This window comes from Phyllostomus hastatus, unplaced genomic scaffold (assembly GCF_019186645.2).
Source record: "Phyllostomus hastatus isolate PE091 unplaced genomic scaffold, TTU_PhHast_1.1 phas_scaffold_60, whole genome shotgun sequence".
NCBI lineage: Eukaryota > Metazoa > Chordata > Mammalia > Chiroptera > Phyllostomidae > Phyllostomus > Phyllostomus hastatus.
The window spans coordinates 290,673-362,761 of NW_025334038.1; the positions used below are offsets into that span (position 1 = coordinate 290,673).

The following is a 72,089-nucleotide window of genomic DNA, read 5'->3' on the forward strand; positions in this document are numbered from 1 at the left end:
ACCTAATCCAAACTTGTACATACACTGTGTTCATAAATATTTGTGGATTTGATTTGTGCTTTGTAATGCCATCAAGAGCATCAAGGAAGAAATGGTGTATTTGGAAATCTGAATCACAGTTGCTCCACTTCATAGCTATGAACTCTGGGCAAGTTTACAGCCTAAGCCTATTCCCCAGGTCTCAAATGGGGGAAAATAAGTAGTAACTACCTTAGGGAGATGCCATGAGGATGAAATGAGCAGGTCTGGATAAAATGTTTAGCCCAGTGCTTGAAACATGAAGACCTCACTGAATGTTGGCTTAAAACATACATACACAACCCCTACCACAAGTGTTAAAACACCAGAGAAATATTTTACAAACAAGAAACTACCTTCAGCAGAGAAGGCAACTACAGATTGATCCTTCTTCCTGTCATCCACCAGGCATTGCACCTGTGTCAACTGAAATTAAAATCTTTTTAAAATTATAAAACTTTTTTTAAAGAGTGGCCCCGGAACTTTTCTCCCTCCCAACCCATTTAAGGTTATTTATCACCAGAAATACTACTAATCATTTAACAAAAGAAACTAAACACCACCCACAACTTCAACATACAGTATCTGCCTCTCCTACATTCTCTCCAAGGTGAGAACTCACTTCCTAGGCTCCTTGGTGTTTAGCAGGGCCATGTGTCCAGTTCTAATCAACAAGGAGAGGAAGTAACATACCACTTTCAAACCACAGCAGTTGTGCAAGACCCTCCACAGTTCTTTCCCTCTCCCAAAGCAACTGTTAACAGTCCAGTCAGCGGCTGTTCTGTGAGCTAGATGAGAACATGAAGCAGATCCCCCAGCAACCTGCAATGGACAGGAAGTGTGAGAAATAGTGTGTTCTATGTCTATGAGTTTTGGGGGTTGTTTCCACAGCATAATCTAGACTTACCTGACATCACAAGGCTCTCAGGCTGTGAACTATCCTAAATCTCTCACCACCCACAAAAAACCTAAAGACTTTATTCTCTGGCTTCTGTGACAAGCCACACTTGCCCTGTGTTCTGGCAACCTAATCATATCTGCATTTCTTCATGGACTCTACTTCCTCTAACTCACTAAATCCTACTGTTAACCAGGGTTTTGTCCTCTGCTCATTGCTGTTTTTATTATACATGTTCTACAGGGAGGCCTTATCCACTCTCTTGGTTTATCTACCATATGCGCTAAACCCATCCAAAGCTATCTCCAGGATAGCTGAGTTTCCCTCACACCCAATGACCTGCTGGACCTAGCCAATCCTTAAGCATCATAAATCCAAAAGCAAATGCATCATCTGCCAACCCTCCTTCAGATATGCATTTCCTCCTACAACCCCTACCTCAAATAACAGTACCTAAATCCAGTCACCCAGATCAGAAGAAACCGGACAGTTACACTAGACTCCTCCCTCTCAACCCACCCTCATTCAACCAACCAGTCCAATCAACATCACCTCCCTTAAATGTTGGTTAGTTTGAGGGGAAGGGGGATTGTTTATTTTTGTTTATGCTTATTATAGTGAATACTAAAGAAAGTTATTTCAGGTTCTGAATACATCTTATTTTGGTGTCAGCAATGACAGTGATGCTCTTCCAGAGGAGGCAAATAGTTAACTCCAGACCAAGAAAACAAGAGCTAGGATCTGAGTGCACAATCATGAAATTATGCCAGTAACAACCTGCATCTTCAAATCATCTCTTTAGCTACTCATTTAAGGATACGTCTCAGAACACTGGCAAAGAAGTTTTCATTCTTTATTAAAGTCTCTTAAGTACTACCCATATTACTGTTCGAGTTCAAGAAAGGGAAAATCTTATGATGTTTTAAGTTCTTTTCTTCTTCTTCTAAGTCTATGAAGAAAGTATCCACTAATTCACCTCTATTTTCTCTAACCTGCTTGATTTTCTAAAACTGAATAAAGCAATTCTGGTACAGTAAAACCAGAGCCAATGCTTCTCAACAACTTCAGTTAAAATACTTATAATTTCACAATCAAGGTAGATCACACAAATGGTACCTGCACACTATGGAACAGTAATGTGCCTGCTGTCCTTTTAATTATTTTCACTAATACATAGCAGTTTGTGCTTATCATCCCTGGTCTTTATGCCTCAAACATTCAGAATTTATTCCCAACTATAATTGAAAACTTTGGTTTTAACTTTAGAAAAGAATTTATTCTCCATATAGACGAGTTCTCACAGCAGCACACTAAATTATGAAAGACCACCCCCCACAAAAAAGTTTTTATTGCTTTACAATAAGCCAGCAATGAACATAGATGAATAATTATAAACATGACTTCTAAATTCTCAAAGGGAGTTACAGGACCAGAATGTGCTCCTACACTTAAAATGCTTTTGTTGAAACTAAAACCCACAGCTTCTGCTGAGAACTTTAATATTCTCAAGCAGAATCAATTTACGTAAGAAGCAAATAAACCTATTATCAAATTTACTGCCTATGTGTGATCACGTAATCGAAAATCTATTATATTCAATCCAGACAGTGCTATTATTGCACAATGCAGATGACCATCGTAAGTGCTTCATAGATCCTAACACCTTGTCTCTCTACAAACTCTTCTGCAGAAAGAGCTGTCAGGAAGTTTCCCAAAAGCCAACAATGTAGAGCAATATATGCCTCATTTCTACTTCTTTCTTCATGATGGAAAATTTGGTCAGTACTTAATTCAACCTGATAAAAAGCTTTGATTTCCATGCCAAATATCCCACTATATAAACAGGAAGCTCAAACTGGAATCAGGTATGAAAAGGTAATACACCTAAATCTTCAGATTATTCTGGAAATACTACCACCTTCCTTTCAGTGAGCTCCAAAAAACCGTGAATTGTCACCATTTTAATAACTTCAATCCAACAGTAAAAATGACACGGCAAATATTCTTAGCACTACCTAAAAATGGGGAGGGAAAGGAATGTGCCAACAAGATTTACGTGACTTGCCCAAAACTATAAATCTAAACCTGACTGTTGGAGAGTCTTTACCTAAAACTGCTTACTCTAAAAAACAGTACCAATCAACTGTTTTAAATTGTTATTTTTTTTAATCCAAGGTTTTTCTCTTTCTCCTGGACAAAGCACGGCATTTTTCGATTAGAACACACCAATCAGGCAAATTAACCTGACTGGGTGGCTTTATACTCACACACCAAACAGTCTAGCTGGCTGCCAGGGAAAAGGTTTCAAATCTTAGAAATTTATCACATGAAGTGCTAAAGATGTGTGTGAAAATGATTTTTAAATGTTTGCAAGAGCAAAATGTTAAGGCAACATCAGGAAACCAAGGTGTTTAAAACATTAAGCCCTACCCATCTTCCCTCCCAGTAAATAGAGCCAAGTGGTATGATGTTACTCAATCCTTTAGTATAAAAACTTCCCAATATCTTGAACTTGACTTTGCAGTTTAATTCTATATTTTGATGGCAGTAAAAGAGAGCTATAACTCCCTTGCAAAAAAATTCAACATCTGATTTATTCACCAGGCTTAAAATACAGGAAGAAAATACGTAATGAGTTTCCTTTGCTTAACAACCATCCTTTTTAATTATCTGTTTTCATACTATATCCAGGCTCTCCCTGTGCATGGATGGCTAATTTGGGTATAGAAAATATCAAGGACCACTTCTGAAGACTCACAAGAAAATAAACTTCTCAACTGGTATCAGGGTAAACAAGAAAGAAACTTTACCAAGAGACTGAGATTTGCACTTTTTGACAGAACTGAACTGGAGAGCAAATTCACTGAAACAACAAAAAAATACCTGTCCTTGTACAGGTTATTCTTTTACCCCCAAAGAAATGTCTCAATTATGATACACACCATACAGCTGGACAAGAAAACGAAGCGTGGTGCTTAGCAACAGGGCATGGTAACTACGGTGAGCAGTGCTGTGCTCACCCTCACTGGCAACCACTGAGATCAGCAGGGTCAGGCATGGGTAGAGTCTCCTATTTCTCTACACAAGCTGCTGCTGTCTCCTTATTGAAGCCCCGTATGGAGAGATCATAGACCACCTCCTCTACTTTCTTCACATCGTACTTCAAGCCATCATAGCGCTTCCTCAGGGAGTCGTTTTTCAGGTTGAGAAGGCGGAAACCAGAATCCAGCTCATTGATGAAAGTGGAGATGTGAAGGGGCCGGGAGTAGTCTCCAGCAGTCACACTGTTGACAGACAGCCTTGACTATATAAGGAAAGAGAAACTGGGATGCATTACAACATGGCTCCTTCTTAACATGTCCTCCAAATCACAATTACAAGACCCTCGGGCAACAAAACTTTTCCATTCTGTCTTCGATAATTACATTTTTGACAAATGCTTAATATTACTAACTTAATAACTTAAGAAACCATTCCCTTTTTGTTGGGAGTTTTTATGGTCTACAATTTTTCTTAATTATTATTAGTAAACCCATAGTAAATACCCTATAACAGCTCATGTTTTCATCTTAAGAATTATTTCTATAACATAATTTCTCAGGAAAGAGATTAAGGGATAAAAGCAAGAATAACTCATAAAGTTATGCAGGTAAGTTGTTCTTGAAAACAATTATATGACTTAACAATTACCAGGAACATGTTTTGACACTATTTTGAAACAAAGTGGCATTATCACCTTTTACAATTCACACATTAGTAAATATGCACAACTACCTCATCCTTGGAATTGGCATTTCTCTGATGACCAGCAAAACATAACACATACAGTGCACAGTCAGTGACAATCTGGTGACCAACAGAAGGTTTCTAAATAAATAGATACCCTGAATTTTTGTACCCACTTTAAAAAACGCCAGTGAAGTGGGAAGATCAAAAAAGCAAATGGCTCCAGGACCAGACAGCTTCACTAGTTAAATCTATCAACATTCAAAGAAAATTTAAGACCTAACTGGTGTGGCTCAGTTGGTTGGGCATTGTCCCACAGAGAAAAAGGTTGCCAGTTCGATTCCTGGTCAGGACACATGGCTGGGTTGCAGGTCCAGTCCCAGGTCAGGGCATGTACAAGAGGCAACCAATTGATGTTTCTCTTCCTCCCTTTCCCTCTCTCTAAAAATAAGTAAATAAAATCTATAAAAATAAAAAGAAAGAAAATATAATACCTACCCATCTCCAACTTTTCAAAAAAATTGAAGAGGGAGGAATGAATGCTTTCTAACTCACTTTACATGGCCAACATTATTCTGAAACCAAAACCAGGCAGGGACAACAACAACAAAAGGTTACAGGTCACTATCTCTGATAAACATATATGCAAAGGTCTTCAACAAAATACTAGCAAATCAAATACAACAATACTTTAAAAGGATCACACACCACAATCGAATGGAATTTACTGCAGAGACACAAGGATCGTTCAACATTGCAAATCAATGTGGCACATATTAACAAAACAAAGGCTAAAAATCATATGAACATCTAAATAGATGCAGAAAAAGCATTTGACAAGATACAACATCCATTTATGAGTAAAATAAAAGTCTCAATAAAATCAGTATAGAAGTACCTGAACAGCCATATATGACAGCCATATATGACAAACCCACAGCTAGCTAACTTCATACCCAACAGTGAAAAACTAAAAGCTTTTCCTCTAAGATAAGGAATAAAACAAAAATGCCAACTCCTACCGCTTTTATTCAACATAGTATTAGAAGTCCTAGCCAGAGAAATTAGGCAAGAAAAAGAAATAAAAGGAATCCAAATTGGAACCAAAGAAGTAAAACTGTCACTATTTTTTTTTTCATGTCATTTTGCAGATGACATGATTTTATATATACAAACCCTAAAGACTTCACCAGGAAGAACTATCAGAAATAATAAACAAAAACAGTAAAATTGCAAGATAATCAATATACAGAAATCTGTTGCATTTCTCTATATTAACAATGAACTATTAAAACAAGAAATTTTTTTAAAAAATCCCACCTACTATTACAACAGAAATAAATAAGAGCCCAGAAATAAACCCATACATGTATGAACAACTAGTTTACAACAAAGGAGCCAAGAATATACAATACAGAAAGTCTCTTCAATAAATGGTGTTGGGAAAACTGGACAGTCTTATGCAAAAGAAAGAAACTAGACCACTATTGTATTCCATACATAAAAATTAACTCAAAAGTGGTTAAAGAGTTAAATGTAAGACTTTATACAATAAAATACACAGACAGTCTTAGTGGTGTTTTTGTGAATATCTCTGAAGACAAGAGAAACAAAAAACAAAAACAAATGTGACTACATCAAACTTAAAAGCTTTTTCACAGTATCCATCCACGAAACCATCCACAAAACAAAAAAAGACAACCCACCAAATGGGAGAAGATATTTGCAAATGGGATTAATATCCAAAATATACAAAGAACTCATACAACTCAACAAAAGAAAGCTAATTAAACTTGGGCAGAGGGGGCGTAGGTGGACACGTTGTGCCTCCTAGAACAACCAAAACTAAGGACAAAAAAATTTAGAAACAAAAAAATAACCAGAACAGACAGAGAAATGAACTGTACCGAAATTTGACAACCATTCATCCAAACCAGTAAGAGGGGCGGAGTCAGAGGCCGACAGAAAGGGGTCGAGAGGTCCAGGGGTCCCAGTAGGAAAAAGCGGTGGCTGGCAGATGGGGGCGTGCAGGGCGGAGGCGGCAGTTGGCAGACCCCAGGCACGCAGAGGTGGCTGACGGACCGGTGGCAGGCCCCAGGCGCAGGAGGCAACGAGTAGACCCAGTGAGGTGCACAAGGCAGTTGGCTGTCTGTAGTCACACATTCACCCGCAGATAAAACAGGCAGTGACACAGATCGTACAACCCAGGGACCCAGTGTCGGGAAATAAAGCCTAAAAGCATCGCTTGAAAACACCTGTGGGAGTTAAGGTGCCAGGAAAATCTCCCAACCTCACAAGAGAGTCTTGGGGAGATCCCCACGGTCCTAGAACATACACAAGCTCATCCGCCCAGGAGCCAGCACCAGAAGGGCCCAATTTGCTTGTGGAAAGCAGCAGAGGGGACTGAAGTCCGAGGGAGAGCAGAGAGAGAGTGGAGCAAGTGCCGCTGTTCCCTCTCTGACCTCGCCCCCACGTACAGCGTCACAACCCAGCAACTGGGTTGCCCAACCCTGGTGAACACCTAAGGCTCTACCCCTCAATATGTAACAGGTGCAACAAGACCCCCCCCCCCACAAAAAGGCTCAAATAGAACAAACCAAAGCCCCACAGCCAATACTTTTAAGTGACCAAGATATAGCCACCTATCAGATGCACAATTCAAAGCACTGGCCATCAGGATGCTCACAGAATTGATTGATTTTGGTCGCAAACTAGATGAAAAAATGAAGGCCACACTAACTGAAATGAAGAAAAATGCAAAGGGAACCAATAGTGATGGAAAGAAAGCTGGGTCTCACATCAACAGAGTGGACCAGAAGGCAGAAAAAAACATACAATCAGAAAAGAATGAAGAAACAAGAATTCAAAAACATGAGGAGAGGCTTAGGAACCTCCAGGACATCTTTAAACATTCCAACATCCAAATTATGAGGGTACCAGAAGGAGAAGAGGGAGAGCAACAAGTGGAAACGTTATTTGAACAAATAATAAAGGAGAACTTGCCCAATCTGGCAAAGGAAAGAGACTTCCAGGAAGCTCAGAGAATCCCAAAGAAGTTGGACCCAAGGAGGAACACACCAAGGCACATCATAACTACATTACCCAAGATTAAAATGAAAGAGAGAATTCTAGAAGCAGCAACAGATAAGGAAACAGTCGCCTACAAAGGAGTTCCCATCAGGCTGTCAGCTGATTTCTCAAAAGAGACCTTGCAGGCAAGATTAGGGGCTCTAAAGAAGTATTCCAAGTCAGGAAAGGCAAGGACCTACATCCCAGATTGTTCTATCCAGCAAAGCTTTCATTTAAAATGGAAGGGCAGATAAAGCACTTCTCAGATAAGGCCAAGTTAAAGGAGTTCATCATCACCAAGCCCTTATTATATGAAATGTTAAAGGGACTTATCTAAGAAAAAGAAGATAAAAATATGAACAGTAAAAAGACATCAAACTCACAATTACTGACAGCCACACCTAAAACAAAAACAAACTAAGCAATCAACTAGAAGAGGAACAGAACCACAGAAATGGAGATCACATGGAGGGTTAGCAACAGGGGAGTGGGACGAGGAGAGAGGGGGAAAAGGTATGGAGAATAAGTAGCATAGACAGTAAGTAGAAAATAGACAGGGGGAGAGCAAGAATAGTATGGGAAATGTAGAAGCTAAAGAACTTATGACACATGGAACATGAAATAAAGGAGGGGAATGTGGGTGGGAGGGGGTGGGCAGGGTAGAGGGGAGTGAAGGGGGAAAATGGGACAACTATAATAGCATAATCAATTTTTAAAAATTTTTAAAAAGAAAAAGCAAAAAGGAAAAAAAATGGGCAGAGGATATGAAAAGTCATTTTTCTAAGAAAGACATACAGATAGCCAAACAGGTACATGAAGAGATGCTCAAATCACTAATCAGCAGAGAAATGCAAATTAAAACCACAGTGAGATTATCACCTCACACCTGTTAGGATGGCTACTATCAAAAAGATAATGTTTTGCTTTATGTAATGGCTTACTATACAAAGTTTTATAGGCATTTTGGGGACTTCAAAAAACAGAAGAGGGCTCACTGGGTTTAAGAGGTTGTGAATAAAAGAAACAATTTCAAAACCAAAATGGAAACAAACAAACTACATGGCAAGATGCACTGAGAAAAATAAGCTATGATAAAACCTTATTAAATAAAATTAATTAGGAACAAGTTTAGATGACAATGTAAATAAATTTAAATGAACATTTAAATTCTCCATTAAATACAAATGTGTTTATTTCAAGGATAAAGACTAAATTGAATACATCTAAAAGAGCAGGATGGCCTCATAAAAATCCTTTGAAAGGTATTGTAATGTAATTGAAAAGAGTGATTCATAATTGCCATATGAACTAGTAAAAGGGTACCTTTTAAAGAGAGTTTTAAAATTATTTAAGCTGTTCAGATAATAAATACTGGTGAGGATGCAGAGGAAAGGGAACCCTCACACACTGCTGACGGGAATGTAAACTGGTGCAGTCACTATGAAAAACAGTATGGAGAGCCCTCAAAAAACTAAGAATAGAACTACCATATGGTCTACCTATTCTACTTCTGGGTATTTATCCAAAAAATATAAAAACATCTATTTGAAAAGACATACACACCCTATCCTCACTGAAACATTATTTATAAGAGACAAAACATGAAAAAAACTTAAATGTCCATCAATGGATGAATGAACAAGGAAGTGGTACATTTACAATGGAAAACTACTCAGCCCTAAGAATGAAATCTTGTCATTTGTGACAACATGGATGTACCTTGAGGGTATTATGGCAAGTGAAATAAGATGGAAAACATAAATGCCATATGTTTGCACTTATATGTGGTATTTTAAAAAGCAAGTAAGTGTAAGTAAAACAAAACAAAAACAAATTCATAGATACAGACTGGTGGCGTTTACTTGAGATGTGGTCGGGGTGGTGGAAGCGAGCATGCAGTAGAGTATATAGATACCAAGGTATAACACTGTACACCTGAAATTTCTATGTTATTAACCAATGTTACTTCAATAAAAAAAATACAAAAAAAAATCAAATGGAAAATTACTAAGCATATTACCAGTTCACTAGCAAGAATTAAAATTCCTGAGAGATAATCTTCTACATCCAGATGAAATCCTTTCTCCCGATCTGGCTCAACTAAAAAAATATCAAAGTAAAGATAAGGTCATGATATGAACACAAATTAAGCCTTAGCATTTTTTTAAATGTGTGCGCGTGCACATACACACAATTTCCTCCAAGTAAATGGAAAAGGAATGCATCACAAACCCTTTTTTCTAATAATTTTTATTTTTAATTACAGTTGACATAAAATATTAACCCTGCCAACTAGACCTCACTGAGAATTTTTCTAGCTCTTAAGCAAAATTCAATTTTCCTTCCCATTATTCTCTCAAAAAGTAATACCACAAAGAATGGTATCTATTTATGTCAGAGAACAGCTATTTTCAGAAGATGAAGGGAAAAGCCTGCAACTGACTTCATATGGTTGTCAGGAGCACATACATGCACACATATAGGTATAGAGACACACAAGTGAGGAGACTAAACAGACAAAATGTTAACAAATAGTGAGTCTAAAGGGGTATAAACAGGTCTTCACTGTACTATTCTTCTAACTTTTCTATAGCCTTGAAATTTTTAAAAACTAAAATTTACAAACAAAATACTCAGGTACAAAGAACAAGCCACTACACATTTTTAGTTTTTGTTTCCAAGTAACTGGTTTTCCATATAGTTCACATTTGTTATAATACAAAGTATAAGCCAACAGCCCCTCCCACCAAAAATTAGCCTACTGTGCCCAAATCTGCAGATCAACACTAATGAAAACACTTACTGCCAAGAATTTCTGTAACTGCTTCTCGAGTCACTAGTGTTTCCGATTCCAAGTATACAACAAATGCTGCCAGGAAGACCAAGCGCTGCAACACAAACCTCCAGTGTTCATGGAATCTACATGAATACAAGCACATTTAGGTTGATGGAATAGAGACCTTTAAAAAAGATACCTTTAGTACAGTCCAATTCAAACATTTTAGAATTGGAATCCCTTTTCAAACAAAATTTTACATGAAACTGCAATATATAAAATATGTAAAAGCAACATGACATTTAAATGTATTGGATGGATTCAGTATAAATACTCCAAGTTCAAATTCATGACAATTACTTATTAAAAGTTTAATATATAAGCACGATCCAATTCATGAATACAAAAATTTACAACTGAAGACTATGGATTACAAGTTTAATGAATAAGAACAATGATACTACTCTGAGAAAAATAAATATTGGCAACTGAAGACTGATGAAAACAACTGTACATCAGCTTCAACACCTAACTCATTCCTACATTTTGTGTGTAGGATATCAAGGTAATCCTGATTCATACATACAAGAAATAACTATCATTGCAATCACTAAATAGACTTAAAACCTCAGGATACTACAATTAAACTAAGCTAGAAGCCTGAAAAAGAAATAGGAAATTACAACCCCTGGATATTTTGATATGCTTCCTGATTTTCAAATGTAGCAACAAATTCAGAAAAAGATTTCAACGCAATGAGTGCCAAACAAAATCTTCCAAGGACAAGATCAGCCGTAGGGCAGCCTGTATGTGATCTCTAAAGACCCTGACAATTCTGCTGTCCTGCTTTTTTTCTATGCTTCAGTTACTAGCTTAGCAGGGGTTGACAAACTTTCTCCTTGAAGGCCAAGATAGTAGCTATTTAAGCTTTGCAGGTCACTTTCAGTCTGTGTTACATATTCTTATTTGGCTATTTTTCTTTTTTAACAACATTGAAAATATAAAAGCAATTCTCAGCTTCCAGAGGCAGCAGGTCACAAGTAGTCTGCCTATCCCCGCTTTAAACACTGCTATGCAAAATTGTGCTATTCATTCTATATATGGCCCATATATGTGTCTTACAGGAATCTTTTTTCAGTAAGAAAACAAACATAAGTAGAAACTTTAGGTTCTTATATTTACCATATTTCATCAATATTCAGATGCAGTTTTTCTGTTTAGCATCTGTAAAATCAGGATTCATTTTACAATGTACATGTTTCACAAGTGTGACTGGCAATATTTCTTCCATGGAGGTACATAAAATAATGAACACTTTAAAATAAATGGTGGTGTAAATTCAACAATATATGGCATACAATATTAGATAAATATGTTACTTGGCAGTGAAATTCAAGCTTTGAGGTTAAACTCAAATCTATGTACATTCTGTCACCTAATTCCATAACCTTAATAGCATAGATAATGGGTCATCCAATTTCACAGGTAACTTAAATATATACTAAAAAGATATTCTCTGCTTTGACGTCATACAATAAACATTTTCAACTGCTTTTTCACTGCAAAAATTGTATTTTTAAGAAAATTTTGAAAATAAAAAAATCACTAATTTTGTCTCCCTTAAAATACCACCATTAACAGTTTGATTCTTTTTGTTGTTCTTCTACGTAGAGAGATTTTTACCTAGTTCTAGGCAATTGTTCAGTACATATTATTTTTCTGCCTTTCTTTTTTACTTAATGTTATAAAGTAGCGCTCCTATTTTTTACAAACCTGTAATACTGTTCAGCAGGGAACTTGGTCTTCAAAGACATTAGATGTGTTTTTACAGTACCAAAATATTCTCGAGCTTTCAAACACCTCTTTGGAACTGATCAAAAAAAGATAAAACATAAAAACTCAAGACTTAGAAAATTTCAAACACAGTTCTTCCTTAATAATCAAAGCAGTCTACCTGGAAATAAATCAACTTTTTTTTACAAAAGCTCATGACTAAATATGGGGTATGCATCACTTCTTTTTAACCTGGCTTTCAAAATTTCACCTCTAGTTTCTCTACTGAGTAACCAATACTGAAAAATAAATAAAAAGCTTCCTGAAAGGGAATGTTAGGAAACACACTGGTAAGCTATCATAAATAATCTCATCCTTACAGGGATGTGTACCAGATACTTTCCTAGATAGTCTTCAAAGAAGGCTTAAAGTTGAACTGCTTCTAGCTCTCATTATTTGGTCAAAAAGAAGTTTTATCAATTATTCTCAAGTAGGCTGACCAACAAATCATTAAGAAAAATGACTTACCTCCAACACCTGTAAATTACATTATTACATAATTCTCTATCTGAAAGTGTATTTCAACTCTTTCAATTGTGCTGGCCACATCTTACAATGGAGATTCCATGTCCTAATTTAGTATAATTGATCTCCATTCAACGGGCTAACTGTAAACACATTCAAAACACTTTACACTGGTCATTTCATATCTACAAATGCATATTAAACCACATCCAACCCTGGCTTGTGTCTCTCAGTGAACTGAGTGCACCTACAAACTGCAGGGTCACTGGTTTGATTCCCAGTCAGAGCACATGCTTGGGTTGCAGAGGTCCCCAGCTGGGACCGTGCGAGAGGCAGCCGAACCATGTTTCTCTCCCTTTTTCTCCCCCCATTCCCCTCTCTCTAAAAAATAAGCAAAATCTTTAAGCCATATGCAATGACTGAAAGGTTGGGGCTTTTTTTAAGTGCCAAATAAAAATTGCTAGATACACAAGTGAGCTATGATACTACCACCATTATCATCAGTCAATCTATCACAATAAAAATATTCCATATCAACACAAGTGGAAAATCAGCCAAAACACAGCATTCTGTAAACCTGTGAAAACGATCAACTCACCTACTTCCCCAAATTTATTCAACATCAAGCATGAGGGACATTTTTCATAATAAAATGATACAAAGTGGAAATGCCTTTTGAATGGAAAGTAACTCTTTAAATGAGATTAATCAATCAGATTAAAACCTTCAAATTAAAAAAAAAAAAGCACTTACTGTCTTGAAACCCAGCACCCTGATGGACCCCTTGCAATAGAGTTAAAATCTCCCGAGCTGTTTGTTCTAAACTCTGTACTACTTTTCGGATTTCCTAGAAAAAAATAAAAATCAAAGTATCAGATAAATTAAACACAATTATTATCATAGCCTCAAACCAATTCAAAACACTACAATCTTTACAAATCCTGAACTGGTACAGAAAACACCCAAGTCTGACTCCTGACTTTCCTACGTACTTCGTCTATGAGACCTTCAAGGAGTCATTCAAAAGCCTTAGGTTTCTCATGCAACCTTCAGAGGATAAGAAATACCCACCCACCCTAACTATGCCACGGGAACACTAAAAAAAATTGAAGGAGATAAGGTATCTAAACATAATTTGTAAAGAAAAGAATGAAATGCAAGACAAGGGAAGGGTATTTTTTCATTCATTCATTTTATAAATATTCACTGAGTACATTTATGTGCTACGCATTGTGTAAATACTGTAGAACCATGTGTAGTCCCCCTTCTTTCTGGCAGTTTGGAGGATGTTGAGGGAGACGGACACTTAAAAAAAATAAGAATCACACAAATTTCTTAAAATGTTAATGAGTTACTAGAAAGCATGACAAGCAAAAAAGGTCATTTGAACTGTGAAATCAAGAGAGGAATATAAGATAACCAGGAAGAGTGGACCGAAGCAAATTTCGGGAACAGCAGAGTACACGCAGAAACTGTGAGGCAGGCAACTATTTGGGGAACTGGAGAAATGAAAGGGAGGCAAAGTGAACATAATATACAACAGAAGACAACATAAAATAAGATTGGAGACAGAAAACACACGCCCACATGCCTGTGGGTCACACAGTTTTGGACTTTTTTATCCTACGTAGAATGAGAAGTCATAGTTTTAAAAGAATCCAGACGGTGCTTTGAAAACACCACCACATAAAACACACGTTATCTGAGGCGTTAACCAAGCCATTGACGTAAACAAGTGCTAAAAGGGAGGAAAACTGACACTGAAATGAGGGAACTGTCGCCGAGACAAGATCGAAATCAGAAACGTGAAAAGGAACGCGCTCTAGGCTGACACAAGAGCGGCATCCCCACAGCTCGAGACTGAGCGACAGAGAAGGGCCCAGCGCTATGTCCCATCTAAGCAAGGAAAGGGAAAGGGGATGGGAAGAGAAGAGGCTCACCTCCCGGATATCCTGCTCGGCAGCCAAAAAACCCTGTAGTTCCACGAAGATCTCGCTAACAGACATGGCGCCGGCTGTACAACTACCAGTGAGCGTGGCCAGAGGAGCCGGCTAAGTGCGTTCACCAGGCAATCAGTTTACAGTGGGTGTAAACGAAGCGACCACAACTACCACTTCCTCCGCTGGGGCCTGAGCTACTGCCGTCGCTGGGGTCCTCCGAGGCCCTCCGCGCGCAGGAAACCGGGCAGTCCGCCGCGAAGCCTGGGGTGCCGCCCACGGCCTCCAAAGCTGAGAGCGCTCGAAGGGCTGGTAACAGCATGGGTGAGTGGGCGGGGCTTCCCGAAGGCGGGGGAGGGGGAGACTTTCCACCAGGCACCACCGGAAACAGCCCGGAAAGAGGGCCCTCAGGGAAGGTGGGACTGAAGGAGGTGGGGGTGTGGCTTGGAGGTGGTGCGAGTCCTTCAATTAATTTGGAAAATGTGGAGATTACAGCCCAAGAATGAGAAAGAAGCAATGCGTTATATTTGCAGAAATACAGGGGAAAATAAGAGTATGTGGGATGGGATGGGAGCAAAAATTTTATCCTTGCGCTTTTAATGCCTTCTCTGTATGTATTGATATTATCTGTTTTTAAATTATATAACTTCACACATCTTGTTAACCAATGGTCGCTGGTGCCAATTCAACGCCAACAGGACTCCACAATTTGGGATGTGGTGAGAAAGGAAGCTTTATTCAGTAGAAAGTAGCAATTATGATGCAGCACAACTGTGAGGAGGCCCTGGGTCGATGTTTCTCTCTGCTAGATAGTTTCTACAGTTTCACGCTGGTCTGCTCTGAGCTGGTTAGTTCCCAGCAAAAGGAAACACAGGCTGGAGAAAATGCCCTTCCAGAGACAGGGGCGGGGCGCGGAATCTGCTTATACAGACAGAAGGCTCTAAAGCACCTGGTTCCTTAATGGGTTGTCCTCATGCAAATGAGGACTCCAAATCTTCACAGTCTCATAAATTCACAAGACCCTGTCCTGATTGGTCCAAATGAGCCACTCCGGGCAGTGATGAAGCGAATATAGTTGCACAGCTCCAATTGAACAGGGAAAGACTCAGTCCTATGAATTGAAATAGGATTCCAGGATTCCTCCGAAGTGTTGGCTCAGATGGCAGAAATAGTGCAGGCAAGCACTTCCGCGCACCTTTCTCCATGAAGTGCAGTTTGCATGAGAAGTTCCTGTGTAAACGTGGCTGCTAGGCTTGGGTTTGTTTGTTTTCTAATTTGAGACGAGTTGGCCACCCGTAGCCCTTTTTAGTAGATATTTTCTTTCTTAGGGTCCGTAGTGTACAGTAGGAAATTTCTCTTATACTCAACTAACATCTTCCCCCAATTCCACTTCCTTGACAAAAGCACTGTAAAGATTTCATTTGTCCTTGCATATCAACTGAATGATAATTTATTGTTTGCTTTGTGCCAGACGTTATTCTAAAACTTTTCATGAGGGTCATATGTTATCTCCTAAAACTTCTGTGAAGTTGATACTGTTGTTGAAGTGAAATGATCATGGTAACAGATTAATTGACTTTCCAAAGGTCATAGGCAGCTAGTAAATATTAAAACATAAAACCTAATGGTTTTCTACATCTGGCCAAGATGGAGGTGTAGGTAGACCCACTGTGCCTCCTCCCACAACCAAAAGAAGGATGACAACAATTAAAAAAAAAAAAAAAAACAACCAGATCAGACAGAAAATCGAACTCTGTGGAAGTCAGACAACCAAAGAGTTAAAGAAGACATATTCATCCAGACCAGTCAGTAGGAGGGGCGGAGACAGGCAGCCCAGCAGAGTGGACTCCTAGCAAGGCAGCCCGTGGCGGACAAAGCCAGGCACCAGATTGTGGAACGGGTGCAGCGCACTAGGCAGCTGGTGGACCAGGTGGCCCAACATTCCTGCCCAGCTAAACCAGAAGAAACTGCGGAGCGAGGAAGACCACACAACCCACAGTCCCAGTACAGGGAAATAAAGCCTAAAACCACTGATTGAAAACACTGGTGAGGTGAGGGTTGAGGCGGCAGCGGGAGAAACTCACAGCCTCACAGGAGAGTTCATTGGAGAGACCCACAGGTCCTAGAATGTACACAAACCCACCCACATGGGAATCAGCACCAGAAGGGTCCAATTTGCTTGTGGGAAGCAGGGGAAGTGACTGAAATCTGGCAGAGAGTATAGCAAGTGCAATTGCTCTCAGACGCCCTCCCCACATGCAGCGTCACTACGCAAGACATGAGTTACCCCACCCTGGTGAATACGTAAGGCTCCGCCCCTTACTACAAAACTGGTGAGTCAAGACAACAACAACAAAAAATATGGCCCAAATGAAAGAACAGATCAAAGCTCCAGAAAAATACAACTAAGTGATGAGGAGATGGCCAACCTATCAGATGCACAGTTCAAAACACTAGTAATCAGGATATTCACAGGATTGGTTGAATTTGGTAGCAAATTAGATGAAAAAATGAAGGCTACCCTAAGTGAAATAAAGGAAAATGTACAGGGAACCAATAGTGATGGGAAGGAAACTGGGACTCAGATCAATGGAGTGGACCAGAAGGAAGGAAGAAGTATACAATCAGAAAAGAATGAAGAAACAAGAATTCAAAAAAATGAGGAGAGGCTTAGGAACCTCCAGGACATCTTTAAATGTTCCAACATCCGAATTATAGGGGTACCAGAAGGAGAAGAGAAAGAGCAACAAGTGGAAAAGTTATTTGAATAATAAAGGAGTACTTGCCCAATCTGGCAAAGAAAATAGACTTCCAGGAAGTCCAGGAAGCTCAGAGAGTCCCAAAGAAGTTGGACCCAAGGAGGAACACACCAAGGCACATCACAATTACATTACCCAAGGTAAAAATGATGGAGAGAATCCTAAAAGCAGCAAGACAAAAGGAGAGAGTTACCTACAAAGGAGTTCCCATCAGGCTGTCAGCTGATTTCTCCAAAGAGACCTTGCAGGCAAGAAGGGGCTGTAAAGAAGTATTCCAAGTCAGGAAAGGCAAGGACCTACATCCAAGATTGCTCTATCCAGCAAAGCTTTCATTTAGAATGGCAGGGCAGATAAAGTGCTTCTCAGATAAGGTCAAGTTAAAGGAGTTCATCATCACCAAGCCCTTATTTTATGAAATGTTAAAGGGACTTATCTAAGAAAAGAAGATAAAGAAAAAAACATGTATAGTAAAATGACAGCAAACTCACAATCATTAACAATCACACCTAAAACAAAAACAAAAGTAAACTAAGCAAACAACTAGAACAGGAACAGACCCACAGAAATGGAGATCACATGGAGGGTTAGCAACAGAGGAGTGGGAGGAGGAGAGAGGAGGAAAAGGCACAGAGAATAAGTAGCATACAGAATAGGTACAAAATAGAAAGGGGGAGGGTAAGAATAATATAGAAAATGTAGAAGCCAAAGAACTTATATGTATGACCCATGGATATGAACTAAAGTGGGGGAATGTGGGTGGGAGGGGGTGTACAGAGTGGAGGGGAGTGAAGGGGTAAATGGGATAACTGTAATAGCACAATCAATAAAATATATATTTAGAAAACCTAATAGTTTACCTTAATAACTACACTATCATCATCTACCTACCATTTTACAATATTTATAAAAGGCTTTAAATACCTTATCTAACTTGACTTCTACAACCCTATGAGGTAACAGATTAGAAAAGTTCAGTTTTATCAACTTGCTCAAACACAAGATAGATAGATAGATATAAATATATATATATCTTTATATAAATATGTACATACATGCATATATGGGTATATATATTTTATGTATAAAATATACATATATACATATATATGCCTATGGGCTTCTGACATCATGTGACCTTTTGTAGTCCAAAAATTTAGGTAGAATTTCAAAACATACACAAAAAGGATGAAAATGGCAATAAGAGCTAATTTTTATTGATTTAATACCTGCCAAACTGTTCTTGGCACTACTTTTTGTGTACTACCTAACTTTATTTAGGTAGTACAAATCAAATTAATTTTTCAAATCCTGCAATGTATTTCTCCATGCCAACTTAAAGACTGTGACTTTTAAATTCTAGCAGAAACAGAAGTCTACCAAATTACTTTATTTCTGAAAAATCTAAAGTGATTTTTAAGCATCCCTTGAGAGAGTCTTCTTCTCATTTGTCCCATTAGAATTAGTAATACCTATCTCTAAAAGTTATGAGGATTTGCAATAATGTGTGTAAGAGACTATTTTCTATCTCTGTATTTTACTATTCATGTGCCTCAAAGAAGTGAAATTCATAATGTATTTGACTTTTTGTGACTGGCTTACTTCACTTACATAGCAAAATGACCTCAAGGTTCATCTATCTTATCCTTTGTATCAGAATTTCATTCCATTTTAAGGCCGAATATCCCATTTTATGTATATACTACATTTTGTTTATCTGTTCACCTGTTGATGGACATTTGGGTTGTTTCCACCTTTTAGCCATTGTGACTAATGCTGCTATGAACATGGATGTACAAATATCTGCTTGAGCCCCCAATTTTAATTTTTGAGATATATAAACTGAAGTGGAATTGTTGAATCCTATGCTGATACTCTATTTAATTTTTTTGAGGAACCTTCATAGTGTTCCTCATAAGTCCTTAGTATAAGCCCTTTTCACAGCTTTTTAAAAATCCTCACACAAGGACATGTTTCCATTGATTTCAGAGGAATGAAAGACAGACATCAATGTGAGAAAGAAACATCAATTGGTTGCCTCCCATACACGCCCCTATCAGAGATTGAACCTGCAACCTAGGCATGTGCCCTGACTGGAATTCAAACCGGGCAAACTTTTGGTGCATGGAACAATGCTCCAACCAACTGAGCTGCATAGCCAGGGCTTTAACAACTTTTTAATAACTATTTTTATTCAATTTCTCCCACAAGAATTTTAACCCAAAATAAAAATATTTATTATTTAAAATATTTTGATTATCTACCGTAATCCCCTAAAATAATATAAATTAAAATGCAAACTTTCTAGTATCCTAAAGAACTAGATGTTAAAATTCCTTCTAGATTATCATTCAACAGTAGTACATGGTTGATCAAAACAACATAAATGTATTATGCATTTTATAAATAGTAAACAAGAAAAGTAAACTTTCAATGGAATTGATCTTTAAATGAAATAAATAGGGCTATGTGTTTTTCTCCAATTCATGTAGTTGTGAATGAATAGTCTATAAATAGGTAGGTAGGTAGATAGATAGAATTGCTAAGAAACTAAATTCACAATAATTATCCCCTGGAGACTTCCCCCATAATTCTTTACAAGAAGTAATGTGGAAGCCTAGCAAACTCTCAGTGTAGAGTTCCACCTGACATCCTCACTGCCTTCATTAATCCCACTGGTCCCTTGACCTGCCCTAAGGCATGGGTTAGGCTTCAGCACTGCCTTCAGTTATGGGGTTTTTTTTAAGAGTATATTTATTTATTTTTAGAGAGAGGAAGGGAGGGAGAAAGAGAGGGAGAGAAACATCAATGTGTGGTTGCCTCTTGTGCACCCTCTATTGGGGACCTGGCTGACAACCCAGGCATGTGCCCTGACTGGGAATCAAACCAGCGACCCTTTGGTTTGCAGGCCGGCACTCAATCCACTGAGCCAAACTAGTTGGGGCCAGTTATCCTTCTTATAGCAGCTGCAGCCCAGTCCCAAACCCCCTATCCGGCTCATAGAGGCTCTGAATTCACCAACAGCTTTTCAGCGTGGTGTGTACATAACCTGAAAGTGTGTAAGGTTAACACTCCAGGGACAAACTTTGAACAGTGAAAGACAGGATATGGTTACAAACCCACAGATAAATTCCTTGCCCTTTCTCTCCCTGACTATTCCAAGAAAAATAGTTCTATGCAATCTTTCCAGAAATGCAGAAATGTCCCACATAACTGAGCAACCAACAGGTTTCTTGTAAGACTGTAACCAGTGTAATAGTGCACAATGTTGTATTTGCTTTCTGTCCCTTGCTGCCTGGCTTCCATTTGTCCCTTACTCTCTCTCAATGACCACAGATTCACCCACCTGCCCAAATAAAATGTTAGCACCTAATCTTTGTTTTAGACTTTGGCTTCTTGAGAATTCAGTCTAAGACATTCATGAAGGTAAATGGAAGGAATGGAAGGAGTTCTCTTAAAGGAATTTCACTCAATATCTTAAATTCCTTGCTAGATATTGTCCAAACTTACAGTGATTTCTCATCCAAATTTGTTTTTAATAATTATTAGTGGGCATTTAACATAGGTTTTCCACCAATGCTTTTGCTTCTGCGAGCAAAGAATTAGATACCAACATACAAAAACCAACTTACAAAATGTTGTTTTATCAGCCATTAGATTATCCACTTTCCCAACACTTACACCAATATTTCAAATTATTTCTTTGTCTAGCAGCCTAAAATTTTAAGCACTCAATGACAATGCACCAAGCAATGCATCATAGTAAAATTTGAAAGGATTAGAGATTTTACTTTCTTTTGTAAATTAAAAGAAAGTCCATAGCTCAGGCAACCTTATTTGGTGAAAAATGGGATTTGTGTCATATCCACCAAGGTCATCAGTTAAGCATCTGTTCTTTCCTATCCCCATCAGTTCCCCCTTGGTCATTGGCTAATTTCATGTTGGCCATATGTTGAATCCACAAACTAATCATATCTGTGTTATTGCTGGTCTCACTGAGTGGCTGATGTGGCAAAGTCCCATACATTCCTTTATGATTTAATACCTTAATTGTTGTTAACTACACCAACATGAGGCTTTGCATAATAAGTTTTAGGTACTGAGAAGCTATGAAGAACCAGAGAAATTGCAAAGCAGAAGAAAAAACTTAACACTTCACTGTTCCCTAGTCCAAAGAAAAAGCAAAATAAAAGAAGCAAAGAGCTTGTTACTCTTTTACCATCCTTTTACGTACAACCTGCCTATATAATTGTATTCAAAGTAAGTTTCTTGCAGAGAGGATATAGTTGGGTCATGTCTTTTTTAAAATTCATTGACCAATTTCTGTCTTTTATGCATATGTTTAGGTTATTTACACTTAATGTAATTGTTGATATGTTAGTGCTTAAGTCTTCCATTTCCATTTTGCTTTCTGTTTGTTCTCTGCTCTTCATTTCTGTTTTCTTTTTCCTTCCTTCTTATGAATTTTTAAATAATTTCACTTTATTTATAGTGTTTTTAATATATCTCTTTGTATAGCTTTTTAGTGGTTACTCTAGGTATTGCACTATACACATACATACACACACAGCTTATCACTGTCTACTGTGTACTGGTATCATTTTACCAATTCAAGTAAGGTATGGAAATCTTACTTTCCTATCTCTTTATTCACCCCACCCCATTTATAATATAACTGTTAAGTATTTCCTCTACCAACAATTCTCACCACATCAGTCAGTATTATCATTTTGATTCAATAATCAAACATAATTTAGAAAATTCAGTGGAAGGAAAGTCTGTTGAATTTACCATATTTTTGCTTACCATATTCTTCCTTCGACATGTCCAAGTTTTTCTTTCTTTCTTTCTTTTTTTTTTTTGCTTAGAGAATTTTATCACCTTTCTTTTACAGTAGGTCTTATAGAAACAAATTCTCATAGTTTTCTTTAATCTAAAATATCTTGATCCTCCCTTCATCCCTGAAGTATATTTTCACTGGGTATAGGATTCTGAATTTATAGTTCTTTCTTTTTTCAGGCTTTGAAATGTATTGTGCCCCTTCCTTCTGCCTTCACGGTTTCTGATTAGAAGCCTTCTATCATTCTAATGGTTTTTCCTCTATAAGTAAGGTATTATTTTTCCCCTGGCTGCTTTCCAGATTTTTTTCTTTGTTTTAATTTTTATAAGTTTAATTATAATGTGCTTCTCTATGGATTTCTTTTACTTTCCTTTGGGGATTTGCTCACCTTTTAAATCTGCAAGTTTATGTCTCTTGCCAAATTTTAGGAGTTTTTAGACATTATTTAAGTACTTTTTTAGGCCTGCCTTCTTTTTTTTATATTTTATTGATTATGCTATTACAGTTGTCCCATTCCCCCCCCTTTAGTCCCCTCCACCCTGCACACCCTTTCCCACCCACATTCCCCCCCTTTAATTCATGTCCATGTGTCATAAGTTCTTTAGCTTCTATATTTCCCATATTATGCCTGTCCTCCCCCTGTCTATTTTCTACCTACTGTCTATGCTTCTTATTCTCCATACCTTTTCCCCCTCTCTCCTCCTCCCACTCCACTGTTGCTAACCCTCCATGTGATCTCCATTTCTGTGGTTCTGTTCCTGTTCTAGTTGATTGCTTAGTTTGTTTTTGTTTTTGTTTTAGGTGTGGTTGTCAATAATTGTGAGTTTGCTGTAATTTTACTGTTCATATTCTTTATCTTCTTTTTCCTACATAAGTCCCTTTAACATTTCATATAATAAGGGCTTAGTGATAATAAACTCCTTTGACTTGATCTTATCTGAGAAGCACTTTATCTGCCCTGCCATTCTAAATGAAAGCTTTGCTGGGTAGAGCAATCTTGGATGTAGGTCCTTGCCTTTCCTGACTTGGAATACTTCTTTACAGCCCCTTCTTGCCTGCAAGGTCTCTTTTGAGAAATCAGCTGACAGCCTGATGGGAACTCCTTTGTAGGTAACTCTCTCCTTTTGTCTTGCTGCTTTTAGGATTCTCTCCATCATTTTCACCTTGGGTAATGTAATTGTGATGTGCCTTGGTGTGTTCCTCCTTGGGTCCAACTTCTTTGGGACTCTCTGAGTTTCCTGGACTTCCTGGAAGTCTATTTTCTTTGCCAGATTGGGCAAGTTCTCCTTTATTATTTGTTCAAATAACTTTTCCACTTGTTGCTCTCCCTCTTCTCTTTCTGGTACCCCTATAATTTGGATGTTAGAATGTTTAAAGATGTCCTGGAGGTTCCTAAGCCTCTCCTCATTTTTTTTTTGAATTCTTGTTTCTTCATTCTTTTCTGATTGTATACTTTTTCCTTCCTTCTGGTCCACTCCATTGATGTGAGGCCCAGCTTTCTTTTCATCACTATTGGTTCTGTGTGCATTTTCCTTTATTTCACTTAGGGTAGCCTTCATTTTTTCATCTAATTTGTGACCAAAATCGACCAATTCTGTGAGCATCCTGATCACCAGTGCTTTGAACTGTGCATCTGATAGGTTGGCTATCTCTCAGCCGCTTAAAAGTATGGATTGAGCCCTGGCTGGCATAGCTCAGTGGATTGAGCATGGGCTGCGAACCAAAGTGTCGCAGGTTCGATTCCCAGTCAGGGTACATGCCTGGGTTGCAGGCCATGACCCCCAGCAACCGCACATTGATGTTTCTTTCTCTCTCTCTTTCTCCCTCCATTCCCTCTCTGAAAATAAATAAATAAAATCTTTTTTTTAAAAAAAGTATGGATTGTGAGGCTTTCACTTCTGTTTGAGCCATCTTTTTTGTTTGTTTGTTTTTACCCCCTTTGGTCTGGTCTTGCCTGTTAGGTATGAGGGGTGGAGCCTTAGGTGTTCACCAGGGCAGGGCATCCCAGTTGCTGGGTTGTGGCGCTGTATGTGGGGGCAGGGTCCAAGAGGGAACAATGGCACTTGCTCTACTTTCTGTGGACTTCAGTCCCCTCTGCCGTTTCCCCCAAGCAAAGTAGACCTTTCTGGTGCTGATTCCCATGTGGGTGGGCTTGTGCACCCTGTGGGTCTTTCCAAGAAACTCTCCTGTGAGGCTAGGAATCTCTCCCTGTACTTCAATCCCCACAGGTGTTTTCAATCAGTGCCCCAAGGCTCTGTTTCCCAGCGCTGGGATCCTGAGTTGCGCATAGTGCCTTGCTTCACTATCACTACCTCACTGGGTCTGCCTGTTGCCACCCCTCGGCCAGGGTTTGCCAGCCACCGCTTGCGTGCCCAGGGTCCGCCTGATGCGGTCTACTCACCTGGTCCCAACACTCTTTGTGCCGCTTGACCCCTCTCTGCCCGGCTTCCCAACTCCACCCCTCCTACCAGTCTGGATGAACATGTCTATTTTAATTGTTTGCTTGTCTGACTTCCATACAGTTCAATTTTCTGTCAGTGCTGGTTGTTATTCTATTTCTAAATTATTGTTGTCCCTATCTTGGTTGTGCGGGGAGGCACAATGTGTTTACCTATGCTTCCATCTTGGCCAGAAGGCAGGCCTGCCCTCTTGCTTCTCTCCAGGGACTTCAGTGACAATAATGTTAGATATTTTGTTATCCCACAGCTTCATGAGGCTCTGCTCATTTTTTATAGTCTATTTCTCTCTGTTTTCTGAATTGGTAATTTTAATTTTCCTGTTTTCTGGTTCACTGATTCTTACCTCTTCTCCAGTCTGACCAACCACCCCAGTTTTCATTTCAGATTTTGTATTTTTAATTCTAAAATTTCCATTTTATTTCTTTTATATTTTTTTATTTTATTGCTAAAAAATTTCTATTTCTTTGCTGAGTCTATTTCTTTCATTCATTTTAATTATGTTCATGATTGCTTATTGAAGAATTTTTAGCATGGCTGCTTTAAATCTTTGCCAGATAATTCTCTTTGTTATCTTGCTTTTGGCATCTATTGGTTATCTTCTTCACTCAGTTGACATCTTCCCAGTTCTTGGTATGATGAGTAATATTTTATTGAAAACTGAACATTTTAAATTATATCATGAGACTCTAGGTTTTATTTAAACTTTCTATTTTACCAGCTTTCTTTTCTGACACTGCCCCAGCAGAGAAAGGGTGATACTGCCTTGTTGCTGCTAGATGGGGTAGAAGAGCTGGTTATTCACTTAGCTTCCATTGATACCCAAAGGTAGGGGCTCCTCATTATTGCTGAATGAAAGTGAGAGTCCAGTGTCTCCCTCCACAGAGGGTGGTTTGAGTGATCTTGACTGGGCTGAGCAGTAATTCTGTAGTTGATGTTAGCTGAAATGGGCTGAAATAAACTGGACAACTTTGCTGTACTTGGCAGGGTTTGCTTGTGTGACTCAGGGTCAGCTAGTGTTAGGCTACTGTAGGCTGGTCCAGCTGGTGTCCAGCTATGTCCCTTCTCTCTCTTCCTCCTTCTGGGAACAGCAGGAAAGCCCAACAGTGGCTTTTCATGGCAATTACAGAGGCATAATCAAGCCACCAGAGAGCAATTACAGTGGTCCTTCCTTGTCCATGGTGGATATATCTTCCAAGATTCTCAGTGGATGCCTAAAATAGCCGATAGTACCAAACTTTATATATATTATGGTTTTTTTCTGTACATATGTACTATGATAAAGTTTAATTTATAAATTATGCACAGTAAGAGAGTAACAATGACTAATAAAATAGAACAATTATAATGTACTTTAATAAAAGTTATATGAATACAGTCTCTCTCTCTAAAAATACCTTATTGCATTGTACCTTCTTCCTTTTCTCCTCCTTCTCCTTTTCCTTTTCCCTGCTCTTCCCCTTGTTGTTGTTATTGTTGTTGTTGTTGTTCTTCTTCTTCTCTTCTTCTTCCCTTATTTCCTCCTTCTCTTCCTTCCTCTCCTCCTCCTTCTTCTTTCCCTTCATCTTATTCTTCTCCTCCTCCTTCTCCTCCTTCACCTCCTCCACTGCTTCCTCTTCCACCTCCTTTTCTCCCCCTCCTTCTTCTTCTTATGATGATGATGTGATATTATAAAATGCCAAACCTATTCCAGAATCTGTGTAACCATCCCATACTTGCAGTAAATGTCTTGGTGTCACTCATTTCAAGGATCCCTTGCTGAAGTCTTTCTTAAATTCAATGCTTTCTGGTTCAACGTGTTGCCATCAGTTGGACCATGTTTTCTGTTCATGTCTTCCATCCACAAATTTAATACCTTTTCCATCATAACTAAGCACTTACCATGCCATAACTTTTGCTGCTTGAGGTATAACAGCAAAACTAACACAAATTTCTTTTTCCCTCTTCACAATTTCACAGATTTTTTTTCTTAGCAACCTCAGCACATGATATTTTTTTCTTTCTTTATAAGTCAAAAACTTTTACCTTTTCACTTAAATGAAGCACTTTATGGCTTCTCTCGGCATATCCAAATCACCAGCATCACTACTATACTTAACTGGTTATGTAATTGCTCAAATAGAAGCTCAGTGAAATTATAATTCTTAAATTGTGTTTTATAAATGCAGTTTATTTTGAAATGCATCCCCTGAGTCATTGTTTCCTTTCCTTCTGTTTTCAGACAGTGTAAGGGTTGGATTCCAATTTTTGCTATTTACCAAGTCCCCATAACATGAACAGCAGTAGGAGTTTCACATGAGCAATCTTGTCAGTGGTTACATTTGGAACTCAAAGTTCATTTCTAGAGACCAGTGGCTGAATTGACGCCAGTGATAGGACTAACATGTTTACCCAATAATTTTTCTTTAAACCTTCAGATTGCTCTCACTGTGCTTATGTGAAATCCGAGCCCCATTCCCTGGTGCCTATGGTCCTGCCTGAGCCAGGCCCCTCTGCCTCAGGCTTCCAGTGCTCCAGGCCCTGGGCCAAACCCACTCTTCCTGCTCTGTCCACACAGGTCCTTCAGCCCAAAACACTTCCGCCTACTCTGAGTCTCACTCTTACTCGACCCCAGGCTTTAAATGTTATTTCCTTGGAGAAACTCTCACTCACTTCCCATTTGAAGTCATTGCTCCTGTTCCTCTTTCTCATCCCACCTTTCAACTTGCCATTAAGGGCACTTACTTCAACATACAATTGTACAGTTCTTGATGTGATTATTTGTTGACTGTGCACATTCATCATACAGCTCGTTTTTATTTTCTCTATCTGGTGTTTCTGGAGGAGAGACTGGGGATGCTTAAGGTATTTGGAGGGGCAATTCTTCCTTGTTCAATGTATTATTCAGATTATTCCTTGATGATAGTGCTTAGCAAACAAACTCCAAATCTCAGTGCTCACTACAAACACTGATATCCACTCATGGGTCTGGGTTGGCTATGTTTAGTCAGACTCAGCTCTGCTCCCTTCTCTCACATTTGGTGCTCATTCAAGGACCCAGGCAGAAGGAGCAATGGCTGCCTGAGTACATTCTACTTCTGATGGATGACACAAGAGAATGAGAAGAACAGAGGATTCTTCTTAATACCTCCATCTAGAAATAGCACATTCTCATTTCTTCCCACTTTCATCTGGTCAAAGAAAATCACATGGCCTAAAGTCAATGGGTGAGGAGCTTGGCTGAATCTACAGGAAAGGACAGCAAAGAGGAAAATAAAGAATAAACAGTGGAGAAATAATTGGATGAAAACGCTGGACTGTCCCACCCAGTACAGGATGTTCAGTATCTACAAAAGGTGGGTACTAAATATTGGTGGTACCACCAAGTCAGTGTAGAAACCCCAACTGCCCCCAACATTTCCAAATGCTCCTAAGGGGTCTAAATCACTCCTACCCCACCCCACTGAGAACCCTTCTCAATGCCTGGCAGACACTCAGTAAATATGTGGTGAATGAATTAACTTTGCCAGATTGCCCTCCAGTATAGTTGTAACAATTTATGCACTGTTTTAAGGTGTAAATGTCTTTTTAAATAATTTTAAAAATCCTCACCTGTGGATATGTTTTAATTGATTTGAGAAAGAGATAAAGAGAAGCATCAAAGTGAGAGAGGAACATTGATCGGTTGCCTCCTGTACACACCCCGACCAAGGACCAAAACCATAACCTAGTCGTGTGCCCTGACAGGGGAACCTCACTTAATTTTTCAATGCATGTTTGAATTATTTTTTAATGTATATTGAAATTTCTTTTGGGAATTCTCTATGATTTTTGCACATCTTATTAAATATTTTACCTTTCTCTGTTTTTAAAAAAGATTTTATTTGTTTACTTGTAGAAAGAGGGGAAGAGAGAAAGAGAGGGAGAGAAATATCAATATGAGAGAGAAACATTGATTGGTGTCCTCTCATTCTGACCAGGGACTGAACTTGCATCCCAGGCATGTGCCCTGACCAGGAATTGAACTGACAAACCCTTTGCTTTGTGGGATGATGCCAAACCAACTGAGCCACACCAGTCAGACCTTCTATCTTTCTCTTATTCATTTCTAGTAACTTTTGTCATTAAAAAGTAACATTTTCTCATTTTTATAGTTTTTAAAAATGATTTGAAACACAGACATTGTTAATGTGATTTTATTTGTCAAATGGACATACCATGTTTATTATCCAGTCAGTCCCTTGTCAATAAGCTATTTTGGTTGGTTTCAATTATTTCTATTTAAATAGCATTGCAATGAAAGCCTTTGTAAGCCTTTATTGGGCTTTAAGATTATTTCTTTTGATGAGCTCTGGGGTTTTTTTTAGCAGAATTTTATGGTTTTATTAACACAAATACAGTCTGTACACAAGCTGTCTATTCATTTTCTCCACCTCGCATCCTGGCATTGGGATTGGTGACCCTAAGGGCCAGCTGGGCTGCACTGTTCACACTGGCTTTCCAGCTCTTCAAGGAGGAGATATTGTGAGAAGTCTCACCACAGTGACATTTGTTACACATCAGCAGCACTTTCAAGCTCCTTGATGTTGCAGACAGGGAAGTTCTAAAAGCCACTGGGCAACATGAACTTTGTTTTCTTGTTGATTCCATGATCGATGTTGGGCATCAAGATCTGGCCCTAGAATCTTCAATACCCTATTGTCAACACCTCTGGGTTTCTGCCAGTTCTGCTTAATATTGGTCTGACTGGTACCAGATGAACTTCTTAGTCTTCTCTTTGATGATCTTGGGTTTCATGAGGGGTCTGAGGGAAGCCACTGTACCCAGTAGAAGATGGTTGCCACCTCTCTAAGCAGCACCCGGGAAGAGAATGTTAGGTCCTATTCTTAAAGTTCTTGACATATTCTGCCAAATCACTCTCCAGAGAGATTAAACTAATTTCCACACCCTTGTCCACCAGCTTGGCTGCACTCTTCCCAATGTGAATATTAGCACTGCAGACATTCTGGGCTTATACAAGGATGGAATTATACCTCTTTTAATAACGCAGAAAATTATATAATGGATGGTGTACTTCTGCAAGGTTTCTTGGAGGGCAAAAAGGGGTGGAAACAAAAGACTAGTTGGGAGGTGTGGCTTGCAGTCTGAGAACAGGGGTTAGAAAGTCAGAGTAAAGAAAGAGAAAAAGCAATGAGCCTCAGGCTGCATCTCATTTGTACCTGCAGGATTTTAATTATAGAGATGATAGAGTGACAACATGAAAAGGCCAATGTCATTAAAAGAAGAGTTTATCACTTACATTTCTCAGGAGGATGGGGCACCCTGTGCCATGCATGGCTGCCTGGGAAAAGCACCAGGTTTGGTCAGAAAGCAGAAGCAGGAGTGAGAGGAAGGCAAGGCAGAGACTTTATTGGGGTTTCAATAAGACAAAGATAGAAAATTTCCAATGATCACGTAGTCATCAATGTTTAGTTTGTCAGGGGACACTTATTGAGGATGCACTGTTGAGGCTATTAACAGAGATGAGTTTCTCTCCCCTTCTTTCCCTGGAATTATCCCTTTCAGATCCATCCTCAGAAGCCCTGTGCCTGAGCAGATCTGAACAGGCTGACTCCAATAGCTTGACGCCCTATCAGGGGTGGCATGTTTGGATGCCTCCACAGGAACCAGGCAGAGTGGTAGGAAGGGAGGAGAACAGAAGAAGGGAAAGGTGGGCAAGGCTAAGTAGGCACCTTGGCCCCTCCCAATGCCCACCTTATGTCCTTTTTCCTGCCAGCCCTCGGGTTTACCCTACAGAGTCCTCTTCTCCTAAGGCCCAGCTCCTGAACATTCAGCACACCCTCTCTCACCTGCTGCCCACCCCGTTCTACTGCTCACCCTACTTCATATCCCAGCCACCAGTCCTTACCATGTTAGGCCCTCCCAGCAGGTGCACCACCCTATAGGTGATGATGGTGGTAGCATGGAACGATATGCCATTGTTCTGTCCCAATGAAGGTGTGGCATGGTGAGGTCAGTGGAGAAAAGGGAAGGAAAAAATATTCAGTGAGCACACTCAACAGTCCACTCAGGGGAGTGTGGAAGTGCCTGGAGGTATTTTGGTTATTTCAATGACTGGTGGTTAAGAGCTGGGGGACAGGGTACCAAACTAGTATGCGTGGGACAGTCCAGCTGAGTAAAGAACTGTCACACCCAAGGTGTGAGTAGCCTCCCACCTCTACATGTCAAAAAACAAAGAAGGAAGGGAAAGAAGGAGGCAGAGAAGGAAGGAAAGGAAAGAAGGAAAAAGAAGGAAAAGGGAAAGTAAGGACAAACACACATGGCACTAGCTGGGCATGAAGAAGACCAGATGTTATTCTGAATATTAGTCATGTTGCTGCTGCCACTAAAGAGCACAACCTCACCCAAATTCTTCTTTACAGATGTGAAACCTGAGGCCCAGTGAGGAGGAGGATTTCCCGTAGGCACATAGCAGGGGTTTTACAGATTTCTGGACACTCTGACCAGGATACCATATCAACCCCTGTGACCACCTGCCAAGTTCCCAGAGATATCCTCAGGCCCAGGGCAGCAGAGGCACAGGGGAATGAGATATTACCCTGCAGGGTCAGAGCATGCATCACTGGAAGTTATTGGAAGTCACTGTCAACTAAGAGTTACCATAGCTTATAAGGGTAAAAAAACAAAAACAAAAACGCAGGTTCAGTCTGGACTGCAGTGAGGATCTGGAGTTAGACTCTGCCTGTTCCCATTAACAGCTGCCTTCTATTGTCTGGTGAAGGACCAAGGAAAGAGTGCCTGGCATTCTTTGTGAATATCCAGGAGCTTTTCCAGCACCTAGACCTAGCATGTCAAGACAGGAACATGGCAGCGTTTTCCTCAGAAAACCATTTCAGACTGCACCAATCATGGAGATCATATTGGTTTCCTAGGGCTGCCATTATAAGTTACTAACCCTGCAAAGGCCCAAAACAGTAGTGGAATGCAGGGGAGAAGGTGGAGCAAAGGGGACAGTGTCAACTGTGATGTCCTAAGAGTTTCTCACCTGAGAGGTCTGAGCTGAGGGAGAGGAGATATTTGATATCAGAGTTTAAACACCTGGAAAATGCTTCTATTTGCTAACACCTGAACAACTCTCCCCAAGATTTCATCCTGGGGGTCTTACTCACACCCAGGTGACTGGCTAGTGCCACATGTGTTTGTCCATATTTTCCCTTTTCCTCCTTTTTCCTTCTTTCATTCTTTCCTTCCTTCTCTGCTTCCCTCCCTCCCTTCCTTCTTTGTGTTTTGACATGTAGAGGTGGGAGACTACCCACACCTTGGGTGGGACAGTTCTTCACTCAGCTGGACTGTGTCCCACACATACTAGTATGGTACCCCATTTAATAAGAGCCTATAAAAAGGAGGAGTCCTGAGAAAGAAAACAAATGCTCTCTGCTTGCACTCTCCTGACAATTCAACCTTTTCATGAAAACACAGTTGTAAGAAAACATTTAAGAAAAAAGAGCTGACCCAGCTACAGAGTCATAGAAGGCTAGCCCTGAGGAGTGAGTGTTGAATTGAGCTGAAGGAAACGAGACGGAGACCAAAGCAAGCATGGGAGGCAAGTGCCTCCCAGAGGAAGCAAGCTGGCCCTCATCTGTACAATCTCTCCTATGCCACTCTACCCTGCAGACTCACCTCCACTCTTCCCTCTCATACACCTAGGCACCAGCCAAACTTGGCCCTCACTTGTTCCAGAACACTTGTTGCCATTATCCCCCAGACCAGCTCTGCTGGTCTATTCCTGTAGCCTCCCTCTCCCTGCTTCCTCTGCAATCCACTCTTCCACCCTTACTAGAGGGATATCCCTTACTAGTTTATCCCTTACTAAAGGGATAAACATCCCCAGCCTTCCTTAAGACCCTCACATGCTGCCTATAAGCACGTGGGCTTCCAGGTCTTCCTGTGCTGCTCCTTCCAGCCTTCAGGTTTCAGCTCAAATTGCACTTCCTCCGTGAGGCCCTCTTGAGTCACCCAGTGTACCTCTTTCCCACGGGGCTCTTACATCTCTCCATAGTACCAATCCCACCTTCAAACGTCTTTTATGCAGCCCTTCTCCCAGTCTGGAAATTTTCTAAAGGAAAGCAGCACAGAACACACAGTAAGGGCTCACAAAACATGTGAGTGAAAAAAGGAAAGAGAATTAAAGAATGGTTAGCAAGACTTCAAGATCACAGATGTTATTTTGGAGTTTATTTTTTTAAAACGCCCTCCTACCCGTCTCCAAATTGGCTGAATACAAAGTAGGCGCGAAGAAGTTACCAAGGCCACTTTAGACAAATGGCAGGTAGGAGAGGGAGGCCAAGAAACCCTTCAACCGCAGGAGGCGTCCGCGCCGCGCCCCTCCTGGGCTCCGCTACGCCCCGCCCCTCCTGGGTTCCGCCACGCCCCCACGCCCTTTGCCCCGCCTCTGCGCCCAGCGCCTTTGCCGCCTCCGCTTCCGCTTTAGAGGAGCTAAGGCTCGTAGTTTCCGGTATTACCACGTGGAACTCCAGTTTGGATTTTTTCGGCATGGCGGTTTTTGCAGGCCCAGCCAAGCCGCTTCTGTCCCTGAACCCGCAGGAGGAGGCGAAGTTTCACAAGGAAGTGGCTCAGGTTCGCCGGCGCGCAACTAAGGTGAGCGGCGTCCGTGGGCGGACTGCTGAAGGAGGTGGCTGGCGGGGTCTGGGGAGTCTCCGGGACCGCGTGGAGTTCAGTGCGATTCCTTCTCCGCGCGCGCCTCGGTCTCCTCACGCCTCTGCTACCTCCAGAGTCTCCCAGGGCGGCCAGCAACCTCACGAACTTGGAGCCGAGGTTCCCAGACGAGGAGGTCTAAGCTAACCGGGAAATGATGGGTTTTGCCGGGTTAAGGGTCCTGTGATGAGTTAGGGTCCTCCTATGGAACTAAAGGACATGAGGGAAGAGGAGAAAAAGACAGCTGAATGCTCGGAATGGTTTTCTCCTACAGCAGATTAACCCTAGACTGCAGCTGTCAAGCTTCCGCCTTGCCCCCGTTGTTTGCCCGATTAATGATTTGGGGGTTCTTAGAAGACATTATTTGTCAAGTTTATTTACTGGATAGGGCCCCTGGCATCCAAGTTATATTTGCCTTGGTTTTTAACATGAAATAACACGTTTGGAAAACTTAAAAAGTTCTTGTTAAGGCAGGCGTGTGATGACTTAGATGGTGAAAGGTTTGTCGGCACTGTGAAGGTTAACAGTTGTCTGGAAATTGTTGGATTGGGTGGGTGCGAATAAACGGTCTCCATGCAAAAATGAAGGGTATGTTTATGTGGAGATCTGGCCAGATAATTTAAAATAATATGTTAGAGATTTACTTCCTTAGCCATTGCGTCAACATATAGTAATTGGGCACTGAGATTGTGCTGGCGCTAAGAAGCCAACCTGCTTGACCACTGTCTTGGTGGGAGACATTAAACAACTAATCCTTTAGTTACTGCCTTAGTAAGTGGAAATATGGGGTAGGTTCGTCATTTCTTGTTTTGGACTAAGCTAGGATTTTGGAGGTTTTGTTGCAATGTGATTTTTTTTTAATTAAAAAAGTATTTTCCTGGTTTTTATGTCTTCAGCAACAGAAGCAAGAAAAAGAAAAACTTACTCCTGGAGTACTTTATGTGGGCCACCTCCCTCCAGCACTTTATGAAACCCAGATCCGAGCATATTTCTCGCAGTTTGGCACTGTTACGAGATTCAGACTGTCCAGAAGTAAAAAAGTAAGATTTTTGTATTGAAGTAGGTTATTTGTTTCATCTCTCAAAAGTAACGGCATCCTTCACGGTGTAGAGAGTGTGTTCACATGTTATTGCTTATCACACTTCTTACCAGAAAAGGAGGACATGGATGAGGTTTAGAACCTGAAAACAACCACAAAAACAAAATCAGTGTTAGTGTAAATTTTATTTTGCTATTAAATAAAGTTGTTACCCCAGATCCTCAAATTAAATTGACAGTTTTGGTAAATGAATCATATTTGTCCTGTGGCTACCAAGTCAGCTGTATATGAACTTAAGTTTCGGGAACAGGTTCTTACATCTTGTATTGATTAGCCTTTGGTGTATGCATCCCTGTAATAGCAAAAGTACATATAGTGAATTGTTAAGAATAGGGACACTGGAGCCAGGCTGCCTATGTTCAAGGCCTGGCCTTTTTGGATTACTAGGTGTATGACCTTAGACAAATTGTATCCCCTCCATGCTTTAGTTTTCTGATTTGTTGTAAAATGTGAATAAAACAGCATCAACTTCCTAGGAGTATCTTTCCAAAGATTAAATGAGGTAATAAATATAAGGTTCTTAGAACAATGCCTGATACAGTAAACACTGTGTATGTGTGTTATTGTTATGTCATCCTACCTCATAATTACAAAAAGTTTATATGGTTTGTTTCAGTAATAGAGAAATGGCTCACTTTTTTTCTTACCATACACATACAATTTTATTGGTTGTAATCATAGAAACCTCTCTTTATTGGAATTTCTGTTTTTCGTGATGCAATTTTTCCACAATTTTTCATTTGAGTTACAACAGATCAGAGTTAAATTTTACATTTGATTTGGTATATGAGGGGGTTAGGTATACATCCATTATCCACCAGTTGTCCTAAAATTGCAGAGACTAAGTTTTGTCAAAGCAGCATTTCAACCTTAAAAGAGATTTTTTAAACGATTTTATTTATATTTAGAGAAGATAGGAAGGGAGGAGAAACAGAGGGAGAGAAACATCAATTCATCACCTCTCGTACATGCCCCAACCTGGGACGAAAACTGAAATGCAGTTATGTGCCCTGACTGGGAATCAAACAGTTTGATTTGCAGGATGACACCCAACCAACTGAGCCACACAGGTCAGGGCTAAAGAGGATTTTAAATATAAAATAACCTGATATCTTATCCTAACCAAAATACACATTTTCTGTGTATTCCTCCCCCTTTTTTTTTTTCACTTACCTATTTGTAATGGTTTCTTTAAACATCCTGATGTCTACTTAGAGAATGATTTAGTGACTTTTTAGGTTTCCACCATTTCCTTTTATCAGTTTTGAACTTGATCTCACTTCAGATCTTCATTCTTTCCAGAATAGATTTTAGATATACTTGAGGTCCCTTTTGTACCCTTTCCCAGTCTTCTGTACTTCTCTTCCTCCCATGCCCAGGAAATTACTATTCATGAACTCATTGTTTTTCATTGCTGTATGTGTTTTTACAATCTTGACTACATGTATCAGCATAGGTTGTATAGTATTATTCTATCATTCTGCAACATTCTGCAGATTGTTATTCAACAATCTGTTTCAAGCTTTAACTCCAGTACATTCATTGGCATTGCTGTGATCATATTCAAGTTAATCTACCTTCCTGTTGAACATTAGGTTTGTACAATATTTCACTCTAACAGGTGAAACTTTTGGGAACATTCTTTGCTCAGGTATGGGCAACTTTCTCTCGAGTAGTATGTTTCAGACTAAGTTTTATAGCAGAAATCAGCACACATATACATGTATGTAAACATAAATGAAAGTCATATGAGACACTACTTTTCAGTTGGTACTTTTCAGTTTAAAAATACCTTTTTGGCCCTGGCTGGTGTAGCTCAGTGGATTGACCGAGGGCCTGTGAACCAAAGGGTCTCCCATTCGATTCCCAGTCAGGGCTCATGCCTGGGTTGCAGGCCAGGTCCCCAGTGAGGGGTGCTTGAGAGGCAACCACACATTGATGTTTCTCTCCCTCCCTTTCTCCTTCCCTTCCTCTTTCTCTAAAAATAAATACAATTTAAAAAATAAATAAAAATACCTTTTTGACCTACTAAATTGATTTTGTTGAGTGTCATTGTGTGTTTATTAGCTATTGGAATTATCTTTTCTGTGAATTGCCTAAAGTATCTTGCCCTTTTTATTGCCTTTTTCTAAAACGTCTCTGCCTTTTGTGAGATAATTTATAAAGGTTTTTTGTAATATGCTGTAATATAATCATTGTTTCCCCCAGCTTTGTTTTTAAAATTTTTCAATTCTACAGAGAAATAGAAGGAATAATAATAATACAGTGAACATCCCTACCTTCTTCTGAGTTCACCTGTTATAACATCCTGACATACTGGCTTCATGTCTCCATAGCTATAAAAATATACACACTTTTTTGTTTTGCTGAACCTTTTGAAGAGAGTAGCAGTCATAATACTTTAAATACTTCATCATAAATCTACTAGAAATCAGGTCATTCTTCAGAACCTCAGTATAATAGTCTAGCATGTATTTTCCATCTTCAAATATTCTCTAGATGTGAGTTGAAGTTGGAATTAAAGGTGCTGTAATGTTATTCACTAATAAGGCTAGAGTGTGCATTATTTAACCACAATTTAGGAGTTTAATGATGCATTAGAGTTTAATTGTAGTTTTGTGTTGGATTTTTTAATTACAGACTGGAAATAGTAAAGGCTATGCCTTTGTGGAGTTTGAATCTGAAGATGTTGCCAAGATAGTTGCTGAAACAATGAATAATTACCTTTTTGGTGAAAGACTCTTAAAGTGTAAGTATTGTTATTTTACCTTAGGGTTGCCTGGCTGCCTACTGCTGATGGGTGATTGTGGTGTGAAGGACAATTTCTTAGCTACTTGGACATCCCACTTGATTTCTGGGATTAAGTGCTTTTTTCAGACAGACTTTGCTTAGAATTTTAAATCTTCCAGAGTAAGAGCTGTTTTTATCTTGAGGTGGAATTAGGACAAGTAACTTTAGGAGTCTATAGGAAGAGCAACTAACCCACCTTAATAGGATGTGGAAGGCTTCCCTGAGGAAGTATCCTTTAAATCAAAATCTGAAGATAGAGAAGAGAGCCAGATTTGGGGGAAGAGAGTAAAGACTGAGATCCTGGCCAAGGGGACAGCAAATGGCAGGACTAGAAGTGACCAACAGTATTTGCCTATGAGGGAATGTGAGGAGAATAGCAAGACGGGGAGAAAGAAACAATAGATAAGAGGAGTTTGGGTCATTTGAAATCTTTATAAATCTGGAAGTTTGGCACGTATATCCTGAGGACAGTGGAAAACCATATAGATTCTAGATAGAATAACATTAAAGGTAAGGAATTACATTTCAGAGCCAGTCTAAATGACTTGGCTGAAGCTCTTCTGCAAGAGAAGCCTTACGGAGTAAGGAATGACAACACCAGATTAGAAAATCATCCCACAGAAAGTAGAGCCGACTTTATATTCCAGAGCACACCTGTGTGGATCCCAGTGCCCTTCAGAGCAGAGTTAGGTTTCTAAGTTAAGTTTCAGAGCTTGTGGTGGAGTGTGACATCCCAGGTACTTAAGTCACACACATCTGATCAAGTAGCTCATGAGGCTGCCTAAGTAGCATCTCTTTATCTTAGTTCCTATTGCTATGACAGAATCCCAGTAGCCTTATTGAAGTCATGAGTTCATGCACACATTAAAAATGGTTCTTGCCAGAAGAAAATGGGCTGGGTAGATGAACTAAAAGGTGTTGGGACTACATGTGCAGGGTCAGTGCTGCACTGTACTTCGCCCACTTGGTTGAAAACTTTTCCTTTTTACTGACAGGTCATTTTATGCCACCTGAGAAAGTACATGAGGAACTTTTCAGAGAGTGGCATATTCCGTTTAAGAAGCCATCATATCCAGCAGTGAAAAGGTATAATCAGAATAGGACACTTCTTCAAAAGCTGCGGATGGAGGAGCGATTCAAAAAAAAAGAAAAATTACTCAGGAAGAGATTAGCTAAGAAAGGAATTGATTATAACTTTCCTTCATTGGTAAATATTCCTTCATGAAATATATTTTGTGGTTTTTCTTGTGGGTGGGCTTTGTACCTCACTAGTTGCACCATGATTATGATTTCATGTATAAAGGATCTAGCCCTGTGTTTACCACATACTAGGTTTGACTACATTTTTAAAACATTGCATTGTATGCCAGGGCATGTCCAGTTACCTACATTGTGTAGAAGAGGAAATTCCAGAAAGGGATTAGCTGATTTGCAAATTTTCATATTTTTAAATTGAAGTTAAACCACTAACCAAAACCTCAACGCTTGTTGGTTGCTATTAAAAGTGTCATTACCAGAATTAAATGGTGTTTAGTATTACACATTATCAGTAACCCCAAGACTATAAATTGACCATCCTTTTTATGCCATTCTAATTAAAAATTGTTTTCATTTTTTTTTAATTGGAAATATTCTTAAAATGTATATCAGATTTTACCAGTAAGTATCATCTCTGAATTAAAAGAGGAGTTGAACTATAGCAAACCTACTTAATGAAAATAAGTTTGAACAGATTTTTGTACAGCTTTTATATCCTTGCTTGTTTTATTCTGTCCTCCCTCTTTGAGACTAAAGAGAGCTGTGTGTCTTTTACTAGAAAACAAAAATGCAGGTCATTAGGGTGTGGCTAGTATAGGCGAAGATCATATTTCTTGTCTTGACTAAATCTTGAGGATACTTTAGATCTTTCATACACCCTTTCTCAGCTAATTTGTTGTAAGAGGTGGCATCTATTCCTAGAGTAACTAACTAGAAGACTGAGTTATCCTCTTTTGGCTCAATTCTAGGTTGTTAAGTCTTTGCCTAAATCCCAAACATAGTCTTTACCAGGATGTGTTTAAAAAGCATGATGTCTCAGTCTGTGGATCTAGTACTTTCATGGACCATTTAGGAGGTGGTACACTGAAGCGGAATTCTACAGGCCAGCTCCAGGCTTTAGCCCCACTTCAAATTCTATAGCTTCTGCCCATTCTTCAGGCCCCTTTGCTAGTTTTTGCCTTTTACTTAAGATCATTCACTGTATTTGCAGATACTGCTTTTTTAAGTTGAAATGCTCTGTCTCTTAGGAAGGATCTGCTGATAATATGTATAAGGATCTTATGCTAAGTTAAAAATGTAAATATGTGTTATTGCCAGTTTATAACTTCTGTATGTTCAGTTAAGATTTTACATAAAAAGGGGAAAAGCAATGCTTCAAACACTGATCTTTGTAAATCCACAAATAGCCAGGTAAAATTTTTCTTTATATTATATACCAGCTATTAGAGAAAGATGAATGGGAAAATACATCCTACTGCTGTAACTGGTAAATATGTAAATTGATGAAGTTTCTTAAAATTTATTGAAGGTTTTACCTAGGAAGAAGGAAAAAAAGGTTTCAGCCACACCTGACACTCTTCAGAAGACTGTGAGCAGCCAGGTAAAATTGTCCTCAATATTTTGGGAAAAGCAATTTCTGCTACTGTCACTTTGTTAAATTTCAAATTGAATCTTGTGACTATAGCAGATACAGTGAGCTTACCAGCTAAAGTTATCATTGAGTTTATTATTGCAGTTTTTACCTTTTAAGCAAAGTGACTCATCAGAAAGGAGAAAGGAGGCCACTGTTTTTATAAGTGTAAGATCAGTGTTTTCTACTGCATACCTTATAATAGGGCATATTATATTACAATTAATTATGAATTTTCATACTGCGTTTGATAAGTACCTAAGCTCTTTATTATGTGCAAATACATCACTGAAAGAAGGAAATAGGCCACAACTAGTAACACAGCACAACTTGTAAAAATAGAGGGGAGATTTTTGTGGGGGGAGAAGGGAAAGTTGCTCCTCATATCTTCCCATATTTATGTATTATAATTTTTTATTTGTTGAATCCAGGACCCCACACCAGTTTGTACACCAACATTTTTGGAGAAACGAAAATCTGAAGTGGCTGAAATGAATGATAATGAAGATAATGAAATAGTTTTCAAACAGCCCTTATCTGGCATAAAAGAAGAAACACAAGAAACTAAAACACCTACACGTTCAAGGAAAAAAAGATGAAGAAAAAGCCATCAGTGATTCTGAATATATCATGTATACATTTGGAAAATGTGATTTTATGGTGAGGGCTGGATATTTTGTTTTGTTTTGTTTTTGCATTTAAATAGATAAAGTAGAGTGCAGCTTTCAACAAGATTAGAAGAAACACTGTTGGTTCATGTCCATAAGGGAAGTAATCAGTAATTGTGGCTTGCCCGCCCTAGCTGAAATATAGGAGTGCACACACCATCTTACCATAGCCAAGCTTATGGTGCCTCTGTCCCAGTTTCTTCTAGTTTCCTTTGCAGATTTCATCGCTGTCTCTAGTGACTCCCTGGATGGAAGGGTCACTATTAACTGCAAGTTTAGGTACTGAACTGCAGTGTTTGTTGTTAGCACCAAATAAAATAAAACCTTGCTTAATTAACTACATGGTTTTCTATGTTAGGCTGTGCACATTTAACTAATAAGGGTACTTTAGACTTCAATATGAGATGGTTGACACTGAAAGTTAAATTATGGAGAGCGAGAAGGCAGTTCATCTATTAACACAGATTCATTTATGTATATTTGCTCATTTACTAATGTTAAATTAGTTTTTGGTATATTAGCATGAGTTACCAACTACCATTTTATATCAGTATCATCAATGTGAAGTTCTATTTGTGGTTCAAACTGACCAGCAAATGAGCTTTATTTGTATACAGGTGGGACTTGGGTGTCTTGAAGCAAAGTGGGTTTTCACCTCAAATATTTTTAAGTTTCTGATGCTTGTGAAATGTGCTTTTGAATTAGCTAATCCAGATTCATTAAAAACTGCCATAAAAAAAAACCCTGCTGCCAAACATTTTTTTATCCAATATTTGTTAAATCTTTAATATGATAGTAATTAAGTTGGCTGCATTTGTGCTATAAGAGTTTAGCTGCGGTAGAGACCATATATGGTACTCATTGCTAAGTGCAGCTGGATACACTACAAATGGCATGGACATGGTTTTAGTGTGATGTACTTTGTGTGCCATGTGTATTACGGTGCTGTCAAGTTTATGTGCTTTTATTACCAGTGCATGTCCATATCAAAAGGATAGAAAATGAACTTAAGTGCACAGTGGACTGGATTATTTTATAAATTCCAGTGGCAAAGCAATGTATCTATTTTGTAGTGATATTTCAGCTGTGCTCAAAGAATATTGTTGATATTACCAGACTAAGTGCTCATCACAATATTCCCAATTTACGAAAAAGCGGCAGTCAGAATTAAATATTTTAAATGGGTATCACAGCACCATTTTTGATACAAAAAGTTACCACAAGGCTCTAACTAAACTTTATAAGTGGCTTGTTAGCCAAGCAAGAAAAGCCCTTTACTAATGACATGGTATTTAAATAGTGTTTGTACCCACTGCAGAAATAGGTCCAGACAAAGCTTTTTAAGATGGCCTTTAAGCAAGAAAGTTACTTGAAGAGTTCGAGTGAAGATGGCATAAGGCAGATATGGCTGGCCTCTTTGCACAACCACATCAAAGTTAAAATACAGAACAACCACTTAAAACTCAAATAGAGTTAAATGAAAATCTGACAACTGTGGAATTAAACACTGTCCCATCTGGTAGGAGTGCAGATGGAACAGGTCAGTCCCACACAAGTGTGATGGATAGAAGTTCAGGAGGGGTATCTCTGGAGCAAGGAGTCCCAGCTCCGTACCAGGCCACCCAGCCTAGGTTTCCAGTGCCAGGAAGGTAAGTCCCCACAACTTCGGCAGCAAAAACCGGTGAGAATTGAGTCAGTGGAAGAAGCCTCTGCAGCCCCAAGCAGTTCTTAAAGGACCCACACATGGACTTCTACTCACACTCCCTCTAAGCTGTGCTGGGGTAGCAGTTTGAAAGTCACAAGTTCCATACAGGGAGACACTGAAGTGTCTGGCATCAAGGCAAGTAGAGGCCATTGTCCGTTTTCTAAACCCTCAGCACACACAGCCAGCAAGCTGGTGCCATATCTAAGACTCCCATCAACCTGGATAACACTATTTGACTTGCCTTTGAGATACCCAGAGACCACCACCCAATTTACAGGCCCACCCAAGCTGCATTTCCATATGAATGGTTGGTCTTGGCTCATGCTTCACAATTTCCTAAATCCCATCAACTGAGCAGGAGCTGACCTTAGTGAGTCCAGGCCCAGCATTAGCAGCAGTCAGCCTAGATTGAGAGCTTGGCTTTCCCTGGGGATCTCCAAGCCCAGCACAAGTATCATCGAACTCAGATTGCTGTATAGGTCAGGCAGGGTGGCCCCAGGCAAAACACATGTAGGGGTGGACCTTGGCTTGCACCATCTAAGTACTCCAGGATCAGTGTACTGAACTTACAGCTACAGACCCCATCAGAACACCACCACCCTGACCCTACACAGCTGATATTCCATGGAGGGTCAAGGTTGCTGGTGAGTGGTCACAGACAATCCTTGCAGCTGACTGGCCTGGGTAAATCCCTCCCATTGACCTGCCAACAGCAACCAAGGCTCAACCACAAGAGGAGGGTGTACTCAGCCCACACAGAAGGCTCACCTTGAGTACCCAGCTTAGGTGATAGGGGAGGCTGTGCCACTGGACCCTGTGGGACACTTAACTATATAGTAGGCCACACTACCAAGACAGAGAGTCATAGCAGCCCTACCTAATATACAGAAACAAACACAGGAAGGCTGCCAAAATGAGGAAACAGAAGCATGCCCCAAATGAAAGAACAGATCAAATCTCCGGTGTAGAGAAAATGAAGTCAGTCAGGCTCCCTCATCTGGCTGTCTGGGCAACTAAGAGAAGCAGCATTTCCATACCCCTGAAAATGGGCCTGATAAGCAGTACTCCCATAACATGGAGAATGTGCCCACATGCACAGAATATTGCTATTATATATCTTGGCATCCTGCCGGCTTTGTGTGCATTTAGTATATAAGGGAGTTGGGACTGACAGCAGCGTGACACGTGGTGGGATGCGTGGTGCAACACGACAGAATCTGCACTTTGCAATGCAGTGAAGTTTTGAGAGCTCCTAGAGGGAGCGGAAGCCTTGGAGGCTGAAAGAGACAAGACTCTGCTTCACAATGCGGTGAAGTTAGGAGAGCTCTGAGACAGAAGTCTTGGAGGCCAGGATCTGTACCCTGGAGGAAGACCTCCAAACAGCAAAGCCTTGGCAATCCCCCTCCCCAACTGTGGTCAATGATTTGGAAGAAGAGGAGGGGAATTGCTGATCTATACCCTCTCCCCCTCCCCCACCCTGCGCAGACTTGGAACAAAGTTGCCAAGGGTGACTGGGCCAGAGGACTATGGCCCAAGTCCGGTGCTCCAACAATGACAGTGGCTAGAGCTGCAGAGGCGAAGGCAGTGGCAGGGTAGACTAGGATATGCAGTAGCAGTTGGGAGGGATGGTGTCTCAAGCTCCCTCTGTCTCACAGTTAAAAAGCAAGCCCATGTGGTTTCGAGCTGACCAGCATTTCTTGTGGCCAAGAAGAAGGAGGTGAGGAAAAAACTGGGGATGTGATCCAGGGGGGCCACCTTGTGTGTCTGGAAGACCATATTGTAACAGGGTGCAGCCAAGAGGGGAGCCTCAAATAGGGATTTGTAATAAGATCCAGAAGAGCCTGGAGATAATTGGCTCCGCACCACAGGGCCACACCTGCCCAGAATCTGGCAGCTGTAGCCAATTGTGAGAGGAGCCGGAAATGGGGCTTCAGAGGAAGATTGGCACTGGGATTTAAACGGGGACGCGGCAGCCATTGGGGGGGAAAAACCATGCGCATCCCTGCAAGAGAGAACCACACAGCTTTAGCAGAGTGAGGACTCCCGCGGCCCTGAGGGAGAGAACCACGTGGCCTTGATGGAGTGGAGACTCCCGCAGCCCTGAGAGGGAGAACCACGCGGCTCTGGCAGAGTGGGGACTCCCGTGGTCTGGGGAGAGAGGACCACGTGCCTTTGCCAGAGTAGGGACCCCCGCAGCTTTAGGAGATACAGTACTCTGGACTGGGCAAAGGGGGAAGGAAGGAAGGACTGTGTCTGTTTGTGGGTGCTTTAAGGGACTTTAGGATTTTTGGTGAAGACATTAGGTCCCTACTTTAAGTTTGTATAGCGTTAAATAAACGTTTCCTTTCCTTTTCACAAATCTCTGGCATTGAGAGACGTCTTTCCTCTGGCGGCGGACATAACGGATCTGGGGGCTTCTTTCAATAATAGTATATCGTCCCAGGCCCCCCTTGTGTGTTCTATAACAATATGGCTGTGCCAGCCTCTCAAGAAGAAGGAGGAAATATCCTTTGGAAATTTGAATAGGGGGATGGCCAAAGAACCTGTCTACAGGGGATGGGTGGGGGCCAGAAAAGGTGAAAGCCATGCTGCTTTCCCGGGGTATTGGGCAACTGTGCTTCCCATGAGTATACTGTTTGTGTGTCCCCCATTCCTTAGTATATCCTTGGCATGGATGTGCTCCAAAGATTGTGGCTGCAAACCACTGTGAAAGAGCTCCAGATATTTTTGGGCCTGCTAGGATACCAGAAAGTGTTCATGCCCCACCTCACTCAAGTTGTTTGCCCCTTGTATGCTATAGTAAAAAAGGGAGCAATCTGGGACTGGTCCTCAACCTTAGAGCAAGTGGTCCAAGAAGTGAAGCACATTATTAAATGTGCTCAGGCCTTGCATGCCCTGGATCCTGCTAGACCTTGTGCTCTAGATGTGCATGTGACACAAGAAGACTTTAGGTGGGGTCTGCGGCAGTGATTGGAACAGCTAGATCAACTCTGGGGATTCTCGTCCCAACAATGGGAGGAAGCAGAGTTATGGTACTCCCTGATTGAAAAGCAACTGGCTGCAGTGTATGCTTCCTTGTTGGCTACAGAAGCTATAATAGGAACTGCCCCCATGATAGTAAGGACCACTTACTCCATCGCAGGGTGGGTCCAAGACTGGATGGCCAAACCTCGTAGTGGAATGGCCCAGACATCCATGTTGGCTAAGCCAGTGTGGGGGTGGAGGGCTTATCTACAGCAAAGGAGTACTCTGTCCACTAGCCACCTATGGGCTGAGTTGCAGGAAGTGTTGTTGGGCCCTGTTACCTATGTAAATGAATAATTTACTGCTCCTGACCCTATAGAAGAAATAGAAGCTGCCATGAAAGGCAGGCACCTATTCCCCCAGATGCATGGTACACTGATGGGTCAGCCTGCCATGTGAACTGCTGTATCAATTCAACCAGAAAGAGGACATGATCTTGTTTGACACACGTAGGTCAGGGCAGCTAGTGGACAGCACTGCAAGCTGTGTAGCTCGTGGCTGCCAATGAAGCACCGCCCCTGACTATTTGCACAGATAGTTGGACAGTGTACTGAGGACTGACATTATGGATCTCTACATGGCATGCAAATAAATGGACGGTTATGCATAGGCCATTATGGGGGCAGGCCTTGTGGCAAGACCTATGGGAATTAGACCACCAGAAACAAATCACTGTATATCATGTGACTGGGCATGCACTCCTTGCTTTCCCTGGGAATGATGAGGCTGACACATGCGTTGGGGGACTATTATCTTATTGCCCTTTGGGGACAAGAGGTGGAGAGAAACTTACAAATAGTTCCCTGGGTGATCAGAACATGGCCCCCGATCTTAAAGGTGACATACCCAGGGCCAGCAGACCACAAAATGCTTCTTCGTGGCACCTTTGTGATTTCCCTATGGCCCATTATGAGTTCTCCACTGTTGTTACAAGTAGATGCTGAGCCCCCAGTTGAGGCATGAAAGGTTTGGTTGTTCATGCCCAGGAAGACCCCCTCTGTCAGCCACCATCCTATCGGCTGACCAGAAATTTGCTTCTATATTGCCTGAGGATCATGATTCACCATTGTTAGTTCCAATAATTGCTTTGTCTTTTCTCCCCTAGGGTGCAAAGGAACACCTTAGTGGACTGGATTCATACCTATGCCTCAGTGACTAACCAATCAGCATGCTAGGTCTGCACTGAACGCCCCCTGAGTACATATGCTGGCCTCCCACGGTGCATCTCTCCAGCTTCTGTCTCAGCTTGGACTCTGTAACAGCACCAGTGGACCAGTGCACATCCCCTGTGGAATATGACCTGAACCAGCATCTGTGCTGGGGTACAGCAGTGGTCCCAGCCATTGGTTGCTTCTCCAAGTAGAGTGGCTCGGGGTTGGCTCATGGCTGGGAACATGGGATTAGCTGGGCAAGCCCCTCTCTGTGTTAAGAGTCTGAAGGAATTGGCGCTGGTGGGCTGAAGTCCTGTGAGTCTGTGTCAGAGACATGCTCTTTGGCACTGCTGGCAGGCACAGAATAGTGAATAGATTGCAGTTCCCACTGGGACCCTCTGGGTGTGTGGCTCATATGGCTGACATTACTTGCCTGGAAATTGGACAGGCCATTTTACCTGGGGATGGCCCTCTTTGCCTGTTTCCTAGTCACTTGTTGCTATAGCCTATACTGCTGTCATAGTATATGGGTGCAGACCTTTGCCCTCCTCACCAAGGGATCCACACAGAAGACACCCTGACATAGATTGTATGCTGAGGAACCCTGAACGGGTAGATTGTAGGGAAAATAAAGTCAGTCAAGCTCCCTCACCTAGATGTCTAGACAACTAGGAGTAGCAGTATTCCCATAACCTTGAGAATGGGCCCACATGCACAGAAACATGCTTTGTTATATAATATATGGCACCCTGACAGCTTTGTGTGCTTTTACTATCTAAGGGAGTTGGGACTTCCTGTGGTGTAACATGCAGTGAGTGGTACATGCAGTGTGACTTGGTTTGTGGCATGTATGGATCACCCGACTTTAAAAAAAAAAAAATTTTATTGAGTGTGCTATTACAGTTGTCCCATTTCCCCTCCACCCTGTACACCCTCTCCCATCCACATTCCTCCCCTTTAGTTCATGTCCATGTGTCATACTTATAAGTTCTTTAGCTTCTACATTTCCCATACTATTCTTACACTCCCCCTATCTATTTTCAACCTACAATCTATGCTACTTATTCTCTGTACCTTTTCCCCCCTCTCCTCCTCCCACTCCCCTGTTGCTAACCCTCCATGTGATCTCCATTTCTGTGGTTCTAGTTGTTTGTTTAGTTTCTTTTAGTTTTGCTTTAGGTGTGGTTTTTAATTATTGTGAGTTTGCTGTCCTTTTACTATACATGTTTTTTCTTTATCTTCTTTTCTTAGATAAGTCCCTTTAACATTTCATATAATAAGGGCTTGGTGATGATGAACTCCTTTAACTTGACCTTATCTGAGAAACACTTTTTCTGCCCTTCCATTCTAAATGAAAGCTTTGCTGGATAGAGCAATCTGGGATATAGGTCCTTGTCTTTCATGACTTGGAATACTTCTTTCCAGCCCCTTCTTGCCTGTAAGGTCTCTTTTGAGAAATCAGCTGACAGTCTGATGGGAACTCCTTTGTAGGTGACTGTCCCCTTATCTGTTGCTGCTTCTAGGATTCTCTCCTTCATTTTTACCTTGGCTAATGTAATTATGATGTGCCTTGGTGTGTTTCTTCTTGGGTCCAAGTTCTTTGGGATTCTCTGAGCTTCCTGGACTTCCTGGAAGTCTATTTCCTTTGCCAGAAAGTTCTCCTTTATTATTTGTTCAAATATGTTTTCAATCTGTTGCTCTCCCTCTTCCCTTTCTGGTACCCCTATAATTTGGATGTTAGAACATTTAAAGATGTCCTGCAGGTTCCTAAGCTTCTCCTTGTTTTTTTTTTTTTTTAATTCTTATTTCTCCATTCTTTCCTGTTTGGTTGTTTCTTTCTTCCTTCTGGTCCACTCTATTGTTTTGAATCCCAGTTTCCTTCCCATCACTATTGGTTCTCTGTGCATCTTCCTTCATCTCTTTTATGGTAACCTGCATTTTTTTCATGTAATTTGCACCCAAAATCAACCAATTCTGTGAGCTTCCTGATCACCAGTGTTTTGAACTGTGCATCTGATAGATTGGCTATCTCTTGGTAGCTCAAAAGGATGAGTCCTGGGGCATTGATCTGTTCTTCTGTTTGAGACATGTCTCTCTCTATCTCTCTTTTTTTTTGTTTGTTCTGGTCATTCCTGTTATGGGTGATGGGGGGAGACTTAGGTGTTCACCAGGGCTGGGCACCCCAGTTGCTAGATTGTGACATTGTATGTGGGGGTGTGGGCAGGAGGGAACAATGGTGGTAGCTCCATTCTCCTGGGACGTCAGTCCCTTCTCTGGGATCCTGGGTTGCGCGCTCTGCCCTGATCCACAATCGCCACCTCACTGGGTCTGCCAGCTGCCGCTTGCGTACTCAGGGTCCATCTGCTGCAATCTTTTGTGCCCCAGATGCCTTACGCGCTCCCAGTTGCCTTATGCGCCCAGTTCTCCCTGTTCCCGTGCGCCTTGACCCGTGCCCGGCTGCTCCTTTCCGCCCCTCCTACCCGTCTGGATGAACAGGTCTACTTCAACTTCTTGGCTGTCCGACTTCCATTCAGATTAATTCTCTATCAGTTCTGGGTGTTATTCTGCCTCTAAATTGTTGTTATTCTAATCTTGGTTGTGCATGGAGGTACGGTGCATCCACCTATGCCTCCATCTTGCCAGAAGTCCTGTTCCTCCCACCCCACTTTTTAATAAAAGCATGTCAGACCTTTCCATGGCTCTGCAAATATTCTTCCATCTGCCCGAATCCTGTGTGAATTTGTCCGGCCTTGAAAGATTGCAACACATCAAGAAAAAGAACTAAACAAAATAGAGATAAGCAATCTTTCAGGTGCATAGTTCAAAACACTGGTAAGGACGCTCAAGGAACTTAATGAGGACTGCTACAGCATAAAAAAAGATGCAGTGAGAAATGAAGGATACACTAATTGAGATAAAGGACAATTTACAGGGAGACAACAGTAGAGTGGATGAAGCTGAGAATCACATCATTGACTTGGAACATAAGGAAGCAAAAAGCAACCAATCATAACAACAAGAAGAAAAAAGAATCCAAAAAATGAAGTATAGTAGCCTCTGGGACAATTTCAAGTGTTCCAACATTTGCATATCACGGGTGTCAGAATGAGAAAAGAAAGAGTAAGAAATCAGAAATCTATTTGAAAAAATAATGAAAGAAAACTTTCCTAATTTAGTGAAAGAAATAGACATGCACGTACAGGAAGCACAGAGAGTCCCAAAGAAAATGGGTGCAAAGAGGCCCACTCCAAGAAACATCATAATTAAAATGCTAAAAGTTAAAGAGAGAATCTTAAAACAAGCAAGAAAAAAGAAGTTAGTTACTTACAGGGGAATTCCTATGAGTGTCAGCTGATTTCTCAAAAGAAAGTGTGCAGGCTAGAAGGGACTACCAAGAAATATTCAAAGTCATGAAAAGTGGGGACCTACAGGCAAGATCACTCTACCCAGCAAAGCTATCATTTAGAATTGAAGGGCAGATAAAGAGCTTCCCAGACAAGAAGAAACTAAAGGAATTCATCATCACCAAACAATTATTATATGAAATGTTAAAGGGACTTAATTAAGAAAAAGAGGATCAAAACTATGAATAATAAAATGACAAAAAGTACAAATCTAGATCAATTGAATAAAAAAAAAACAAACTAAGTAAACTGGAAGAGCAGAGACAGAATCATAGATATGGAAGGCATTTTGATGTTTGCCAGATGGCAGGGAGGTGTGGGGGAATGGATAAAGAGGTGAGAAGAATTAGAAGTACAAAGAGGTAATTATAGAATAGCCATGGGGATGTAAAGTACATTATAGGAAATCAAGTAGCCAAAGATCTTATATGCATGACCCATGGACATGAACAATGGTGGAGGGATTACCTGAAGGAGTGGGGGTACTTGGTGGAAGGTGGGTAAAGGAGAAAAAATCAGGATAATTGTGATGGCATAATCAATAACATAATTTAAAAAACAAGGCATATGAAAATAGTGATGGAAGTAGACTTACGTTGTTGAACACACAAAAATAAATATAAAGGTAAATTATTTTGAATATTTTTCCATGGTTCTTGAGTTAAAAGACTTTACTATATTGTTCAGCTGGCTATGCAAAAAATCAATGCTATGTTTGAAGTGCTAGAGTGACCAATCCATCCTGGTTTGTCCAGAACCTTTCTGGTTTGAACACTGGAAGGCCCATGTTGAGTGAACCTTCTTAGACCCAGGCTAATTGGGACAGTCTGTTGCCTGTGAACAACTATAAACAAAATATTTTCAAAGTTGAGAAAAAATCCATTCAGTACAACTAAAGCAGAATCTTCCAAGATGTGCAACAGCTGATGGAGTTAAATAAAAAAAAGAAAAAGAAAAAGAAAAAAAAACAATGTGGAACAGAAAAAGGCTTAGACAAATGTAGATTTTGTGAAAATACAAGGTGTTTAAAGCCTGTTCCTTGTATTATTGACTAGCAAGTCCTTAAAAATTTTGTGAACCTATCCTGCATTATTGAACCAATTGTGGCACTGGTGTGCTTCATTTGTTGTGGACTTGGCCAACATCAATTTCTTGTATTTCTGACAAATAAAAGCTAAATATTTTGACTTGCTCTACCACACAGCAATTTGATGACTTTACAGCAGTAAAGTTTTATTGATACTTTCTGAATTCAGGACCAAGGCTGCGAGTTTCTGAATGAGAAAAGCCTCCCTTGAACACTGAATGGCTTTGAAAATTAGCTTTTGCTGCAGATTTGATGTTTCTGAATGAGTTTAAGTCAATGAATTCAACTTAAAATTATGAGTCAGAGCACCATTTATATTTGAACCTTCTACGGTGTTAAAGTCATTCTGATGACAACACTTGAATAAATGCCACACTGCTTTCTATGCTGTCAAAAGTTAAAACAAGATCTCCATACCCACACAAATTTGCAGCAGATTTCTTTTCTAGCCTCAAACTACAGTTCCAGACCTCCATACAAGTGCAAAAGAAGTGCTTATGCTTCAAAATGTATTTAACTAGTATTGCAAATCTACCACCTTTCAACTGAAGGTGCAATGTAATGAATGACATGCTAAAAGGCAAATATCAAGACAAGAAACTACAAGTGAGGAATATACTAAAAATCATATGCTTGGGGATTGATATCAGTATTTCACAGTACCTAACTGTGTGAAAAAAAAAAAAACATTTCAAAAGATGAAGTACACAGACTTATGTTACTGCTTTGATCCCCAGTCGGAGCATACACAAGGCAACCAATTGATGTTTCTCTAATTCTATCTCTCTCCCCCTGCTTCCTCTCTCTAAAATCAATATACATATCCTTGGATAAGGATTTTTTTTAAAGATGAAGTACATAAAATGTCATTAAAAATTTGTATTAAAAATGAACATTTGCAAGTGGCTTTGATGATAGAAAACATTAACTTCACACCTTCTACAAAAATTAACTCAAAATATATCATAGACCTAAATGTGGGGTGGGGTGGCTCAGTCCACAGAGCACCCCTGTCCACCATGGATGAGAATAAGTCTACCAAGATATGGTCTACTTGGGGAGGAAAGGTGGCCAATCTCTCAAAGGAGAAGGGCCAGGAGCCTTTTCCTCAATGGACTTTTATTAGGTTCAGTTTGCATAGGAATACAGGTAAAGCTCATCAGTCATTGTCAGGCAGTAAGGTTCAAACAATAGATAACGTACAAAGAACCCTGAGGGCTTATTCTGAGTCAGGGTTAGTTAGCTAGAGGGCTATACAACTTTGGGAAACAAACTCATTTCATGCTTGGACCTGTGCAGGGGGACCCTGCTCTGCCTGCAGGGCCCCACCCCCCCCCACCCCCCACCCCTGGCTGCCATGGATGAGAATAAGTCTACCAAGATATGATTTGCTTGGGGAGGAAAGGTGGCCGATCTCTCAAAGAAGGGCCAGGAGCCTGTTTCTCAATGGGCTTTTATTGGGTTCATTTACACAGGAATTCAGGTAAAGTTCATTAATCATTGCCAGGCAGTAAGGATCAAACAATAGATAGCACAGAGCTCTGAGGGCCTATTTTGAGTCAGGGTCAGATAGCTAAAAAGCTGCAAAACTTTGAGGAAGAAACTTACTTCTTGCTTGAACCCTTATTTAATTGAGAGCATTCTAAACAAAGCAGGTTTCACAGGATTTTACATATTCTTTCTTAGGCCTGATCGCCCGGGGAACTCGCCCTTTCCAGCACAGGGCTGCACCACCCTCTGTCATTGTTTCAGGCTTAGGTGGAGCAAGGGAAGTAAGGCAGCCAAGAGATTAGATTTCTTGCAGACAATGAGGACTCAGGCTTTGTCAAAGCTGAGGGGCGAGGGTTCATCACCCCCTTTCGCTATAGCCACCAAAGTTCTTCCTTGGGGGCCACCCACATGATCGTGCCTGTCTTAGACTGTTCCCCCCTTGGGGAATCTTAACCATCATTGGGTAACCGACCAAGCATTGGGGCCAGGCAGAGTGAAGTAAAAGGAGCAGAAGTGGTGCTCCTGCCAGGGAGATAGGCTTTTGTCTCCTTGGTGGCTTACAGTCCAAGGTCGCTCCCTCAGCCTTAGCCTTGGTGGGGGTTACAGCTTCTGAAACCAGGCAGGGCAGTTCTTAACATGGACCCTTATCAGCAAATTGAGGGCATTCTTAGTGAAGCAGTTTTCACAGGATTTTATGTATTCTTTTTTTGGCTTGATTGACCCAGGGGAACTATTTGTTCCTACCCAGGGCTGCACCACTCTCTGGCATTGTTTCAAGCTTAAGTCAGGCAGGGGAAGTAAGGCAGCCAAGAGATTAGGAGACTTCTCACAGACAAGATGAGGACTCAGGATATGTCAAAGCTGAGGGGTGAGGGTCCATCACCCCCTTTCTCTATAGGCTCCCAAGTCCTTCACTGAGGGCCCTTACATGACCATGCCTGTCTTAGGCCATCCCTCCTTTGAGGAATCTTACCCGTCATTGTCTAGCCAGTCAGGCTCAGGGCCACACATGGTGAAATAAAGGGGGCAGGGGCAGAGGCAGTGCCCCTGCCAGGGAGATAAGCTTTCTCTTCTTGGTGGCTTATGGTCTCAAGGTCTCTCACTCAGCCTTAGCCATGGGGGGTTACAGCTTCTGAAATCAGGCAGAGCGGTTCCCAACATAAATGTAAAACATAAAACTATAAAACGTATAAATGCAAAGTTTGAAGAAAAATCTCCATGACCTGGTGTTATGCAAAGCGTTCTTAGACATGATGCCAAAAGCATAACCCATTTTAAAAAATGATAAATTAAACACAATTTAATTTACTCTTTGGTTAAGACACTGTTAAGAGAATGACAAGAATGCTACAGACTGGGTGAAAATATTTGCAAAGTGCTTTTTACACAGAATGGACCTTTCAAAACAGCCCAAGTTATCCAGGAATCCAACTTTTGCCTCCTGACTATAAATGGAAAGCAATATAGACTATTTTCATCACTTGTATTCCCATTAAGGACTCAAGCATGATTTAAGGTATGTGATAACTAACATTTATCAAATATTTGAATATATCACATACTGTGAACATTTTAAATATATTAACTCAATTAAAAAAAAAACCCTACAGAGTAGATATTACTATTCTCATCTAAGATGCGAGGAACCTGAAGCCCAGAGAGCTTAAATAACTTGCCTGAAGATAGTATGTGGTCAATGTATAGCCAATTAAGCTAAGGCCTTAAAGTTTCCTTTCAACAGAATGAACATGAATACTAGGTTGTTATGGCCATGTTAAAAAAGAAAAATGGGAAATCTTTGCACTTATAAGACCTGGTGACCTTTTGAAGTGGAGACAGAAATGGGGCACCTGGAGAAGGGTGAGAAGGGGAGACAGATGAGAGTTCCATTCTTTGTGTGCTCAGCTGTGAAATATTGAAAACACTGTAATATTAGGTGGCAATAGATCCCAGGCACCTAAATCTACCGTCAACTCATTTTACTTAAAGAGATTGGTGAGCTAGCATAATTCCTAAAAGGATTTTGACCTTAATGTTAACAAACTTTAAAAAAACAAACAGAAACAAAAAATCCCATCTCCCTGAGAAGCATCACTAAAACATACAGCACCAATTTCTACACAACTAGAGGGCAGAAACTGCTACAATGAAATGACTCTTAAGCAACTGGATGCTTACTAACACCCTTTGGATAACTAGTTACTGTTGAAAAATATATTTGCCAAAGGACTCCAAATCACCAGCAATACAACATACTGATGACATAAACCATTAAAGTTTTAACTTATTTAATTACATGTAAATGTATGAGTAAATATAGCTTACCTTAATTGTGCAATAATGTGAGCAGTTTTATCATTTGGTGTTCCCCAGTGCATATTAGAATTTGGTGACCCTGTTTAAAATGAAAATTTCAAGTGGATGAAAGATGGTGAAGGGATTAACCAAAACATATGCATGCATAATCCATAGACACAGACAACAGTGTGGTGATGGTCATGTAACAGGGTGCAGCCAAGGGATTACAAATAGGGATTTGTAATGGGGTCCAGAAATTGGTGTCCAGAAAATATTAGAAAAAATATACATATATGATGTTCTCACCCCGGCAAGTCTGAGCTGGGGGATGGGACACCTGGAGCAGGGTCATTGAGAGTTATTTTAAATAGCAACAGTTTTGCAGATAACTTCTAGAAGGGTCATTTAACATATCTATAGCTTTTAACTGGTTTCAAAGATATGTTAAATAGCTGCGGCCATGCTTTGAGCCAGGGGGATGGGAGTGACTTCAACCCATGATGTAACTGGGAGGCAACTCCCCCTGGTTACAGAGCCTGCGTAGGAGCTTGGAGATGATTGACTCCACACTTGCCTAGACTTACTATGGCAGCCCAGTAAAGTCAGAAAAATACGGGAATGCTGGCAGCTGTGGCCAATTGTGGGCGGAGTCCGAAATGGTACAGCAGAGGAAGATTGGCGCTGACATTTAAACCCAGGCGCAGCAGCCATGTGGGGTTATTTTTGGGGCCACGCTGCTTTGGCAGAGAAGAACTACAAACTTCTATTTCTTTTTCTGAGACCCCAGTACCTGATACAGTACCCCACACTGGGCAGAGGACAAAGGCAGGATTGTGCATTTGTGGGTATTCTAAAGGACTTTGGGATCTCAATGAAGACATTAAGTCATTACTCTTAAGTTTGTAAAACTCTTTAAATAAACAATCCCTTTCCTTTTCACCAGTCACTGGCATTGAGAGACATTTTTCCCTGGTGGAGGGCAAGGTGAACCTCGTACGGGTGGGGGGGGGGGCCCTGGGAGCACAAGGGTAGGTCCATTCGGTAATAGTATATCATTCTGCTCCCACCCCTGGGTCTGTTCTGTAACAGTCAGAGGGCAAAAGGGGTAGGGGCTGGGCAGAGGCGATCAAAGGAGAAAAAGTGAGTACATCTGTAATAGTGTCAAAAATAAAAATAAAATAATTTTTAAAGAAAATTTAAAATAAAATAGAAAATTTCATGTAGGAGAACTTTTTCTTACTACCATAATCTCTGAGTGATATTTTTAGCCAATGGTGTCAGAGTATTCTCTATTTTCCACTCTCTGTGCTCATTTAAGTTTGTTTGACTTATTTATTTATTTAGGCCTGAATTATTAGCATGGAGTAAAACACTGGACTTAGAATTTGAGGTTTTTTTCTACTTCCACTAATACATTTCAACATTTTGGAATTATTTTTTCAAGTTATATCTTGGCAATATATTTCTAGCCTTTTTTCTCCCAAAAACAAAGAAAAATCCATAGCTGCTTGGGAAGTTAGGGATTAACTAGGGTCAGGAGATAATGTTCCATTCATCTGGTTATAGAATGTTTCACATACCTATCTACAAATTTCTCCAGTTTCAGTAACCAATTTGTTTTATAATTAAATTACTTACCAAGTAGCCAGGTGGCCAGTTCTGCTTCTATTTGTGCTAATGGAAAAAAGGAAATGAATTTTCATTTTATTTGGCAGTGGTATTATGGGAGTTCCTTTTTTGTGATGATAAGTGGCCAATTTTAGAATCTCCCCTGTTATAAATAAATGCTGTCAACCTTACAATGCCTGGGGAAAGAAATCCAGACATTTGACACTTGCCGAACATAGTTTCCATAGCAACTGTGGCATGAATGCCATTGTCTTCTGACAGCTCCATTCACAGGTGCTCCTGTGGTTTGAGTATTCCAGAGCAAGTACGGGAGCACCAGTGTAGAGGTAAGCAGGACTTTTTCGAAAGGAGCCCTGAAAAAATCCTAATTATCTGTCCAAAAGAGAAACTATTCAAGTGTTTTCTGGCAGTGATACTGGGTAATCAATGGCAATTTTTTTCTTCTGACGGATTGTATCAATTTTTCAACACTTAGCTAGATGATAAATATTGTGGCCTTTTTCTAATCAGCTTTTTTAAAAAAATTATTGCTGATTCATGCCTGGTATAATAAAAAAGGCTAACAAGTAGTTTAGTAAATGCAAATTGCATAACTGTTTCCCATGTTGCAAATCAGATAACCCGCTGATCTGATTATCTGATTTGATGTTAATGTAGAAGCAACCATATAAAAGCATAGTTATTCATCTGACTCATTTATGAATTCCTTGTGACTTTTTACTTTTACTTTTTAAATTTGATTTATTAGCTGAATAGGTAATACATACAAAAGATACAAAACTTCAAATTGTTCCAAAAGGTTTGCAGGGAGAAATCAGTATCTGTCCATGAGTTGTTCACCCTGCTCCCACCCACTGGCATGTCACTCAGTAGAAAACAGTTCTCCTACTTCAGCACCTGCAGCAGCTTATCTCACTTTCTCACTCCCTAGGGGTTCTGTGCTCCCTCATCTGGAAGTGCTTGATGCCTCATCACTTGAATAAAAAGCCCCTGTTGATTCCCCCCTTTTTTAAAGTTTATTTTTAAGTGTATTTTATTGATTATGTTATTACACTTGTCCCATACTTTTCTCCCCTATATACCCCCTCAACCCTTTACCCCCCTTCCCTCCAGCATTACTCCCCTTAGTTCATGTCCATTGGTCATACATAAAAGTTCTTTGGCTTCTCTCTTTCCCATACTATTCTTAACCTCCCCCTGTCTATTTTGTACCTACCAGTTATGCTTCTTAATTCCCTGTACGTTTTCCTCCACATTCTCCCTCTTTCCTCTCCCTGCTGATAACCCTCTATTTCTGTGATTCTGTTCCTATTTTAGTTGTTTGCTTAGTTTGTTTTTAGGTCAGTTGTTGATAGTTGTGAGTTTGTTATTTTACTGTTCATAGTTTTCTTTATCTTCTTTTTCTTAGATAAGTCCCTTTAACATTTCATATAATAAGGGCTTGGTCACAAGGAACTTCTTTAACTTGACCTTATCTGGAAAGCACTTTATCTGCTCTTTCATTCTAAATGAAAGCTTTGCTGGATAGAGTAATCTTCGATGTAGGTCCTTGGCTTTCTTCAGTTTGAATACTTCTTTCCAGCCCCTTCTTGCCTGTAAGGTTTTTTTGTTTGTTTGTTTGTTTGTGTTTTTGTATTTTTTTAAAAGAAATCAGCTGATAGTCTTATGGAAATTCCTTTGTCTCTCTCCTTTTCTTTTTTTTTTTTTGCTTGTTTTAATATATTTTATTGATTATGCTATTACAGTTGTCCCATTTCCCCTCCACCCTGTACACGCTCTCCCACCCACATTCCTCCCTTTTAGTTCATGTCCATGTGTCATACTTATAAGTTCTTTAGCTTCTACATTTCCCATACTATTCTTACACTCCCCCTATCTATTTTCAACCTACAATCTATGCTACTTATTCTCTGTACCTTTTCCCCCCCTCCTCCTCCCACTCCCCTGTTGCTAACCCTCCATGTGATCTCCATTTCTGTGGTTCTAGTTGTTTGTTTAGTTTCTTTTAGTTTTGCTTTAGGTGTGGTTTTTAATTATTGTGAGTTTGCTGTCCTTTTACTATACATGTTTTTTCTTTATCTTCTTTTCTTAGATAAGTCCCTTTAACATTTCATATAATAAGGGCTTGGTGATGATGAACTCCTTTAACTTGACCTTATCTGAGAAACACTTTTTCTGCCCTTCCATTCTAAATGAAAGCTTTGCTGGATAGAGCAATCTGGGATATAGGTCCTTGTCTTTCATGACTTGGAATACTTCTTTCCAGCCCCTTCTTGCCTGTAAGGTCTCTTTTGAGAAATCAGCTGACAGTCTGATGGGAACTCCTTTGTAGGTGACTGTCCCCCTTATCTGTTGCTGCTTCTAGGATTCTCTCCTTCATTTTTTACCTTGGCTAATGTAATTATGATGTGCCTTGGTGTGTTTCTTCTTGGGTCCAAGTTCTTTGGGATTCTCTGAGCTTCCTGGACTTCCTGGAAGTCTATTTCCTTTGCCAGAAAGTTCTCCTTTATTATTTGTTCAAATATGTTTTCAATCTGTTGCTCTCCCTCTTCCCCTCTGGTACCCCTATAATTTGGATGTTAGAACATTTAAAGATGTCCTGCAGGTTCCTAAGCTTCTCCTTGTTTTTTTTTTTTTTTAATTCTTATTTCTCCATTCTTTCCTGTTTGGTTGTTTCTTTCTTCCTTCTGGTCCACTCTATTGTTTTGAATCCCAGTTTCCTTCCTATCACTATTGGTTCCCTGTGGATTTTCCTTCATTTCTTTTATGGTAACCTGCATTTGTTCATCTAATTTGCACCCAAAATCAACCAATTCTGTGAGCTTCCTGATCACCAGTGTTTTGAACTGTGCATCTGATAGACTGGCTATCTCTTAGTCCCTTAAAGGATGAGTCCTGGGGCATTGATTTGTTCTTCTGTTTGAGCCATCTCTCTCTCTTTTTTTGGTCTAGTCGCTCCTGTTATGGTGAGGGGCAGAGCCTTAGGTGTTCACCAGGGCTGGGCAACCCAGTTGCTAATTTGTGACATTGTATGTGGGGGCATGGGCAGGAGGGAACAATGGTGGTAGCTCCGTTCTCCTGGGACCTCAGTCCCTTCTCTGGGATCCTGGGTTGCACGCTCTGCCCTGATCCACATCGCCACCTCACTGGGTCTGCCAGCTGCCGCTTGAGTACTCAGGGTCTACCCGCTTCAATCTTGTGTGCCCCAGATGCCTTACACACCCCCATCGCCTTATGCTCCCAACTCTCTCTGCTCTCCGTGCTGCGTCCTGCACCTGGCTGCTCATTTCCGCCTCTCCTACTGGTCTGGATGAACAGGTCTACTTCAACTTCTTGGCTGTCTAACTTCCATTCAGATAAATCCTCTGTCAGTTCTGGGTGTTATCCTGCCTCTAAATTGTTGTTATTCCAATCTTGGTTGAGTGTGGAGGTATGGTGCATCCACCTATTCCTCCATCTTGGCTGGAAGAGCCTGGTCAATTCTGTTTCTCTCCTTTTCTCTTGCTGCTTTTGAGATTCTCTCCTTATCTTTAATCTTGGGTAATTAAATTATGCTATGTGTTGGTGTGTTCTTCCTTGGGTCCAACTTTGAGACCCTCTGAGATTCCTGGATTTGCGTGTCTATTTCCTTCACCAAATTGGGGAAGTTTTCCTTCATTACTTTTCAAATAAGTTTTCAATTTCTTGCTCTTCCTTTTCTCCTTCTTGCACCTTTATGATTCAAATGTTGGCACATTTAAAGTTGTCCCAGAGGTTTCTAAGCCTCTCCTCATTTTACTGAATTCTTGTTTCTTCACTCTGTTCTAGTCAAATGTTTATTTCTTCCTTCTGTTCCAAATCACTGATTTGAGTCCTGGTTTCCTTCCCATCACTGTTAGTTCCCTCCATATTTTTCTTTATTTTACTTTGGATAGCCTTTACTTCTTTTATTTTATGTCCATACTCAATCATTTCTGTGAGCATCCTGATTACCAGTGTTTTGAACTCTGCATCTGACAGGTTGGCTATCTCCTTGTTGCTTAGTTCTTTTTCTGGAATTTTGAATTCTTCTTTCATTTGTGCCATATTTCTTTGTCTCGGCGCACCTGTTAAGTTGTAAGGGGTGGAGCCTTAGGTATTCATCAGGGTGAGGGAACCCACTTGGCTGCTTTGTGGTACTGTATGTGGGGGAGGGGTCAGAAAGAGAACAATGCTATTTAATTGGCTCTCACCCCATTCTCAGTCACTTACCCCAATACCCACAAGTGAATTGCACCTTTCTGTTGCTGATCCTCAGGTGGGTGGGTTTGTGTACATTCTAGGATTCTGTTGGTCCCTCCAACAGACTCTCCTGTGAGAGTGGGAGTTTCTCCCGCTACCTCAATTCCCACAGGTTTTTACAGCCAGAGGTTTTGAGGCTTTAGTTTTCCATGGTCAAACTCTGGGCTGTGCAGTCTCTCTCACTCCCCAGTTGTTCCTCCTGTTTGTCTGCATGTGAATGTGGGGCCACCTGGTCTGCCAGCTGCCAGCTGCTGCCTTGCTGTATGTCCTCTTCACTCTGGCTGCCCATCTCTGCCCTTTCTACCAGTCTGGATGAATGTTTCTTCTAACTCCTGGGTTGTCAGACTTCCATATAGCTTGATTTTTTGGCGGTTCTGGTTGTTTTTTGTCTTTAAATTGGTCATTGTCCTTGTTTTGGTTGTGTAAGGAAATTAAATGCATCTACCTATGCCTCCATATTGGCTGGAAGTCTCTAATTTCCCCTTTTATCCATTTTCCAATTATTGTCTGTCCTCTGCCAACACCAAGTACCCACATTTCTAAGGGCAAGAGCTTTGTTGTTCATAGTTATATCCCCAATGATTAAGAAAATGCTGGTAATCATATTTGTTTCATTAATACATTCAAAACATATTTGTGTGAGGTACTTAGCAGCAAATAAAGCCAGGAATTTTTATGTCCTCAAGCAGCTTACATTCTAGTATTGTGAAACAAAGCAATTGTCAAAGAAATGAAGTAAATATATGTCATGATAGAAAGCAGTTAGTGTTGTGAAGAAAAATAAAACAAGAAAAGGGGATAGGAACTACTAGGGGTGGGTGTGGGATTTCCATTTTAAGGGGGTGGTCAGAGAGGTCTCACTTCAAAAATGACATTTGAGCAGAGACTTCTTAAGGAGAGAAGGGAGGGAGTCATGCAGAAATATTGGAGGAAAAGCTTTTCAGGCAGAAGGGAATAGCAGGTACAAAGGCCAAGAGGTGGAAATGGGTGTGGTTATTGTAGAAATCTCAAGGAGACCAATGTAGCTGGAGCAGAGCTGACAAGAAAGGAAGTGGTAGGAGATGAGGCCTTCAGTAAGGAGAGAAAGTAAAGAGATGCCAGATGGAGTCCAAAATAAACTTTGAATGGAATGCATCGGTTGATTTACACTTTAAAAAGATCACTTGGGCTACTCTACTGAGCATCAACTATAAAGACACACAGGAAGAAGTGGGTGCTCTTGCAGTCATCCAATGGATGTCCCTGGTTGGTTGGACGAGGGTGACAGCAGCGGCAGAGATAAAAAGTACTCACATTCTGGACGTATTTTGAAGGTGGCCAATAAGACTTGCTGATGAGTTTTATATGGGTGCGAGAGAAAAAAAAAAGAGGAGTTGAGTTTGACACCAAGGACTTGGACCTGAGCAACTATGAGAATGGATGTTCAGTTGCTAAGAACGAGGAAGAGCCGTTTGAAGGAAGACAAGATGTTTGAAGGAAGAGTGGTCAGGAGTTACATTTTAGACATGGTAAGCTGGAGATCGAGTGTGTAGCTTGAGATGCAAGACTCCAGTTCAGAGGAGAGTTCTGAGCTGGAAACATAAACTTGGGCTATAAGCCATGAGACTAACTGAGCTCACAAAGGAGCAGTGCCCTGGAGCACCCTAATGTTTAGAAGTTGGGCAATAAGCAGGAACCCCCAAAAGGAGAAATAGTGAGATTGGAGGAAAGACAGGGTGGAGGGCCCCAGAAGTCCAGCAAAGAGAGTGTTATCAAAGAGAAAGAGTATTCCACTTGGCCCTGTGCTGCTGGAACATCAAAGGAGACAAAGACTGAGCATGCATTATTGGATTTAGCAATGTGGCAGTGACCTTGAAAAGGATATCTAAACTTATTTTCAGACCTGATATTCTGTCATTGCTTTTTTAGTTTATACAAATTATCATATTTTCAATTGAACAATTAAATAATGAAAGAAGAGTCAGATCAGGCTAAAGTGGTCCCTTCATCAGAAGTACATTGACACCTCCCATATTGGAGAGCAGTGGTAGGAAACTTGGAGCCCTATAGCTGTTAAAGCCATTACTGCCCTCATCATTCCTTGGCACATTAACTCTGCTTAGGGACTGTGGCTTTGGGATTAGAGTCAGGATTCAAAACCAATGTAGCCTATCTCCAACATCTTCCTCCTCATTCCATTTGTATTTCTTTTTAGAGAAAGATATTTTCAGCCCTGAAACTTTTGGAAGTTACAAATTAGTTTCTTCATTTTTTCTCTGCTTTAGAAAACTTTGACACTGTCCTACAGGATGTTGTTTTATTTTCATTCAAGCATTTTTGTACTGCTGATTGGTCTGAAAAACATCATTCCTCTAATCCATAATTGTGACGATTAGCATCCAAACTGGCATAGCATAATTCCTCCTATTTGGGTCCTTGGCTTGTCCTTAACCACACATCTATTCTTGGCTTTTATTTTTCTTACTGTCCCTTGGGGAGTTCTATTTATATGCCATGAATTTGACCACAGACATTCATCAATGGTGTAACAGAGTTTCATGGACAGGATGCATTCTTTCCTAAGGGCACACAAAATAACAGTCTTACAATCCCCAGGGGCCTCCATTTTAATACATTAAGATACAGCCACATGCAAACTGACATGCTGAACACCTATGCTGCTGCAGGTGCCCAATCTGTGTGCCACACAGCCCTCTGCTTATCTCTACCTCCCATCTTAGCTCCCAGCCCACCATTTTTCCCAATCAATATTAGCTATTTATTATTTTATTACCTCTATTTGTACAATGGAAATATTTCTCAGTAACTCATTTTACATTTTTGGTACTCTGAAAACCAAAACATTGCCTTATATTTCTTTTCTCACATGATTAATTTTTTTCCCTCTCAGGAAATGAAATTGATATATATTATATAAAGCCTGGACCCCAGTGTTGGTGGAGGCAGGAGTCCTGGGGAGGAAGTCAGGGATTTGGGTCCTCTTCTGGACATGCAGGAACTCACTCTCTGAGCCTGGGTTTTTGCATTATGGAAAGAAGGCACTGAGTTAATTAATCTCTGAAGTCCTTTTAGCCCTGACTTCTGGAATTCTTCATTTGACTCCACTGCACATCCTCACTAGAAAAACTCTGCTGCTCCCAGTATGCCCTGGGGAGGAAGAGCTCCGAGACAAAGTGGACCTGAGAAATCTGTGTCTCTCTGGCGTGGAGCAAAACCTCATTTCCCAAGACCACACTCCTCCGCCATTCAGGTCTCCCCCAGTAACAGAGCAGTCTAAAATCCAGAGAACCTTTCTGAGGTACAAATACTGGGAACTGGGAACACAGAAAAATGAGCATCAGCTTCCAGGAGCCAGGGGACATCCCACTGCAGTGACCATTTACTTATCTGTCTCCTTATGACTGGGTCTTGTTCAACTTTGTTCACCTCTCCCTACTCATGTGATTTGAATGGAGTGACTCTAGCCTGAGGTGTTGCAGGTGGCCACTAGACCCAGCTGCAGGGGCAGGCATGTTACAGAATCAGAGTGGCTTCTCTAAGACTTTTTATGGGACAACTGAGAATAAGCAAGCTTTCCATGGTGTCTCTGAACTCCCAGCATACAGCTCTGGAGCTGCTGGTGGACCATTTTTCACCACAGGGATCTCCAGCTTGAGAAGAAAGCCAACCCAAAAGAAAGCTGAATAAAAAGATGGAAGGAGATGGATTCCTGGCATAGTTCACTTGTTTGAATCCCTTGCTCCAGCTAAGCCCAACATCCCATGGACTTTTCAGTAAGACATACCAATCATTTCTCCCTCCCTTAAATCAATTTGAATAAGGTTTCTACTACACACAACCAAAAATATGCTGACTAATACAAGCAGATAGATTTTCCCAAACAGGCAGATTTGAAGTAGTTGCAAGTTTAAAAGTATAAAGTGCTATCACAACAAACAGCACTGGAAATTATACTATCACAGGTGAGCTAGAGAGCAGTGCGGGGGCAGAAGGTGTCCAAAGCCTTCCCTGGTCCTGCTGGGCTTACGTGGCCAGAGTTCAGGGGTTGCTGTGAGCTGCAGAATGTTCTTCTCAGCCCTGTGACTTCAGGCAATAGGAACCCCACTCTGCCTGTCCTCCTGGTAGCAGGTGCTGCTGTCTTTAAAACAACACTTCCAAAAGTCTCAGCAACCTGATAGCTAGGGCTCTTGGGAGCCTAGGGGGTGATTGACACCTGTTTGGCTAGTGAAGTACAAGGAGGCCCAAATATATTGTTGTCACCCTGAGTGTGACCATTGAGAAAATTTCTCCACCTGACCCACACGTTTACATTGTAAACATGTCTTGCATAACTTAGCCTCTCTTTTTCTGGCTAAACATTACCCACAGCTGCTTGCTAGATGGGAAAATGCCCAACAAATCACCAAGCAGGTATGTGTCAGTAAAAATTTCCTACTAACCAGGGGGATATTGACCATTTTAACAGCCTGGGGGCAGGAAGTCATAAAGTCACTTGTGGGGAGGGTGAGGGGTGGCAAATAATTGTTCCCTCCAGTTGGTACATGAGTCAGGAAGCAAGGGCTTTCTCTAAGGCTGTAATAACCAGGCAGTGGCCAGACCCTTTACACAGACAAGATAGGCCCAGTGGTAAAGTTTTCATTTGTTTTCCCCCCAAAACCATGTTTTCAGATTAAAAATTTATTCTGCTTCCCAGTGCATTGAAACTTTCCAATGTGCTCCTCAGAAACAAAACAGAAGAGAGGAGAGATTCAAGATAGCAGAGGACTAGGTGGATGTTATACTAATCTTCTCCCAGGACCAAACTGGATTTACAATTAAAATTTAAAGCAATCAACCTGCATAGCCAGCTAAAGACTAGCTGAACAAAAATCTTATAAACATGATTTACAGAAGAAGCCACACAAGACTGGCAGGAGAGACTTCTGGTCAAGAAGCTGGCTTAGGTAAACATGGCTCACCTCCTCACACAACCACACCAAAATTACAACTAAATTGTAGAACAATTATCACTCAGAATCATCAGAAATTAAGTTCAATAGAAGTCTGATGACTACAGAGTTAAAAAAACCATATCCATCCAGACTGGTAGGAGTGGCAAAGCCGTGGAACAGTTGGTCCCACATCCATGTGTGGTGGATAAAAATTCAGGAGCTATACCAGACTCCCATCCAGGGTTCCAGGACCAAGAAGATAAGTCCATATAACTTCTGGCTACAAAAATCAGTAGGGACTGAGTCAGTGGAAGAAACTGTTGGAGTCTCAAGCAGTTCCTCTTAAAGAACCCACAGACAGACTCACCTACTCAGACTCACTGCCTCTGAGCTCCAGCAATGGGCTAACAGCTTAAAAGGCACCATGGGTTTAGAAGGAGGAACTGAAGTGTCTGGCATCAAGGAGAGAGCTGGGGGACAGCTTTCTCCCAGACAGAAAGGTGGGTGGGGACCATTATCCCTTTTCTAACCTGACACCCCCAACAGGGCCAAAGACCTGGCAGATAGGTGCCATATCTGAGACTCCATCAGCCTGGCTAACATTGTTTGCCCCATCCTGGAGATCCTCTGAACCTCTGTCCCATCAAACTTATGGGCCCACCCGAGCTGTTAATGGAGACTTTACCATATGAATGGCTGGTCATGGCTCAAACGTCACAACTTCCTAAATCCTCTCAAACAAGCAACAGCCTATCTCAGTGAACCCCCAGCTATAGTGCCTCTTGTTAAGTGGCCCCAGGCACAGCACTAGCAGCAGCCAGCCTTCGTTCTCAGTATGACTTTGCCTGGGAATCTCCAAGCCCAGCACAAGTAGCAGCCATCTGCAGATTGCTTTACATATCAGGCAGAGTGGTCCTGAGAAAAACACAGGTAGGGGCTGACCTTGGCCTGCACAACCCAGAAAACCCCAGAACCAATGCACCCAATGGACAACAACAGACTGAGTCAGAGAACCACTGCCTGCCCCCACACAGCTGATCCTCCACAGAAGCCAGAGGTTGGTGGTCAGTGGTCATAGCCAGTCCTTGCAGCTGACTGGCCTGGGTAATTCCTTCCCATTGACCTGCCAAGAGAAACCAAGGCTCGGCTACAAGAGGAGGGTGAACTCAGCCCACATGCAGGGCACATCTCGAGTATCCAGTTTGGGTGATAAAAGAGTCTGTGCCACTGGACTCTACTGAGCACCTACAATATAAGGCCACATGACCAAGACATGGAGTCATAGCAGCTCTACCTAAGACACAGAAACAAACACAGGGAGACTGCCAAAATGAGGAGACAAAGAAACATGGCCCAAATAAAAGAAAAGATCAAAACTTCAGAAAAAGAACTAAACAATATGGAGATAAGCAACCTGTCAGATGCAGAGTTCAAAACACTGGTAAGGATGCTCAAGGAACTTAGTGAGGATCTCAACAGCACAAAAAATATCCAGTCGAAAGTGAAGGATACACTAATTGAAATAAAGGACAATATACAAGGAAACAACAGTAGAGTAGATAAAGCTGAGAATCAAATCAATGATTTGGAACATAAAGAAACAAAAAACAACCAATCATAACAACAACAAGAAAGAAGAATCCCAAAATATGAGAATAGTGTAAGCAACCTATGGGACTACTTCAAGCATTCCAACATTCACACTGTAGGGGTGCCAGAAGGTGAAGAAAAAGAGCAAGAAATTGGAAATCTATTTGAAAAAATAATGAAAGAAAACTTCCCTAATTTGGTGAAAAAAAATAGACGTGCAAGTCCAGGAAGCACAGAAAAAAAGAAGACCCAAAAAAGATGGATGCAAAGAGGCCCACTCCTATGATATTAAGACATATCATAATTAAAAAGCAAAAGGCTAAAGAAAAAGAGAATCTTTAAAGCAGAAGGGGAAGAGAAGTTCATTACCTACAAAGGAGTTCCAATAAGACTGACAGCTGATTTCTCCAAAGAAACTTCACAGGCTAGAAGCAATTAACAATATTCAAAGTCATGAAAAGCAGGGACCTACAGGCAACATTGCTCTACCCAGCAAAGCTATCATTTGAAATCAAAGGGCTGATAAAGAGCTTCCCAAACAAGAAAAAACTAAAGGACTTCATCACCAGACCATTATTACATGAAATTTTAAAATGACTTATTTAAGAAAAAGAAGATCAAAGCTACGAACAATCAAATGGCAATAAATGCATATCTACCAACAATTGAATCTAAAACACAAACTAAGCAAACAGGAAGAACAGAGACAGAATCAGGGATATATAAAGTGTTTTGATGGTTGCCAGATGGTAGTGGGGGAATGGATGAAGAGGTGGGGAATTAAGAAATACAAATAGGTAGTTACAGAATAGGCATGGGGATATAAAGTACAGTGTAGAATATGGAGTAGCCAAAGAACTTATATACATGACCCATGACACGAACAATGGTGGTAAGATTTACTGAATGTATGGGGGGTGTTGAGTGGTGGTGGGCAAAGGAGGAGACATTGAAGCAACTGTAATAGCATAATGAATAAAATATAATTTTTAAAAAAGATTGGCAGGAAGGATGGAGACACACATACATAAAAATGACCCTGCTCCCTCAGGCAGAGGCTGAGATTCTAGAAGGATATCTCAACTGCAAACATTCCTGCTGAAGAGTGAGGGGTCTTAACCTTATATTAGTGTCCCCAACCCAGAGCACCTAATCCTGGAGGAGGTGCCCACATAAAACCATGCTGTGGCAATCAGGGGGGATTCTGTCTGCCAGGGAGACAGGAGTCAGCCAGAGACATAAATGCCTACCTAATGGGCCAATGCACAAAATCTCATTTGCAGCCACTCACTCTGGGGCTCTGGGGGAGGAAGAGGTGAGAAAACTAGAGTCATGTGAGGAGACTCTGGGGTTTGTGGCTCTGGAGATTGAGGTGAGAAGACAGCCATTGGGAACTCAGGGCTGACTCACTCTCCTGCACACAAACACCATCTTTCGTGGGTGGAGCACTCCCTTTCTCACTACATCAGCCAGGGGATTGCAATAGCCCCACCCTCTGGATTCCTTATTGCCCCATACTGCAGAGCTAATGTCCTACTGAGGAGTCAGTTGCCTGGGCCAAAGTGTAGCAGTCTGGGCAGACCCAGGGGGTATCAGTGACTCAGTGGTGCAACTTGAGGTGAGGGTACTTCCCCCATTTCCATGAACTTGACAGGTACCTCTCCCTTATGGACAGATCTCTACCCCACCTTTTGGGCTCAAGGTGACCCCACCTTCTTCACTCCTAGGTGGTCCTGCCCTGCTGAGTCTGGGCAGAAACTGGGACAGACTGAGTTGTGTGGCTGTGTGCCAGAACACTCCTGCCAACATTCCCCAAGTCTGACCAGCACCATCATCTCATGGGAAATCCACTAGCTCCACCTTATGTCCAGCTAGACTCCCAGCAGCTCCATCCTGTTGAGGACAGTCTTGCAGCATCTTGGACAGACTGAGTTGTGTGATTCTAAGATGGGGACCATTCTTTCCTTGCAAGCCCCAATGGTGCAGAGTCCTCCCTTTATGCAGTCAGATCTTGATCTGTTTGGACCTGATAAGCTCTGCTGGCCTCACTTTAATGACTCCCTTGGACCCCACCCTACCACAGAAATCTGCAACTTGACTTGGTGTTCCCTCAAACATTTGCTGAGTGGCCTCAGGCCCAGCACTGCCACTAAGTTTAAACCTGTATCAGTCTGGTGAACACTACTTGCCCCCCATCTAGTGACTCACTGAGGACCTTATGCAATTCAAATACCACCAGAGGCTCTTTCAGTGACTGAGCCAATCAGATAGCCAGGAGGCAGAGGCAGGTGAGGGTGAATCTCTGGCAGATCTCAGGGTGACTTGGGATTTTTGCTGACCAGCCCCTGGTCCTGATGCTGGTAAAAGCCAGCCTTGGTGTGCAGCTTGATTCTTCCGATGAACACCCAGGCCCAGCAGAGGCAGCCAAAAACTGTGGGTCACTGTGTATCTCCAAACAGGTTTCCCAGAGCCAGTCAAAGGCTGCATGTGACATTGGTCTGCACCAGAGTCCTTCCAAAAAATCCCCAGAACAAATACACCTTGTTGCCAGCTTCAGACAATATAAGAGCAGGATACAATTAGCTTCGCAAGTGATATATCTGAAGGGAGATCTTGGCAGGCAACAAAACCTCTTGAGGCCAATTTTACTTCATGTGGTCAGCACCTGCACAGTAGCTCACACACTATGGTCAAGGTGAATCCTTGCTGTCAGGCACCGTAAGGGTTGACCCCACACACAAATAGGACATTAGCAAACAAGACTCAATTACAACAGGAAGGCCCATATAACCCACACAAGGGAGATTTCTGGATCATCCAGATCATGTGATTAGGACACTGCTACTGTGTCCCAGAGGACACTTACTAAATAAGGCCACTCTACCAAAACTGGAGTCAAGAGAGATCTGCATAAAAACATAAAAACAAACACAAAGAGGTAGCCAAAATGGAGATAAAAGAAACATACCTCAAAAGAAAAAACAGGAGAATCTCCAGAAAAAGAGCTAAATTAAATAAGGCAAGCAATTGACCAGCTATACAGTTCAAAAAAATGTTTATAAGGATGCTCAAGGAACTTAGTGAGAACTTCAACACAAAGATAGCAAGCATGAAAAGGGACATAGACTCTGTTAAAAAAGGGCACCAGTCAAAAATGAAGGATACAGTATCTGAAATGATGAATACACTGGATGGAATAAACAGTAGGTTGGATTAAGCAGAGGGTCAAATCAGTGATTTGGGAGACAAAGTATCAGAAAACACCCAATTAGAGCAGCAACATGATAAAAGAATTAGAAAAAGTGGGGACAGTGTAAGAGACCTTTGGGAAAACATGAAGCACAACAACATCCACAATACAGAGGCACCAGAAGAAGAAGAGAGAGAGAGCTCGGGGTCAAGATCTTATTTGAAGAAATGATGACTGAAAACTTCCTAACCTGAAAAGGAAAAAGATACATAAGTCCAGAAATTACAGAGAATCTCAAACAAAATAAACTCTAAGAGGCCTACACTAAGACACCTAATAATTAAAATGGGAAAATTTAAAGACAAAGAGAGAATCATTAAAGTGGTGGGAGACAGACAATTAGTTACTTACAAGGGAGCTCCCATAAATCTGTCAGCTGATTTCTCAACAGAAACATTTCAGGCCAGAAGAGACTGACATGAAATATTCAAAGTGATGAAAAGACAAGGCCTACAAGTAAGATTACTTTGCCCAGCAAAGCTATCATTTAAAATCAATGGAGAAATAAAGAAATTTCCCAACAAGAAAAAGCAAAGCAAATTTGTTACCACTGAACTAGTATTATATGAATTATTAAAGGGTCTTTTTAAAAATTTTAATTGATTTGAGAGAGAGGAAAAAGACTGATTTTATTGTTCCACTTATTTATGTATTCATTGGTTGATTCTTATATATACCTTGACCAGGGATCAAATTACAAACTGGTGTCCCAAGATGACACTTTAACCAACTGAACTACCTGTTCAGGGCCTTTAAGAGTCTTCTTTAATTAAAAGAAAGAGGAGGAGGAGGAAAGGAGGTAGAAAGTAGAGAGAATAAAATGGCAATAAATATGTACCTATCAATAATCCTTTTAAATGTAAAGGGCTTAAATGCTCTAATCAAAAAATTAGATCTAATCTAATCATATGGTAGCTAAACTGATAAGAAAACAAGATATATATATATATATATATATATATTCTGCAAGAAGCCCACCTCAGAACAAATATACACACAAACTAAAAGTAAAGGAATAGGAAAAATTATACCAGGCAAATGAAAATTAAAAAATGGTACAGTAGCAATACTTATATTTCACAAAATAGACTTCAAAACAAAGGCTATAATAAGAGACAAAGAAAAACACTGTATAATGACTTCAAAAAAGCAACCCAACAAGAAGATATAACCCTTGTAAACATTTGTACATGCAATTCAGGAACAACTAAATATAAAAAGCAAATATTTTTAATTGATTTTTAAAGACAGAGAGAGGATGGAAGAGAAAGAGAGGGAGAGAGAGAAACATTGATTTGTTGTTCCACTTATTTATGCATTCATTAATTGATCTTTGTATTTTCCCTGACTGGGGATCAATAACCCACAACCCTGGCATATCAAGACAATGCTCTAACCAACTGAACTACCCAGACAGGGCTGTAAAGCAAATCTTGGTGGACATAAAGGAAGAGATGAAGAGTGATACAGTCAGAGTAGAGGATTTTAACACCCCATTGACATCAATGGATAGATCTTCCAGAAACAAATTTAACAAAGAAGCAGTGGTCTTAAATGACACTCTAGATCAAGTGGA

General features: G+C 40.7%; 2 protein-coding genes across 3 annotated transcripts; one reads left to right on the top strand and one right to left on the bottom strand.

Annotated features, from left to right (window-relative positions):
• Nucleotides 1–2,170: 2,170 nt before the first annotated feature.
• Nucleotides 2,171–14,931, bottom strand: TSN (translin). Of its 2 annotated transcripts, XM_045826001.1 has the most exons (6): nt 14,726–14,931; nt 13,539–13,632; nt 12,261–12,357; nt 10,515–10,630; nt 9,732–9,811; nt 2,171–4,220 (listed from the first exon to the last, which is right to left on the bottom strand). In XM_045826001.1, the coding sequence occupies exons 1-6, from the start codon at nt 14,789–14,791 to the stop codon at nt 3,987–3,989; spliced, it is 687 nt and encodes a 228-aa protein (XP_045681957.1). In that variant the 5' UTR covers nt 14,792–14,931; the 3' UTR covers nt 2,171–3,986. The 2 variants fall into 2 exon arrangements, with proteins under 2 accessions (XP_045681957.1, XP_045681958.1); XM_045826002.1 differs by lacking the exon at nt 9,732–9,811 and having other exon boundaries at nt 4,147–4,220.
• An 18,306-nt stretch (nt 14,932–33,237) lies between these two features.
• NIFK (nucleolar protein interacting with the FHA domain of MKI67) lies at nt 33,238–41,435 on the top strand. The gene is made up of 6 exons (XM_045826000.1): nt 33,238–33,411; nt 34,365–34,508; nt 37,208–37,316; nt 38,353–38,564; nt 39,924–39,995; nt 40,457–41,435. Exons 1-6 carry the CDS (start codon nt 33,307–33,309, stop codon nt 40,622–40,624), a joined length of 810 nt encoding a protein of 269 aa, XP_045681956.1. The 5' UTR covers nt 33,238–33,306; the 3' UTR covers nt 40,625–41,435.
• Nucleotides 41,436–72,089: the final 30,654 nt, after the last annotated feature.

Coding starts and splice junctions, on each gene's coding strand:
- TSN (XM_045826001.1), bottom strand. CDS start 14,791: ATGTCTGTTAGCGAGATCTTCGTGGAACTACAGGGTTTTTTGGCTGCC. Junction 13,633..14,725: donor CCGAGCAGGATATCCGGGAG/GTGAGCCTCTTC, acceptor ATTTTTTTCTAG/GAAATCCGAAAAGTAGTACA. Junction 12,358..13,538: donor GGGTGCTGGGTTTCAAGACA/GTAAGTGCTTTT, acceptor TTTTTTGATCAG/TTCCAAAGAGGTGTTTGAAA.
- NIFK (XM_045826000.1), top strand. CDS start 33,307: ATGGCGGTTTTTGCAGGCCCAGCCAAGCCGCTTCTGTCCCTGAACCCG. Junction 38,565..39,923: donor ATTATAACTTTCCTTCATTG/GTAAATATTCCT, acceptor AATTTATTGAAG/GTTTTACCTAGGAAGAAGGA. Junction 39,996..40,456: donor AGAAGACTGTGAGCAGCCAG/GTAAAATTGTCC, acceptor TGTTGAATCCAG/GACCCCACACCAGTTTGTAC.